This window comes from Ammospiza nelsoni, chromosome 1, assembly GCF_027579445.1.
Source record: "Ammospiza nelsoni isolate bAmmNel1 chromosome 1, bAmmNel1.pri, whole genome shotgun sequence".
NCBI lineage: Eukaryota > Metazoa > Chordata > Aves > Passeriformes > Passerellidae > Ammospiza > Ammospiza nelsoni.
The window spans coordinates 119,365,369-119,437,095 of record NC_080633.1 but is presented as its reverse complement, the minus strand read 5'-3'; the positions used below and the strand labels follow the sequence as shown (position 1 = coordinate 119,437,095).

At 42.9% G+C, this 71,727-nt stretch overlaps 3 protein-coding genes across 3 annotated transcripts in view; all 3 read right to left on the bottom strand.

Annotated features, from left to right (window-relative positions):
• VXN (vexin) overlaps window positions 1–16,674 on the bottom strand; it is a 17,526-nt gene extending 852 nt beyond the window's left edge. The window contains exons 1-5 of the mRNA XM_059489515.1: window positions 16,611–16,674; window positions 13,628–13,683; window positions 7,351–7,477; window positions 3,358–3,419; window positions 1,024–1,109 (exon numbers count right to left, since the gene is read on the bottom strand). Coding sequence (XP_059345498.1) covers window positions 1,024–1,109; window positions 3,358–3,419; window positions 7,351–7,477; window positions 13,628–13,683; window positions 16,611–16,674 — 395 coding nt within the window. The remainder of the gene's footprint in view (window positions 1–1,023; window positions 1,110–3,357; window positions 3,420–7,350; window positions 7,478–13,627; window positions 13,684–16,610) is intronic.
• An 11,918-nt stretch (window positions 16,675–28,592) lies between these two features.
• On the bottom strand, window positions 28,593–46,609 carry ADHFE1 (alcohol dehydrogenase iron containing 1). The gene is made up of 14 exons (XM_059487723.1): window positions 46,508–46,609; window positions 46,173–46,210; window positions 43,284–43,327; window positions 43,061–43,114; window positions 41,755–41,909; window positions 41,388–41,584; window positions 40,901–40,978; window positions 39,622–39,727; window positions 38,218–38,370; window positions 36,994–37,092; window positions 35,971–36,049; window positions 35,729–35,825; window positions 32,404–32,561; window positions 28,593–28,851 (listed from the first exon to the last, which is right to left on the bottom strand). Exons 1-14 carry the CDS (start codon window positions 46,561–46,563, stop codon window positions 28,768–28,770), a joined length of 1,398 nt encoding a protein of 465 aa, XP_059343706.1. The 5' UTR covers window positions 46,564–46,609; the 3' UTR covers window positions 28,593–28,767.
• A 2,650-nt stretch (window positions 46,610–49,259) lies between these two features.
• Window positions 49,260–50,524, bottom strand: RRS1 (ribosome biogenesis regulator 1 homolog). Its single transcript, XM_059477861.1, has one exon. The coding sequence runs from the start codon at window positions 50,474–50,476 to the stop codon at window positions 49,388–49,390; it is 1,089 nt and encodes a 362-aa protein (XP_059333844.1). The 5' UTR covers window positions 50,477–50,524; the 3' UTR covers window positions 49,260–49,387.
• Window positions 50,525–71,727: the final 21,203 nt, after the last annotated feature.

Sequence of the window (71,727 nt, the reverse complement as noted above, 5' to 3'; positions counted from 1 at the left end):
CACCCAACAAGGAGCAGGGGGATCGCCCAAAGAGAGAGCTGGGCCCTTCCATCAAAGTCCAGGGACCACGTGGCAGTGATGAGCTCCATGAGAACTTCCATCTCTGTGTATGGAGTGTGAGGACACTGTGACAATGAGCTAGTTACTGTCCCTCAGGTGACAATGGTGGCCTCTCACATCCCACCCAGATACATGTCTGGGTTAACTGCCAGTGATGAGTGCATTTGTACTATGGTCAAGCTGTTCCTTAATTAGACTTTAAGATATAAATTTTTTCCTCATTTAATTACATTTTCTAATCACATTTTAGGGCAAATATTACAGACTTCTTGGGGGGAAAATACTTTTATTTTGAATTACAATGATTTTTTTTTGGCAGTGATAAAGTAGAGCTGTAATGGGCACAGAGATAGCTGTATAAATGGCCATGGCTGATAATAAAATCAGCATAACCTTTAGCAATCTGTCCCTGCCTTGGGGAAGCAAGAGGCATGTCTGGAGGGTGGGGAGTGAGAGGAATGGCAGATTTGTCTTTACAAACAAGCTGTGGGTTTGCTGGTAGATAAAACTAGCACTGGGAGATAAAAGAAACAATGGGAAAGATTCCACTGATTGATGAATGGAAAAAGATATTTGCTTTTACAAATGAACTTTGGGTTTGCTGATAAACAAAATTAGACATTGAAAGATGAAAGAAACAATGGGCTAGAAAACCCCCTAAATTCCTTAAGAATTAAAAATTAAAAGGGAGGCTTGTGCATCAGAGGGAAATCTTTGGGATTAGGCGTATTGGGGAGTCTGTACCTCTCAAGTACCTCAGCCAATGGGGAAAGAGAGGAGGGAAACGGGGCCAGGAAATTAGGATAAAAAGGAGGCTGCGTCCTCCAAAAATTGGAGAGATCCCAGGGGAATGCCCCCTGGCATCTCCGTTTATTAGAAAAAAGTAAAAGGACTCCTCTGTCTCCTTTCTGGCCATAAATCTCTGGTGTTTGTGGATTAATTTTCCCAGCAGAAGGCACTTACTCTTCCGTAGAAGCGCGATCGCGTGTGGGCGAGCCCGTGACAGCCACAGCTTTCACCGTGATATGGGCAACTGGAGGTGGAGGGATCTGGGGGAGGACAGAGCACATCATTAGGAAATGCCATTGATGAGTGGGGACAGCAGTTCATCTGAGGAAAGAGGCTGTTTTAAGAAAACCAGTAAATGCTGTAAGTCTCTTAACAAGAGAAAGCAGGTTAGGGATTTGACGGCCCAACTCTCACCCACACAATCGCCAGTTGCTCACGTGAATATTCTCACTGAGCTCAGCACAGGACTTGAGTGAGCCACAGTTACACTGTTAATAACAAAATTTTATATCATTAATTAACAGAGAGGGGGTATTGCTGCGATTCATAAAGTTGGAGGGTTTTGAGAAAATAGTTAAAAAAGGCCTTTGAGAGAAGTTTTGTAAACATTGCTAATACAGCGAAAAGTTTTCTAAGCAGTAGAACAAACGTGACAAATAGCACAATAGACTTCTGCAGAACTAACCTTACAAATGACAACAAAGTTATTTAATGTATATCTTCAGAAAGTTAGTATGAATAGATCTCTGTGCTTTGTCTCTCATGAACAAGCCAGTGTATTAACTGCCATTACGTGTGTTTCATATGATTAAATAAAATTCTTGTCAATATGTTTTGCTCTATGTATGATTAGCTGAAATCCAAGATAAGATAACTTTATGCTATACTATAATGCAACACCCCCTTACCATTTCCCTTAAATCAGAAAGCTGTTAACATCCTATCTCCATTGTCCTAACAATGTACTGAGACTAATGTGCTGAATAAATAGCTGACGACACTAGTTCAAATTTACCCCATCTCCGTTCATTTGTAAATAGGTGCCAGCAGCAAACACCTCTCACCAAAGAAGGGACACTTGCAGAATTTTTATTCCCTAGTTTTTGTGTTTAGCTTCCCGAGGCAGTGAGGTGCTGTGCAGAGTGAGCAGCCTGCCTCTTGCTGCTCCCGCCTCCAGGGCTGCCTGGGAAGCAGATGTCCCAGCCATCACAGCTCCTTCAGCATTCAGAGGAGTTTCCCTGTTTAGTTGTGTGCTGCTCTGTGGTGTGGGGGCACCCTGGTTATGCTCCAGTTCTGCCATGGCCCCACAAGTGCCCAATCATCCACTTCCTCCTTGTCTGACTTGATCATAAATTGCCCACCAGAGCTGAGTCACATCTCCCCATAAACAGGTCTCTGAGAACAGCATATCCATATATACCAAGATGGTAAGTTTAGGTGTGAGTTGCCCAGAAACAGGAAAAAAAAGGTCAAAACTTGTGAGGTGAACTCATTATTTCAGGCAATAAACACACTTATTGATTTTACTGGCAATCCTGAAAAAAATCTTCATATTATTGTCACTGCCATAACTGGTCTTAAGCTTTCTAGGGCTATTACTCCTAGGATTAATCTGAGACTGGGTGTACATTTAAGTGTGTTTTTCAAGTATCCTAAGATCTAGAAATGTTTGAAATCACTTTTGCAAGCATCCTTTGAAATTTAGCTAAGTTGATTATTAGTAAGTTCAATTAGATTCATTACACTGAATAACATTAATTTTAACCATCCTTAAGTATTGTACTGTCATTTTTCTTAAGTGTAGCCCAGTTATCAGCTAGCAAGCATGCTTCAGCCATCCAAAAGAGCCTCTGAAACCATAAAAAACCATTTCAATAGCATGGTCTAGTGTTGGCCAGAAAATATTAAAAATAAATTTTTTTTCTTTGAAAAAATGTATTATTAAATGTAGAGACTATGAAAATTAGGGGGGCACTGTAAGACAAAGAAGAGAGGGAGAACATTTTAGTAAAGGTGAGTCATTTTTAACCAAGATATTTTTTCCATCTGTTAGAGAACACATTTTGGGGGTTTGTATGATAATTTTCCCATCAACTCTTTATTTATGTTTCTGACTTTGGAGATTATTGTGTCAGGATGGCATTCTGGAGAAAACAAATTATTTGGTGCTTGTTCCACTTGAGAAATTATTTTTTCCCAATTTGTGCAATTCCCTGAGAGACAAGAGGCTAATTTCTCCCAGCTCTTGCAGATGGTTGAGCATCCAGAGCAGAAGCCTGCCTGTTTCCATCCCACCACTCTTCCTGGTTCCTGAGGGGCAGTTCTCTGTCCTATGCCAGTTCTGCTCCCAGCTAAGGGATCCTCTGGCATAAATCCTGTTTCAAGCTTGAACAAGAGCTGTGGAATCTGCACGTGCTGCAGCAGACTGATGTGGTGTTAGTGTGGGACGTGCTGATGGGTACAAGGTTTTAAGATGCATTGGTAGCTGGTCTTGCTTTGTTTGCTTACCAAAGATTTTCCATCCAACAGGTGATTATAGGACTTGGATGACTCTTGTTCAGTAATTCCCACTGTAAAGCATAAGAAACGTGATATTAGGTGCAATTATCCCATTGGCACCGCTTGTATGAAAAACCTCCTTCTGTGCAGTGAAACCCAGATATGGACAGAGCCCAGATACAGGTTACAGTCCCACCAGACTTGATTATAGCCAAAAGAGCAGAGTGATCATCTATTGTGATGTCAAAATAAGTGATTGTGGAGCTGCTTAAGTCATTCTGGAAAGTCTCTCAGTTTGCTCCTGCACTTTTCAAATGAGATGACAAGCTGCCCTTAGCAGGCCAAGCTAAGTGGGAGCCTTTTCCCCCTCTGTAAACACTCAGGTATTTCTACAAGCAAAGAGCCCAAATGCTGCTCCTCAGCCCCACTGCAGGTTTGTCCTGCCTAGGAGATCATTCTCTCCTTTCTGTATTGCTCTGGGGAGTTATTTTAACCTGGACAGAGATGTGTGCTATGTCAACCCTGTCACAGGGAGGGATTTCCACCTTTCTGCCTGTGGCTGAGTGACATCTCTCTCTCTGCTGTCCTCAGCTCTGAAGGTTACCCTTCAGTTTCAAGTAATTGCTCATCCAATAACTTATCCACGGATAAATGCTCATTGACATTCCTGCCCACTGGGCCAAGGAAATATATGAGTGAGGGATACCAGATTTTTTCATGTGGCCAAATCCTCCTATTTGGCTGTGGGAATGTGGACCTCTCTACTGCTTTGACCAATGGAATATAAATAACGACAGCAAATTTAGAAATAGCCAGGGTGCTGCTTATAGTGCTGTCTCCAGCATGACTTAGCAACTGGAACTATCTCCTCCTTCTGGGGGCAATATTTGACTGTGATAAATATCCTAACCAGCTTCCTTGTTCCTGCTCCACCCCCCTCCAATAATTCCATTAGGTACCTTACTGTATCCCTCACGTCAAAGTTAATGCAATTACCTCCTCTCATTGTGCATATTAGGTACTGACAGTATCCAGCAAGTGGATCAGCAGTGCTTCAGCTCATGCCCATATTTTTAAATTTTTATTTGTTTTCTCTTACTTTGTCTGATTCTTCCCTTCAGCCCATCCCCCTTATTAGATACAGAAAATGCTCTTGCAAACTTTTAGCAAAATATCTAAGCAAAAGAAAGTCCTCATGGCTTCAAGGTTTGTAGTTGCTCCCCTCAGGGCAGTGGTGGTAGGATGCAGTGTGAATTCCACTTCCAGAATGCTGGAATGGACTGCCCTGCTTTGCTGTTTGTGCAGGATTTCTGGTGGTAGCAATAAACACGCTAATGGCCTCATCTGTGTTGTTTTGCTTGTTTGTTTATTGTTGGTTCTAATTTAAACTTAATTTCTAAGTTCTGCCTACTCATTTGCCTTTCTCCCTCTATGAGATCTGTTTCCTCCCTTTCTGCTCTTCTTTTTAGAGTCCTACAGCTTTTCTCTTGTTTGCATTTATCTGTCGTCCTTTACTGTCATCTCCCCTAACAGCAGAGACCTGCACTCCCTCCTTCTGCCTCTCTGCCATCCTTTACCCTGAGCCAGCCCCAGCCACTCCTTCTCCTGTCCCTGCTCCAGCCCTGAAGCTCCTTTCTTTTTTCAGCCACGTCTTGGCTCTGGTCCTGGGATCTTTTTGAGATCTTTTCCTATGGTCCCAGGCTCAGTTTCTTCCTTTCCAGTTTCCCAGGCCCCACTCTTGTCTGGTTTGTTTCTTAATGGGATGGCTGATGTGCAGTGTGGTTGCAGACCAATGATGTGAGGAACATGTACCTTCGTGGACCTGCTTTAGAGATGTAGCACCTTTTAACATCCAGATGTCCAATTTATCTTGGAAAAACATGCCATGTGGGATTTCTTTAAAGAAATACAACTTGACTGCATCTGGGTGATTTTTCACAGGAGAGCAAAAGATGTGTTTTTGGTTAGAAGGCCATCCCATGTGAAACTGCACAGCCCTGCTCCAAGTCAGTCTTCCAAACATAACACACCAGTGCTGGAGGAGCTGAATGGCCACTCTGTTTGTGTTTACTCATCTCCTTGGTTTTGTATTGGCAAGATCTATTTTTCCTTCATGGTTTCTCACAAATATGCTGAACAAGTTTTGGTTGCCAAAAAATCAGGTCTGTGGCTGACATCCAGCATCTGAAAATCCATCCCTGATGATTATCTTCTAGCTGATCCTAAGCAACTGAACAGGGATCTTATATAATAAGATGACTCAGGCAAACTCAGTAATTTACAATTTATCATCTCTAAAATATTGTCAGGGAGTGTTTATGACTCTGAATAAAGTGAGTTTATGACTGAATAAATTGAGCAATGCCACGGTCATTATCTCATTAATTCCACTGGATATTTCAAGTGTGAAAAATGTGTATTTTATGATTGGCTTTTTGCAAATATTAAAATGAATATTATATATGTTATGTTAGAAAGTTATACTGTATTAATTTTCTTAAGTAGTGTGTTAAATATACTTTTAGGTTATAACATAATGTTAAAATAGAAACTATGCTATGTAAGATACTTTTTTTAAAGAGAGAACTCACATTGAGATAGCAGCCACAGGACACCTAAATCTTTCAGACAAAATGAATTTATTGCTCCATTATCAGAAGAAACGAACTTCTTCCCACCTTGCTCAGCCATGAAGATGCCATTAGGATTCAGAGGAAGAAGTTGACACTGACCAGACAGAATCTTTTGTTTGAATGGAATTTATGCATCATGTATGAGGTCTATGAATATGCAACAGGCTATTGCTTTTAAGGGTTAATCCTCTGTTAATGTGTGTCCTTTTTTGGGCTTATTTTGCCCAGAAAGAGGTACCCAGACTGCCCATAACTCTTTGTTTTTATTGTCTCGTGTTGTTCTAAATCCTAATAGTCCAAATGTATATTACTCTAATTATATTCCTATCTTCATAATCATTTTATTACTATTCAACTTTTAAAATTTTAAAAACGAGTGACTGGTGTTTTTCACACCAGCACGGACGCATCCTCCATGTCCACGATAAAGAGGATATTGCAGTCTGCTGTTTTGGATATCTCAGTCTGCTGCTTCTCTGCACAAGCGGCAGACTGCGATATCCAAAAAGATTCTGGGGCCAGGGAGGAACGAAGGGCTTTGGTTCTGGTTCTGGCCAGCTCTAAGAGTCCATGTCTGGATGGGCTGCTCGGGTCCAGCCCGGCTAGCTATGAACCCCAGCCCACACAATCTTACATGGACAAAGGCATGTAAGACCAGAAGGGCTCTTCTCCACGTGGGGACCAACGTCCCACATTTATTTCCAAGGTGGGAAGGAGACTGTCCCCTTCTTGTAGAAGACTTTTATACCCGGGGAATGGGGGGTGGAGGAAGAGGACCACATCCAATGGGACACAAGTGAGGAGGGGCGAGGGGAGGGACTGACCAGGGGAGAGAACAACACTAGGGGTACTGGGGTTGTAGGGGGATAGAATATAAGAAGATAAAGATAGTGTAGAAAATAATCTTACCCCTAAGGAGTTGCAGCTGCATCAATTATCAAAGATTTGGAACAGGCCTGACTTTAACAGGCCACAGCTGTGGCCAATGAGAAGAAGAGTGCTATAAAAGGGTGGGGTGGCTGCTTGAGAGGGGAACTGGAGTCAGTTGGCTGCTTTGTGAAGAAGAAAGGGGCAGTGCTCTGAGGAGTTGTCCATGAGAAACACCAAGAAGGTGTTTTGAAATAAGGAGATAACAGTATGGAAACCCTCTGCAGTACCTAAAGAGATAACAGTATGGAACCCCTGTAATAAGATGACAACAGGGGGTGAGGGAAAAACCATGCAATGGGAGGGGGGAATAACAAACCATGTGATGTAACATAAACTATTCAGGGCGATATAAAGACTGCTCAGTGCAAATCTCCAATCACACAGTGCAAAACAACAACTGGATAAACTATTTAGTGCCATACAGCAGTTGTGGACTCACCAGGGTGCTGGGCAGTGCCCTTGCTGGGGCTGGCTCTGCGCTGCCCCGGGCTGCCCCGCGCCTCCTCCTCGTACAGCACTCGCAGGAGATGGTCCTGGTGGGACCGGTGCTCTGGTATGGCCACCACCTGCAGGGGACAGCAAACACCCCGTCACACCTGGCCCTGGGCATCAGGTGTGACAGGAGTGGCAGATTTGGCTTTACAAACAAGCTGTGGGTCTGCTGGTAGATAAAACTAGCACTGGGAGATAAAAGAAACAATGAGAAGGATTCCACTGATTGATTAATGGAAAAAGATATTTGCTTTTTATAAATGAACTTTAGGTTTGCTGATAAATGAAATTAGACATTGAGAGATGAAAGAAACAACAGAGAAGAAAACCCCCTAAATTCCATATGAATTAAAAATTAAAAGGGAGGGTTATACGGTAGAAGGAAAACTCTGGTATGAGGCGTATCAGGGAGTCTGTACCTCTCAAGTACCTCGGCCAATGGGGAAAGAGAGAAGAGAAACAAGGCTGGGAAATTGGGATAAAAAGGGAGGCTGTGTCCTCCAAAAATTGGAGAGATCCCAGGTGAATGCCCCATGGCCTCGCCCATTATTTGAATAATGCCAGAAAGGACTCCTCTGTCTCCTTTCTGGCCATAAACCTCTGGTGTTTGTGGATTAATTTTCCTAACAGGTGCTCTCTGGAGGTCATGGGGGAGCTGAAAGGCTGCTTGTTCTTCCTGCTGCTTTGCTGTCTTCCAAAGGGGATTTTGTCAGGTGGAGACTGTGGGATTTGTGGGATTTTGTTTGGCTCCAGCTTCTGTGCTGTGTACAGAAGTATGGGAAAATCCTGCTGGGTCTTTCTGGGACCCAGCTACTTAGCTGCACCTTTCTATACTCTCCTCAGGAGGCTGAAATGTGCTCTTCTCCAAGCTCTGCTGAATAGGATTTGCTTCTGATAGAGCCCAGATTTATTATTGCATCACATCTTGGGCAACCAGTCAAACTTATGCAATGCAAACTACAAATGCTGTTTCCTTATGGTCTCTCCTGTCTTTTGAACTTACTTACATATTGTACCTGATAAAAAACTACAGAGACTATGAGGCAGAGAGGAATTGTTCTCCTAGAGATTAATTTTCACAACACTGGCTCACACAGACAAGACTGACTGACAGCTGCAACTTTGAGCATCACCCTCGCCCCCTCCATCTCCCACAGTCCCTGAAAACAAGCATGAACAAAATCAAGCTCTTTTCTAACCAATTATGACTAAGCCATGGCACTCACTGTCCTGCCAAAGGCAGCTGGGGATGCCAGAGGTAATGTGAGTTTGGAAAAACAGGGATACACCTCAAAGAAGTGGATTGGTCAGGACTGCTCTCCAGGATGGTCTGGAAAGAGTTTTCTCAAGAAGATCAAAGTTCTGACAGCAGGGACAGAGTGTTTCATACTTTGTTGGTTTTTTTTATTCTTCCCTAAAGACTTGCTGGTGTCATAGAGAGCCGCTTAAACAGCGTGAAGATCCAAACCAGCCAGGAAACAAGACATGTGGCAACTATTCTGACTATTTCCTATTAGACTAACTTATGTTGGAAGGCCATGAGAAAAGCAGTTGCATCTAGCTGATGACTGGCAGCTGCTGTCTATGTGTTTTAGATATAAATATAGTTATTTTGCCTTAAGGCTAAGACCAAAAACTGGCCAGCTCACTATTGACATAGAAATAGCCTTAATTCTGTCTATTGCTCTGCCTTTTAACACACACTCAAGATAAAAACAAGAACCTATTCAAGCATGTCCTCTCCCACCAAATTGTCCATTTCCTCTAATTATGTTTTAATTTAATTTGCCAATAATCTGCAATGTTCTGTGTATATGATTTTTTTACACAGACATAACAACATATGCAAACCCATGTTTTCCAAAACAGGAAAGAATAAAAATCCCAACCTAACCACTTTTCATTCTTTTGTCTCCATGTACCCTCAGGAGTCTGGACAAGCCTACATTACCTAAATCTTACTGACTAGTAGGATGAGGAGTAGAAACTGCCCAACAACTCCCAACAACTGGCAAAAATACTTCTGGAAAAGGCAGGTAAGGCAACCAAAGCCTAATCCACAGCTGGATAGCGGTTTCCCCCTATTTCTGCAGATTTTGACACACAGCCTATCATGCTCCATGTGCTGTAAACTACCTAAAGACATGCCCAGTGTTCAGTTAAAGGGAGTCCTGGTGTCCTTGAAGACAAGCACATGCCAAAGGAGGCTGCAGCTGGCTCCCAGCTCCGCTGATCACAAATTTGGAGCTGCCAACAGAGCTGAGCCTCAGCACTGCTCCGATGCCTCAGAACGAGGGTGATGCTGGTTGTGAGAGGCCTCCTGTTGCTGCTTAAGCTGCTGGCACTGGCTCCCTCCCTCCCTGCTGCTCCTGGAGCAGCTCCAGCACCTCCCCATCCCTCTGCAGCAGCTCCTGCAGGCTCCTGTGTCCACACACGCCCTGGCCACACAAACCTTACAAGCTGCTCACCAGGGCATTACCCCCTGCACCATGGGGACACCAGTGGAGACTCCCATCCTCAGGACTAATATGATGGACTGTGGCTGGCAGGGGTCTCTAATGACAGCCCTTGGAGTCTGCCTCGTGTGAACTGAGCTCTTCCAGCTTTCAAGGAAAGCCACCAAGCTCAGCTTTTCCCACCATCTCTGGAAAAATGTCCAGTGCTCTTGGCCACACTTAGTCTTTGCAGGTGTGTGACAGAAAATGTCATCAACCCTCTGCTCCTGAGACAGCTGTGGTCACTTATTTTGCATTGTCATGGAAAGAGCATTTTTGGTAAGTAGGATGCTGGCTGCAGTCACCTCTAATCCTGAAAGTGGCTTACTTGACCAGTGTAAACCACCATGGACTTGAAACTTAACATTCTGCCTACGTGTTGCACAGGATGAAATAAAGTTTGGGGAAAAGAAGAGGGGTTTTATTTTGATTAATAGAAAGAATTATTTAGGCACATTGTCTATGTTTTTGTAATTCCTTGTTACATATGATATCAGTAATGCCAAAATGTCTTCAAGCAGCAGAACCTGTATAAATAAGTTACAGTGCCATTTTCCATTACAGCTAGAGACAACAGTGCAATGTCTACAACATATTTTCAGCAGCTTTTTTTTTTTTTTTTCAACATTTGGTTGTAGCACATTTTGGGAGTTCCTTATCTCCTAATTCAAGATTTCACAGTGACTTTGGCTACCTCCCCCATTACTGTAATATGTAAAGACTTATCTAGGTCAGGAAACTAAACCTGCTGTAGCATGGTTTTGATCTAAAGTGGAGCTGACATTTCTCTCGGGTACCTAGGGTAAAGCAGAAGGATCAACTTGGAGTCACTTTTCTTTTCTAGTCATACCAGGAAATTTAAATCTGTGCAAATGGCAGAGTCTGCCAAACTATGCAGAATTACCAAGCTGCTCTCTAAAAACCTACTGGTTTTAGAACCTGTAAATCCTTTGGCCGACCCGGTCTGTTTGCAGGACTCTGACTCTGAAATCAGAGCCCAGCAAACTCTCTTTTTCTGGACTTTGCCATGCACATGAGAGCACTGAGGCCTGCCATACCCACTTTTGGAATTAGCTGTGCTCAGGGGGAAGGGGCACAGAGGATACAGGGCAGTCACAGAGAGGCTCTTCCAACCATCCTGATCCTGGACTTAAAATCTCACTGCCAACCAACAACCATCCAGAAAAGGTGACAATTAAATACCTGGCTTTGGATAAAACTTTGAAAGTTAGAGTCTGAACAACAATGTGCTTGTTAGTGGAGAAAATTCCAGATTTGTAGAGTTAAGTTATTTTGATGGCCTAATGCTGAGCTGATTTTTAATGTGGCAGCCCTAGCATGCACACAGGTATTTTCTACTTTTCTTGCAAAGTAGACAGGTACTGGTGTCCAGACAGTTCTACCCAGGGGATTTTGGGGCTAGAAGAGAAGGGAAGGATCTACTACCACTGGAAATAACTCTTAATAGGAACTGCAAATATACATATTGGTGAAACAGCTGAAAAAAAAAAGGTGCTTCCTCCTTTCTGTCACCCTTCCACAGTCGTTATCATGCTTTTGGGATGAGTTCTTGTATGTGATGGAAGCTACCCCCCACAGTCAGTAATTTGAATGTTAAATCACTTAATGCTACACTGCTTGAGTATTTCTGCTGTGAAAAAAAAGCTCTGGCAGATGTCCACGTTGGTTGCTATTTTCGTCCTTGCTGAGGATTAAAGTTGTGCATCCACTGCAATCACCAGAGCAGAAGATTTCATGTTAGCTGAGGCATTTCTACAGCTCTGACTGCAGGTGCAGATGTAAAAGTGAAAAATAAACAATCATTCTGCGACTTTTCTGTGGGTCCAGAAATTGGCAATCACGGCTTCCTCACAGGCACGTCTATTCCAGTTCGTGCAATTTCCTTCAGTGCTTGCTTACCAGCTGCAAGCAGCTGCATCCCACTGAGGAAGGGAATGTCTATGAGTTGGCCGTGCTCAGTCAAACACTTTGGTTTGAGAGCCATCCTTGTTTGTGTAGCTGGAGCTGCAGACCATTCCTCAGGCTTGGTGTTCCCACTGCTAATATGATGCTGCCTGCATCATGACTGAGAGCCAATCAAAGGACATCCTTAATTGGGGTCAGGAAAGCCCCAAAGGGAAAAAACCCCAATCCTCTTAAAATATAGCAACAAAACAGGGACTTTCTTATCTTATTTTCTTAGGCTTTTATGAGTACAGTGCTGCCACAGCAGCTGATCTAATCCAAATTAAATATTAGGTGCTTCCATTTAGTAGAAACAACTATCTTCTGAGATTTGGGACAAGATAACAGACACAGAATTTCCTTTGATTTTGATGTAAACCAGCTGAATTTTTTTCAGCTGAATAGTATTTTATTTAATCAATTCAGAATTGTTCACTTTTGGTTTGGACTTATCTGCTTTTATATTGCATGGAAAACAAAATATACCAAAGGTTTAACAAATGAAAGTGGAATATCTCAAAATGGCTTATTTTGAGTAACACTCCAGCAGTCTGACTCATCTTTCTTTTGGAATGAAGAGTAATTTTGAAATCTCAGCCTGAGCTATGGGACAAGATCAACCAAACCAAGACTGTCACAATTTGGGAAAATATACACATGCAGAGCTTCTACCCAAAAAATGCCAGACATGTTTCTGACTCTTCCTGGGGACCACTTCAGGTGTCCTGTGATGCACTGGGATCCTGTGATCTGCTTTAATAACCAAAAGAGAGGGTGGGAGTGAATGTGAGGTTTTTTTCCAGTGCACAGGTAAGTGTGGTAAGCAGGAGGACCTACAGTTCTGTGGGGAGATCAGGGAATCAGGAACACAAAGAAAAGGCTCTTGGAAAATGAGGATGGATGTGGGAAGCAGGAAAGGGCATGGAGAAAGGGAAGGTCATGGAGCAAAATACTTCAGCAAAGTGCTAGATAAGAGACAGGTCTGTGGTGAGAAGAAACGCTTTGGCAGAAGAGTCTCAATCTTGTCCGAAGTGCTTTGATATGCAGGAGAGACTGTCATTCTGCAGATCAGCTAAAAGGATTGTGCAAGGGGTTGTGAATGGGTCAAGTGGATTTCGGGAGGGAAAACTGTCTCTGAAGACAAGAAACCTCACACCCATGAGTGAAAGCAGCTGAACTTGCAAGACATTTACTCAGAGCATGAAAAATGCTCAGTTAATTTAATCTGGGGGGTTCCTCTGTGCCCTCTGCACCGAGGCTGAGGCAAGGCCAGGCAAGAACTGCTGGGACCAGGGGACAAACATGAATATCATTATTATTATTACTACTTGATTAACACTGATATGATTTGGTGTGATTTGCTTACTTTTCACTCCTGCAGGTGTCTCTGGGCTTACTGTGAAGGCTCTATGGACAATAATGAAGTCTGTGATTCCCTCAGATGGCCGGTGTTGGTAAGCACTATGTTCATTTTGACTGGCTCTGCATGGCAAGCCTTTTTTGGGCTTTTTTTTTGGTTGGTTTTTGTTGTTTTTGTTTGTTTGTTTTTTGGTATTTTTTTTCAAAGCCCTTCTGTAAATAAACTGCAGCTGTACAGGAACTCCTCATTCTCTTTCCCACCCCATTGCCTGCATCAGACATGGATGCCCTTCTTTACCCTGGAAGATCTGCTTCCCATTTACCCACAGCACTTTTGAGGGTATGCATAGCCAACTAGAATGTGAAAAAAAATAAAATAGGGAGAGGAAAGGAGATTTTTCTTACACTCTTTGCAAGGATGTGCTGTGAAGCTTTGGCTCGTCTTCGGGCAGGACTACATGCTGCAAAGAAAAGAACAGAACACGGTCAGGATGCTGTGGAGATGGACACGTGCCCCCCAAAGTCCTCTGTAAGAATTCACTGGGGGCATGGTGGGAAGAGGGGGGAGAAGAAAGGGTTTAAGGAGGATTCCAGCTGAAACAATCCAAAGTCCCTTTTGATGAGATCTCAGAGAGCATCCTCTGGCTGCACAATACAGAAATCCGTGGCCACAGGGCCACAGCCCATCCTGAGTTTCTGCTCTTCTCCCACAAGCTTCCAGGAGGAGCAATCCCCCTCCTTCCTCAGTTTGGATCTGGCCTCCCACCTGCCAGTACTTCAGGAGGAAATGAGTAGTGTATACATTATCTTGGAGAGGATGATTTTATCTAGTTAGAGACCTTATCAATAAGCTCAAGCTCTCACATGACATTGTTTCACTACAGCATGATGTCCAAAGCACAACATTTGCACTAAGCCTAATATTTTCTTTTTCAATTCTCCAAATTACCTGTTCTGTTCTTTAGCTTGGGACATTTTCCTTAAAATCTTTGTCTCATTTTTTATTTCTTAGACCCATAAAGACGCCAAAAGCATAGAACCACTAGCTAATAGACACACAGGGTGCCAGGGCCACAAGCCAAGCTTTTGTCTGGCCTGAAGCAACTGGTTTTGGGTGATGGTTTTACTGGACTAAGTGAAGGCTCTTTAAACTGTTGTTGTTTGAGTTAGGCTTGAAACTGGCCAGAAAGACTCTATGATCCTCCCAGTTCTTCCTCTCATCATGTCTATCCTGCCTTGTGTTCAGGCTACCAGAGCTACAGGATTTAGCCACCAGTGACAGAAACAGGCTTGCAGAAAGCTGCCAAATGTGGAGAATTAACTCCATTTCTAAAGGCTGACCCTGGGGGCAAGGCATGTGAATGGGGGTTTCCTATTCAGGCTGTGTGTATAATCCCAAGGCTTTGAGGAGCCAGGAAGGTTTGTCACAGGATGATGGGTGACTCCTACTCCCCAGGTGAGCTTTCCTTGGCGTTGTTGGCATACATTTCACTTGCAGTGCTTATTGCTGCTGTGTATTACTGTGTGCAGAGTTTTGGAGCTGTGGAAGCAGCTGGAGGTCATCCAAGGCTGCTCCTTGCTGGAGCCAAACTCCTCTCCTCAGATGGCAGCAATAACAAGTGCCTGGCCTTTCCAGGGCTCCGGTACAAGCAGAGCTAGCACTGAGACCAAAGTCACTCTTCCTAGACAGCTTGTGAGTGTCTAACAGCCATCCCTCCACTCCCCAGTGAGGATGTAAGTCCTGAGCATGGGGAGCACACTGGAGAGGCAATTCTGGCCTGTGCTGTGCTGTAGTGAAACAGGACAGGAAAATGGGAGGGTCCCTGTGAGGTGTGAGCAGCCCCTTGCAGAACAGGGCACTTCCACACTGAGCTTGTCACAAGGAAGTTGTCTGCCTGCCTGGAGTGTGCTAAGCTGTCAGTGTGATTACAGCCTGCTCTGCACAGTGTGATATCCTCAGGGATCCTCACTGCCTTCTCCTGCAGGACATGTTTTATATTTTAAACCATGTTGAGTGTGGGATGAAAGCCAGACAAACATAATGAAGGTGGTTTGGGTTTTTTTAAACCTAGGAATATGCTGTAAGTTGTTTTTGAAGCTGCTTCCATCACCTTTAGTTCTGGAATTTCACTGTGTGAGGACTAAACAAATTGCTTCTAAGCAAAACACTCAAGTGCAGAAAAGTTTAGTAATGCAAGGAATTATCTTTTTGTCTCTCTGGCACTTTAGGTATTTTACAACATAGTGTAAGGAGTACAGTTTTTTAGAGATTTCTACCAGAAGCAAGTGCTCTCATGTTGTTATAGCTGCTGCCCAGGCTAGTGCAAAAGGAAAAACACATAAATGTGCCTAACAGTAATAAATTTGCCTACTTTCAGAATACATATGATCCCCAGTCCCTCATCCCCTGTTGTCTGCCAGAACGAGTGGCAAAAGGTTTATAGGGCTGAAGAAAGGCAAGGCATGAAAGGGAAATCACAGCACCAGCAAACATGCAATTACTTGAATAGGCATTGAAAGAAGGGTGAATCACAGAAGTAGCCAGAAGTGACCCACTTGGGTGGGAATACAATGGCAGCAATGCAAACAGTGGGGCTGTGAGGCTGTCCCTGCAAACACCAATTCCTGCAGAGCTGGAGAAGGGAGAGAAGAACAAATCCTTGCAGGTGATGTATGTGGATTTGCCTGCTAAAGGATGTTTGTACGTATAGTCCAGATTTCGGGCAGCAAATACAATTACAGTGAGGGTTCACTTTGTCATTTCCACTTATATTCCAAAATTAAGCAGCTGAGAGCTCATGCTTGCAGCTTGCAAGTAAAGATCTGATCTGGCCCCACAATTTGTTTTCCCTGCTTTTCCCTGCTTTCTTGTTGCTGAAATATGCAGCCATTGAGTTTAAACTAATTTGTTCAATCAAATGCAGGCTGGGCTTTGTCCGGTTCTTACTCTTCATTAGAAGCAATTAATGTTAATCATGCATTCATTTCCAGGGCATGGCTTTGGAAATGTTCCACTTATTGAGCCAGCAGACTTAAATTCAACATTCATGCACTTCACCCACTTCTAACTGCTCGCAGAACTTCATTCTCTTTTCTATTACACAGAAAAGCCACACAGTTGCAAGCTGTCACTTTAGCAGTTACCTCATAGGTACAGCAACACCGATTCCAGAGCTCCCAATTTTGCCAGAGTAAAGATTTTACAGAGCCACAATATTGAAGGACCTGCAGGGATTAGGTCGAGAAAGCAGCAGCGAGGGCTGGGCTGCAGGCAGAGCACGGCACATAGAACAGATGAGCTGCTCCCTTCAAATATTTCCCCGCTGCTAAACATCCCACCCCTCTAAAAGACAACACCACAGCCGTTGTTAGATTTTGATGTACTCACATTTGGAAGAAATCACAGTGAAAACTTCTAAATTTTCATCGCTGCAGCTGTAAATCTGGTGCATTTTCCACCTCTCCTACTGACTGCCTTTCAGCTTCATGCAACTGCTCTGAACTTCTGGTAAATAGGTTTCACTAATCCAATCTGGCTCTGTGATCATTGTCCAGATCTACAAAGGACAGACTGATGCTGTGATCTCATCTCATTCCATATTCTTCATTGCAACATTTTCTGCTCCCATCTGCCTTTCTATGAATAATATTAACACAAAGATTTAATTTAGCTCTTGCTTAAGCCTCTACTCAGATAGCAGCATTTTATTTTACATTTGCTTTTACCAGTGTGGAGAATCCTCTGCACTAAATAGCTAATAATTAAACTCTGATCTATTGGCAAATGTTCACAGAAGTGCTGCAAAGATATTTGTAATAAGTTGGGTTAAATGTGTACTTTAACACATTTACCATAAAATCTTGCTCCTTACACATAATGAAGAGATGACTAAATATATTAAGAAAAATATTTTGTGCTTTACCTTTTCATTTCATACACAAATACTGGAATCCTGGGTTTTTCAAAGCAAAATTTCAAAAGCAGACGCCTAAGAAAAGCAAATGCCTAAGAAAGGCAGATGTACATAGATCTCCATGCCCCCTACACATCTGTGGTTGCAAGGGGAGGAAAGGTGGCTCAGTCATGGATGGGTTCCTGACTTGATGGCTCTGGGGTCTAATCCCATATTTATGCACTTCAATAAAGGGTCTTCTTGCCAAAGCTTTTAATTTCTTAATACTCCCATCAGAAATTGTTCCTTTCCACCTCTATGAATATCCGCCCCCTCAACTTCTAGTGACTCAATGCTGCCATGGACACCCAAGACAGAAAATTTTGGCTTGCAGGCTCCAACAACTGATGTAGTTGGAGCACTTTCAAGTGTGAATAATGATATTAAATTATATCAGTCTAATGAATAGCCTTCATTACTACCACGTGTGTGTCTAATTAGCACAAAAACAAGTGCTGTCTTTTCCTATAGATGTCTGCCACCAACAGTCCCAGATGGAAAGTGCCAGTGAACACGGGCTGTCACTGTCATACTGATGAACATTTCTTATTGGAAATAATAAATATAGGTCAGATAGACATCCTGAGCCTGGAAGCATTTTGGTTGAATGGAAGGTGTCGCTGTTTCAAGAGAAGCTGCTGTCACGTGTCACCTCCCAGGGCAGGCTCCTGCTGTCCAGGGCTGGGGGCATTGTCCCAGGAAACCGTGCTCGAAGCAGGCAGTGGGACGGCAATATAATCACCCAAAAGTTCAATTAGTTTTTGATTTATTGCGCCACATGTTCTGCTTGTATGACTGATGTCATTAACATCAGGCTGGGCTGGCGCATTCATCTGTGCCCGCCCGGCTGCCTCTGAAGGCGCAGGCACTCAACAGATGGGGAGCTGCACGGGTGCGAGGCAATTGTTTACCCCCCTATTGTCCCCGTGTCAAGCAATCAACCAAAATCCATTACCCACCGAGAAAAAGATCAGCGCACCGTCCATTCAGCACTGAATGGGGCAGAGGCGGTTATGCAGGAGGCTCTAAAAGCTTTCAAAAGGATAAAAAAAAAAAAATAATAAAGACCAACACTGAATAGTCCATTAAAAAAAAAAAAAAACCCTATAACAAATCTAACCCACCCTTTATTTCACCTTCAGATAGTCAGAGTCAGATGAGAAGATGGGTACTTTTCGACCTAAGTCATTGTTTTCCAAATTCTAGGTATGACCTACAGATATTTTGAAATAATAGAATCATAGATGGGGTTTAACATTAGAACAAGTATTGGGTTCTTCATCCTTTGAGGGTTGGTGGGATGTGGAGACTGAAGTGAGACTCTAGAGCTGGTCACCAGCTGGCATTCACTGCATTACAAGGCAGGTAGGCTTTGGACACACCTTTACTGGGCACAGGATGGGGAAAAATCACTGTACAGAGAGCTGCTGAAAGGCATTCACATCACTTTCAGACAGAAAAATAGGGCTCAGGAGGACAGATAGAATACGTCTCATCTGGGATCCTCATCTGGGAATGAATTGTCCCCATCCATGAAAAAGAGTTTCCTTCATTTTGCCCACATCTTGCAGAGTAGTTGAGCATTATGAATGCTCAGGGTTTTTCATGAAATCTTAATGTGGCTTCAAGGGAAGACCTGCACATATTGGGCTACTTTTTTCTACCTCTGTGGGAGATATTTTGGGCAAATGTCCAATGTTGGGATAAGCTATGAAATAAGTGTAATTATATCTGCAGGAAGTGTAGTGCAAAAGCTCTCCTGCATGCTACCTCATAAAGAAGTGTCAGCAGTAATTTTAGACTTGGAGGAGAAGCTCTCCACAATGTCCAACCCAGGAACTGCAGAGCCACATCAGACAATCTCACATGGTATCTCCTTCCAGCTCCCTACTCACCTAGCAAGACTCCACTCTGTGCTGGGAGGAGAAAACCAAACAGTTTTTGAGTCTATGAATCTTTTTTTGTTTTGTTCCCCAAACTACATAAAATGCCTGGAGACCAGGCTCAGATTTCTTCTTCTCTACTAAAGTGAGGAATAAGCTATTAACTTAGTTCACATGGTGCCACTGCAGCCATGAGAAGACCCTAAGGCCCTGGGGTAAATCTTTGACCTAAGACTCCCAAGTGAACGTGTTGAATCCAAATTCTTCCCTGTGGGCTGTGATACAGCAGTTTGCCAAATACCCACTCTCAGTGTTGATTGTAAAGGATCAAAACATTTGCTGGTGCCAGAACAAAGTTACCAAAGGTGAACAGGGACAACTGAGAAGGAGGAGGAGGAGGTGGAGAAGGAGGAGAACTCCAGACACAAGAACTGACACATGCTGTCTGACAAAACACACATCTGACCTTATCTGCAGGTCTGGGACAGGGAAAGTACTTGATTCTTGGGAATGGAGGTAGAAAGGAGAGAAAGGCAGAGAAGAAAGAATGCTTGCTGAGGCTGAAAGGAAAAAAATATCCTTCAAAACAGCAGAAGACACAGCAATCCTTGTAAAAATGGCAGAAAAATTCAATAAACTGGAGAGATATCCCTCTGGGCAGTTGGCAAGGGTGCTTTTTCCAAAGCCTGAATCTGTTAAGACATATTTTGAAGAAACAAATGTAGATGGTTGTCTTGTTTACTGAGTATGCCAGAGCTGGTAAACTTGAAAGGAGTCCAATTTTCAAAATACGGTTACAAAAACTGTAATTAAAAGTTTCAGTTATTTAAGATGAGAATCAGAAACCTCTAGACTTTATTTATCCTGGCCTCTGTGAACAAAGGAATCCCTTTTCAGTGCAGATTTCTTCCGGTGAAGTTGCTGGGAAGCAACCTGATACTCTCAAACATGTGCAAGGGGTATTGCCAAGGGATTCCCTGGCCCACAGAGGACAAAGCTCTTCCCAAGGCAGGTCTCTGGCTTCTCCCTGGATCCTGCACCTTGTTGCATAAGAGGTAAATCTACTCTGTACTGAGCCACTTGAGCCTATTTCTTACTGTTAGCTGGGCAATATGATAAGGATAAACCCCAGGTATTTTTGGAATAGGATTGTGGAACAGAGAGATGCACAGATAACCATTTAAAAATAAGATGGGATAAAACTGCACATGCATACTGCAGGCATCTACTCTAAACCACTTCTGCATGATGCAATGCCAGCAGCCTTTTTTGTGGAAGGAAAATCACTTTGTTTTGGTTTAGGGACACAGAATTACAGCTGCAAATAACTGAAAAGGAAAACCAACGAAAAAAGCAAACTATACAGTGAGTTTCTCATACATAATCTCTTGTTTTTCTCTGAATGAAAGGAATAGAGAGACAGATACACTATCAGTAACTTCATCTCACACTTGTAGCAGACAGCAAAACTAGTTTAAAATTGAAGTAGCACAGCATGGCTTATAGGGGAATTTTCAAAAGTGACGTGTGAATTTGCATCTGTCTAGAAGCTACTGTAACAGATTTTTCCTTAATGGGAATAAGATTGAGGCATTCAAAAAACATTTTGAACTTTAAATTATCTACAGGGAGCCAGAAGAGAGAGATGCAAGAGCTCGGCAGTTTGAAAAGATGAGCGCACAGGTTCTCTGCTAATTGTGAAAGGAAATACCAGCCAGACCTGGAAGCCAGGCTGAAAGCATTCCCCCCTCTAGTTACAGAAAGATAATGCAGAATTCTGAAAAAAAGAAGAGAAAGACAAAAAAAAAAGGGGTGGAAAAACCCCAAAACAACAACTTGGTTGGCTTCTCTTATAAAAGTTACATATAGATAATTGGGCATTCACAAATTTGCCCTAAGCTTGTAAAACACACTTGAGTAGGTCCATATGATGATTAGGTAGAAACACAATGCCCAGCACCACAAGGTTCCAGTCCCACAGAGCTTGTGCCAGCAGCAGGGATTGCACTAAGCCAGTATTAAAGCTAGGGCCAGGTTGAGCACGTGGAGGCTTAACAAGCTTTCATATACTGGTCGTGTACTGGTAATCCACAGAAAGCATTAAAAATGTCAACAAAGGAGCGATATGTCCAAACCAGGCTGTGACAACAATAGCTCATTAGGATGCTAATCTGCAGCTACATTTGTCCTGGATTTATTAATTTTTCAAGCTAATTGATCAGTGAGGTCTTTATTCCCCTGATAAGCCACAATGATTTTTAGATAGGGTTTTTTCACTCCCAATTTGTTCCTTTAAAACATTTTAAAGATTATCTCGACTATTGGCTCCTGCTAAAAACATAACCATTTTTGGGCAAACAAACACATTAATCAAAGCTTGTCCTGTGGTTCCTGGATTTAGGCAGTGGTAGCCCTCTTGCTGCAACTGCATCCTGAGTCTTGCACTATGTGCATTACAATTTACTTTTGGGCAACCAGGCACAAAATACTTAGGATTTCTCCAATGGATAAGTCTAGAGAGTAAGGCAACCTGAACTGTCACCTTACATATCTCCTGTGTCCCCACACAGCCATCAAGCTCCTTTTGCCACATGCAATACATGTGCTCCAGTGGGGATGAAAGGTCTTTGGAGGGTATCAGATGGCATTGGCTCCTCTGGCTTAAGATCTGTGTGAAAATGAGATTAAATTTAAAACAAGGACCATCATTATTTGGGCTAGAGACCATAGGACTAGCAACTTAGAATATAGGAAGTAGAAGCTGTACTAAAAGCTCAAAAGCAGATCAGATTTATGAGTCCTCTTTTGATCCAGACTCAGGATATCTGAGTGAAGTAAGGTAGCACAGGAGTTGGCACTGTGACAGAGGAGGCTTCAGAATTGCCGTGCCTTTGAAATGTGATTATTTTGAGGTATCTTTTGTTCAACCAGTACATCAAATGACCATGGAGCATACAGGTAAGAGCCTGGAGGGGGGGAACTCTGATGCCAATTATCCTGAAACAGTTTTTGCTGAGATGAGGTGACTGATCTGATCTCCCTGCTGGTTTGGTCTTTGTCCTCTCCACTGACGCTGCCAGTAGGGGTGTCAAAGATCTTCTGCTGTAAGCACTTGACTTGTTTGTAGGAATCTGATTAAAGTAGATCACCTCAGATAACAAGAGGAATTAATGCTGCAAATACATAGGAGAGGATTTTCAAGCTTATAAGCTACAGAGAGGTCAGCACTTTTAAAGTCACGCAGCAGCCTCTGAGTTCTTTGATTTTCGCAGAACTCATGATCTTTACATGTCCTTTTCCTTTATCCTGTTAGCCTTTACACTTAAGCACTTTCCTTTATTACTTCAGTTTTATCTGTAATCTGTTCATTTGCTCTGTCCACTGCTAGGAAAGTACAGTACAGAGCTAACCCCAGGAGGAAAACAACCCAAAAGGGAACAGGGAAGAGTTTTTGTGGGCCTTGCTATGGACATGGCACCTAAGAACTACAAAAGTCTAGAATCCTCATCCTTCAGGTTTTTACAATATTTTTAAAATGCATATTCTTGTCTCAGATGTCCCCCTGAAGTCTGATCCTCTTAAATCCTAGACTCCTACATCCTAGCACTCCAGCTTTTTCTCTCTGCAATGTGTAACCGCGTTATATACTCAGGCTCAACATCTCAGCTGTGAACAACTGTACTCACATGTCTGCCAGTTTTTCCCAAAGCCTGCCTTGCTGTGTGCATGCTGATGTCCCTGCTGAAGGACACACTCAGACCTTTAGTGCCTGTCAGCCAACCCCCTGCTGCCTTTGTTGGGCACCTTGGTGTTTTTAGCTCATTTCTGCTGGGTAGGCCCCTGAATGGGGCTTTAGGGTTGGTGACATTATAATTTCTGACATAAGAAGTCACAAAGAGTTACTTTACAATCAGAACCTGCCTGCCAGCTCTCTGCTCAGTTTTACTAACTGAGGAGTCCTAACCTCAGGTCTTCCATTTTAAATACAAGTACAGTAGGTATGAAGTACATCAGCTTGACCACACCAAGAACTAAACCTTGGAGATGACTACAGGAAAGCTGTGGGACATGACATTCCAGGATGTCCTAAATGCAAGTGGTGACACTGTGAGTGTGCCTGAATGAGACCTGTGTGCTCCAGAGGCTGCAGCCCTCCAGAAGGGAACACGGAGGTGCCACCACTCACAGAACAGCACCAGCACAGCTCAGCCCCTCCTGAGAGAGCCTGATCACCTGAAACACAGAGGTTCTTGGATTTTAGCAGTGCAAGGCAAATGTAATGCAGACTGTTGATGTTAAAACCCATTTTTCACGGCTTGGATAAGCACTCGGTGACAGCTTTCACAAGGCAGGGACTTGGCCATTGGAAAATGGATTATGACCACCAACTCCTGCCCATGAACTACTGAGCAATCATCCAGTGGCCACTGGTGAGACACTATAGGTCTGTGCTGGTGACCTAGGGGTGAAATGACTTTCTTTGTCTGTCTGAATCCCCGAAGCTTTCAGACCCTGATCAGGGGGGATGTTCTGATCTAAACCACCATTAATCTTCCTTAAGGTGAAAAGGTCAGAAGAGCAAGTTATTCAATGTTAACTGTTGGCTTTTTTTTTTTAATGCCAGCAAAAGGGGTTTTTTATTCCCAATGCTCTCTTAAAACATACAGCAACACTTAAACATCCAAATTTTCACAGCCATTTTCTGAAAGTGATGTCAGCTTTTAGATAAATGACAAAGACCATACACAGTGTCAGCCCCCCACAGCTGTGTCCATAGCCATAACAACAATGCCACACAATGTTGTCCTTAAATCCCATAAAGGGAAGAAACAATGCCAGAGAATGAAGCCATAGCATATTGGAGCTGCTGACAATCAGTCTTTAACATGTGTTATCCATTTGACTGCAGGTGTAAATCAGCATTTCAATGTCAACTTGCTAATTTAAGGCTGTATGGTCAAACACCCAGAAAAAGCACAAGTGCACTGTTAAAGTAGGTCAAAGTCACTGCAAGTCAGGGAACACAGAGGAAAGGTTCCCCTTCAAGAAACCATTCTGGGCTATGAGATATATATTTCATGATGAAGTAATGTTAGATTAAATTAAACATTTAATGGGAGCTCAGACTACAGTGTCAGCACACCCCATATTCCTTTGCTGCTCAGTTGACCTTTGTGGTGAATGTGCTGCCAGTGTTTGTGGCTGAGGAACCAAGGTGTGTGGCTCTACAGGGCGACACAAATTAACACGTGAATTATCTCCAGAGGACAGAAGTCTCATTTCCTCTGCCTTCACTTAACTATGCCACCACATGGATGTAAATTAATTTTCCCCTTTAGCTCCCATGTTCAGAGAAATAAGGAAAATATCTGCTGCCATTTGTTGTACTTAGGAGTTCTCTGAAAATGAGATGTAATTTTTCAGTAGAAACAAAAGTCTGAAAGTATTTTTTACATCCTCCTCACTATTACTAGGAAAGCAGTTAACTTAAGAACCTGATTAACATTCTATTGAGCTGTGTCAAATGGTTCTTCCTCTTTTTTTTTTTTTTGGCTGGACAGCATTTTCTACCCACTCACTTGTGGCAGCTGTTTCAGTACTATGGGGAAAAAAATAAACTGAATGACATTTTAGTGGGTCAATGGAAGACTGGATCTGGCAAAGTATAAAACTGCATTCAGAAATGTTGCATCTAAGGGAACTGTAGCCTTCCTAATGATGACCCAGGAGTGGAGCTTTTCTTTGGTCTCACTTTCTTTGAGATACTCAGAGCAAAAAGTAGAAGCTTCTGCTTATTCTCATGGACCACTACACTTAAAAATTCTGCACTAAGCATTTTTTGACCCACTGACCCTGTGTGGTTTCTCATACACACAGTGCAGGTAAACAGGCTGAAAATAGACATGTGCAAAGAGAGCTGAGACCTCTGCAAATTTGGTCAGTCTCTGAACACCCCTGTTCAGGGAATCTCTTCTCCTCCCGGTGGCCAGGTGGTGTGCCAGAGATTAACTCAGATCTCCAGGCAGGATTAGCAGAGATGGCTAGGTGTGGGAGAGCCTCTCCTCACTGCAGCAGACAAGCAGCTTGTGCAGCACTGTGTGAGCCAGGGCTGCTGGAGACATCAGGAAAATGGTGGCACCACTTTCTGCATTCACGAACTGGTGCTTGGATTTAAATCAAGTTCATTTTTATTTAGGAAGCACACAGGGATGGTTTGAGGAAAAATGGAGACCCTACCTTTAGGTCCTCTGCACAGAGATGTTTAATGTGGCAATGGATTTATTTGGTTGGAGCTGTGGAATCCCAGCACACTGCACGTGTCCTGGAGCACAGTGATGCCTAAGCAGACTTACTCACGGGCTAGACAGAGCTTGGCTGTGTCCCTTAACCATTGCTCTTCTCATCCATTTTTTCAGGTCTCAGGGAGATGGAAAGCCAACCACAAGACAGAAGATGACAGCCATGGCATAAAACAGTGCAACAGGAATGATCATGCAGCCTAACGTGCGTGTAGTTTCTTCCAAGTTTATTCACAAAGGATGATGGTGAGAGTTTTTGAAGATTTAGGCATGTTAAGTACATATTTTTTGCTTTATTCTCTTTTTAACTGCTGAGAAAATCAGCACTGATATGGAAAGAAACAAGGCAGATGGGGGGATGGACCAACTACTGTACCTACTATAAATCCCAAGCAGCAATCCTGCAGGCTCTGCTTGTGAAATGAGTGAGTTTTCATTTGGTACTCCACATAAAACTACACCTCCTGGTAAACTATTTTCACCAGCACTACATATGCACTTGTTCATACTTGCTCCCAAAGCTAATCTAATAAATGCAAATGGACTGAGTGAGTGATCACAAGGGCCAGGTTTGAGGTTGTGTTTACCTGCACAGAGCTCAGAGAATACAGAGTTAAATGCTGCTCTCAAACAAGCTTTATTTTTGTTATTTGCATTTCAACACAATCTAAACGAACAGATCCACCACAGAGGGTTTGAGTAGCACAGCAGTAACAGGAGCCACAAGAACAAGCCTCCCAGATTTCACACATATGCCCAACCACCACTGGGCACTCACAATTACAGTGTCACCCCAGCTCCCCACAGAAATACCAGTACAGGGTAATTTAGTGAGATAATACATGAGAAACCCCATGTAGCTCTTCAGCTGTGAATAAAACTACCACTGCCCAGGAGCCAGGATGTGACACCCTGTCACTTTATCACTCACATCCAGCATTCTCAGGCAACTTGAGCTCTCTTGATTTTTCCTCAGAAAATCCCTACTAGTAACCAATAATTGGTGGTAGAGACTGATGCCCGTGAGGCAGATTTTCACATGTAGCTGATGTCTGTGGGAGAGATTTCACAACCATTTTAAGGCAGTTGAAGACCTTGATGCAGCCAAAGAGGTGAGGAAAACAGAAATGTCCCCTCTTACAGCACTACCTGCTTATGTGAGGTATAACATAAACCTCTTTGTCTCATCTGTAAAATATGGGTATCAAAGGGGGTATGAGGTTTATTTTATAAACCAACAGGAGCTGCAGGTCACCTGGTATAGGAAGTTAAGTGTGAGGTTCTGTCTGTTGACAAAACTGCAGCCTGCCATTAACTGCCATACTGGCATAAAAGGCAGATAAGAAGTGTCCTGGAAGAAGTTATCCTACTTCCCAAAGCATTCCCATCAAAGTGCTCTGCTGCAGTGATGAAATCACATGCTGCTGAGTTCCCCAGACAGTATATTCCCCTCAAACACAGTAGGACTGCCATGAATTAGGCTCCTGGACAAAAAGACTGTCTCTTCATGAATCTGTATTGCTACCACAGACTGGAGAAAGACAGGAGTGGAAAGACAAAACAGGCCAAAAGTTTATACAGAACCATAGAATGGTTTGGGCTGGAAGAGATCTTAAAGATCCAGTTCTAACCTCCCTGCCAAGGGCAGGAACATCTTTCACTAGGCTGGGTTCAGAGCCTCATCCAGCCTGACATTGAGCAACAGGGTTGGACAAAGGGTTTTGACAAATTTTATTTTCTAAATATGTCAGCTTTGCACAATATAATGAAATGAATCCCCTGCTATTACAACATCAGCCTTCATGACAGAAGTACTTGTGGGCAATTTCAGCAGAGGGGAAGGTTCAGAAGGACATGGAAATCACATGTGTATCACACAGTGGCAGTGCAGGCCTATGGCCACCAAACCCATTTTGATGCTAAAAACAATCAGTATCTACCCAGCTGCTTTAACAGCCCTGGAATGGATCCAGTGTCAATATCCAGTGCACATCTGTCCTCAGATGCTAGGACAGCACTGGCTTGATCAGACAAATACACAAATGCAAAGGTGCAAGCACAGAGCCTTCTACCTCAACAGGGTGACTGAAAAGTGCTCCCTCCCCAGCAGAAAGAAATATGCACCCCAGAAGTCACAGGGCTCTTCCCTCATTTGTCTTGTGCTGTGGTAGCAGCATGAATCAGATGCTCAGAGTCCAACATGAAGCAGAATCTGATTTAAACAAACTGTACACACAACCACGTGGACTTTTTAAATACAGGAAAATAATATTAAAATGTTGTTTCCTTTCTCCCTGCCCCACTTCCCTTTCTCAGTTGACAGCTGGTTAACTGCTCGGAAGGTGCACGCTCCTTCCCACATTTACCCAGTGCTCCCCGTGGGGCTCTGTGCAGCCAAATGCTTCACCACCTCTTTTTAATACTGAACCACAGCACACAGCCACTTCCTCAAGCTGGTGGCTGCACTCTCAGGGACAGCACCTGCAGCAGCTCAGCAGAAGCAATTGATGCTCAGCAGAAGCAACTGATTCACAGCAAAGCAAGATACAGTTGAGAGCTTCCTTCCACAGAACACAGCAGGAAAGGGGGATGTTGCCTCCAGACAGACAGAATGACCATGATGGTTGCTGTCTTGCTGTCATATGGTTCCTGTTGAGTGTGTGACCATGCTTTACTTTGGTTTTGCTCCTCATACAGAGCACCTCATATAGAGCATAAAAGGAAAGATAAATATATGACAATTATAGAGATTATAAGAGGAATGTATAACAATATAAATGTATGATAAATGTATTACAATATCTGTCAGAATTTTAACCCAAACCAAATTTCCAAGCAGTCTTTTACAGACAGCTATGAAGTGTGCAGATTTTTCCCAATCAAACAATGAAAAAGCACCCCAGTTCAACAGTCTTCTTAGCAAAGCCAGATGGTAAAAAGATGATAAAGCAGAACAGAATACAGTAAGCTGACATTTTCTGCAGGGGACTTCCCCTCCCTAATTAAAAATGACCTTCATTATTTCTTAGCTAGCAGGACTTTTTAAAACAAAATATGGATAATTTAAATAGAAGCATGATTTGCAAAATGGTTGGAAATATCCCTTAGAACATTTTTCCACCTTTGACCACCTCTGTAGCACAAAAAAGCCTTCAGTAATGCAAGAAATCTGCTCCAACTTTTATGCAAGTCAATGTCACTAACAACTGAGCAAGAAAGAAACCACAGTCAAGTCTTCACTTCAAAGCAGTGTTTAGTTAAAGATGAATTACGTGACCTTTTGGCAGTGTACAATGGAACAGAAGTCAAAGTTACCCAAATTCTTCCATGCTCTAAACAAATTCAGTCCTGTATCTATGAGAAACTACCTCTCTGTTAGAATAGACCACACTTTCCAGAACATGTTTAAGCTAATAAAGTTTCATGGAAGCCTCAAAGAGAGCAGATAAGTCTTCTTCTGTTTGGGGACGTGGTGATAGTTTAGTCACTCTCTCCTGCAAGATGAAAGAAAAACTGGATTATAAATGGATACCAATAAAATTAATCAACAGTAGGTGAACTACATGCCTCTGTATTCCTTCACAGAGAATAACAAAGCTTTGAAAAATAAGTAATCAAGTAATTAAATTGAAGCATCATCAACTGTACAGTACTTTCAAGAACACATAAGCTAAAATTCCTTGTAATTAAATACACAGAAGCAAGACCAGAATGCTGTTCAGTTTCTGAGTCAAGCACAGCAAACATGAGCCTTCTACATCACAGATGTCAGTACACTGGAGGACATTATCCTGAGAATATGGTCCTTTTAAAATTAATTTTTCAGCACTGAACTAGGAGTTGGAGTTTTAGGGACCAAGACTCTCAAAATACTACACCTCCCAAGGCCCAGGAGCTGTAAATGGGGAGAATAAACAGCACCTGTAAGTCAGACTCTGAAAAAAAGACACAGCAAAGGAAGAGTATCTTAATAAACAGCCCCACACGTCAGAGTCAGAATACAAAGGAATTGTGGTTAGTCTTCATTTGGACACTGATTCAACAGAATGTGCAGTTGCTAAAGCCCCAGTGACTGCAATGAAACTCAGGTATGTGCTTCAGGGCTCTGCTTGACAAAATAAGCACCAAGGCAGGGGCTGCAATTGAGAAAAGCCCTGTGCTAGTGAGGATGAGGAGCTGCAGTAGTGTAGGTACCCAGTTACTGCAGGAACATCCAGCTGAAAGGGCCCAACATCAGTGTACTCATACTGGTCATGATTAGAACTTTCATGTTTTCAACAACCAATGATTTTAACTTTTACTGAAATACTGGAGAGAGTTAGAGATGTCTGCAAAGACAGAGTCCAGGCCCACACTAGGAACACATTATCTTTAGATGAAATGTGTTTTAGCAAGAGAGTTTTCTCTGCTGCAACCTGTTTCAACATCTCCCTTGTGGAAGGTGCTGCCCCTCCAGCTTTACAGTTCCTTCCCCCTTTTTTTCACATGTGGACAGTGGATATCATTTGCTGAGGTCCTTGCCTGAGGCAGGGAGTGGGATGCAGGGGAAGGGGCTCCCCAGTGCCCTGCCTGGGCAGGAGGCTCAGCTGAGCCCCCTGGAAGCAGGGCGATGCCACAGCACAGGGCTGCAGCCGCACACTTCCCCCGGCCCGTGGGATGCGACTGTGGCAGGCTGGATGTGGTCACACAGCAAGCCAGGCCACCACACTGCCAAATCAAGGTGAAACAGTGGTGAGAAGTCAGCTGGGAGGTATTCACAGCTCATAATCATGGTTAGCATGGCTTGTGAGGAGTCTGAGAAGTGCAGCTCTGTGTGCATAATTTTACCTACAGAAGATTCACAAGTGGCAATAAAATGGTGGTACCTCTCTCCCCACTGCTGACACCAGTTCTGCTACTCACAGAGATCCAGCCAAAGAGAAGACTGATATTCTTCTATGCAGTTTTGAAACCAAATGGAAAATTCAAACAGCACTAGGGCAATAGTGTGTTGTTTTTTTCAGACTCATAATATGCAAAATATAATAACACAGTGCTCAAGTATTCATAAATTCAACATATTAGGACTGTCTGGGCCAAAGCCAGTTTTGCAGCTCTGTGCACTGAGATGTCCAGATTTATCTGTAAAATCACACCGGATGACAGGAGACAGCCAGCCTGACAGCCTGACAGACTGGAGCATTTCCCAGCTCTGGCGACAGAAGGCCGCAAATGGAGCTCCTCCCGTGTGCCTGGACACAGAGGCACCATCACTACCTCTGCACAAGCTTGCTGATCTTTGCTGGTGCCCAGACATCGAGGCCCTGGCTCCCTCAGTCTGACTCAGTGCATCCTGGCCCTGTGCCAAACCCAGCAGCTCCCGACTCATCACTGCCTCAGCCCCACTGGAGCTGCCTCTGGGATGTCTGCAGGGGGTGGGAGCACAGAGAACAGCTCTTCCACAATCTCTTATTTTCAGTGCCCCCATCTCCTCTCAAACACCACCACCCAGCCACCTTGAACTTTGAGACAGAATCCTCTTTGCTAGAATAACTGCTGTCTGTAAACAAGACCAATTTCAACAGCCTTACTTAGGAAGGGAAATAAAATTCTGTTTTAACTTCAAGTCTGTCCCAGCAGAGCTCCCACCCCAAATCCCAACAGTCAGATTACATTTTTCCCTGCAGCCTGCACTTCATGGCATGGAACATACTTGGCAAACTTTTTAGTGCCATCACCACTGCACCACATTGCTTGCCTGATGTGAATGGGCCATTGCTCTATTACAAAGCAAACCTACTGCAAGACGAAAAGCAAAAGAATTATACCAAAAAATAAACTGTATGGATTAACCCATGGTTACTAACAGATTGTTAAGGAACACTGATACATTTGCATCATGTTACATCTCATACCAAAAAATAAGGGCTGGGAAACTATTAGATCATCTCATTTTACACAGTACAATGAATCACCAATGCCATAAGAAGACAGAAAAACCCTTCAACATCTTTTGGTGAAGAATCCTTCTCCAGCTAAGCAAAACTTGCATTCAATGTTTGTTTTAAATAAATATGTTTATCAAAACAAACCCTCCAAATGCCCCATAACTATGCACAGGCATAACCTACTTCATGGGTGCGCAGAGACCTTAGTTTTCTTCCTGGCTTTGCCACTGCTGTTGTGTGTGATCCTAAGTAGTTGTACCTTTGTGTCACTATTTCAGGTATAAAATAGGAATACTAATATTTACTGTTAATGTAACTGCTCTAAGGTGCTCTGAGATTTATGAGTGAGAAGAACTATACAGGATCTGCTGTAAAAAGTGAATAACCTTTTGGCCTGAACAATTTTCACTTTCTCCATAGTAATATTTCCCTTGCAACTTGGTGGGAACAAATACTAGGTCCATAGCATATGAATCAAACTGGTTTTTTACAAGGAAGACTCTGGATTTTGCTTTAAGAGTGGTGTGTTGCTTTTTGCAGTGTCTTTGTGGGCACTGAAACAATAAAGGGTATTACAAGTTTAATCTATATCATCCCAGGGGACCTTATTTCAAATTCTGATGGGGGTCAATGGAACAAAAAAGCCATCTGCGAAGAAAAATGCAACTTCTCAATATGGAAAGTTTAATGCAAAGTGAGTTTGATCATTCTTACCAGATAGCACTTGGTATTAAGGCTTTATCTATAGACCACCTGCACACATAATTAAAGAGAGGTAGTTATGAAAAAAGCAGTATCTACTACAAAGATCACAGGCCTATGAAAAACATCCTCTTTTTAAAAACTGTAACATTAAAAAAATCCCAGACCAAACACTTAGCCCTTTCTTTCTGTATCCATGTGAAAACTGCAGCATGCACTCCAGCCCATTGAAAAGAAAAACCTAAGCTGTGGAGTGAAACAATATACAGTTGACTATCCATAATTTTCTCCATTCAAATAGTTTTCATGCAGGAATAGAAATAAAACTTTCTGGAAAAGAAGACTTCTGGTTTTTTTTTTTTCCCAAATCTGTTCTATTTTATTTGACAAGAAAAACTGTTTTGCTCTCTGTCTTACCTGAGGCAGAGTGCCTTTGACTAATGCAGGGATGTCTGCTTTGGAATAACCAATTGCAGCCAAGCCATCATCAACATTCAGATCAAATAGGAATTTCCGGAGTGTGTCTGCCAAAATAAGCCCAGCATCTTTGATTCTGGCAGTGCGGATGTCAGCTCCTAAAATAAGACATAATGCCTTGACTGTAGGGTGGAGAGAGCAGAGGAAGCCTGTCCTTGACTTAATTTAATCATAATATCAGCTGAATACATATCCATACATAACAGCCACTGCCCTAAAAGCAACATGAAGTAAAAAGAGGAATCAGTCCTCATTTTACAGTTGGAATGGTTTGTGAAAGGTGGAATAAAACAAGATCAGAGGCACGTTCACTGCTGCCAGAAAGACTAACTGCCACATGAGGTTAACTTCCTTTCCCTCTGTGCTCACAGGGAGAAGCACTTTTTAGTCTGACTAACTGCTGGAAGGAAAGCAGCTAATGCATGAACATCACTGGTATTTATTTGTATGGACAGTGTGCCAAATGCTAACTTCATTTTAAGGCCTTGAGTTTGCTGACATCTAGAGGACTGTTCTGTTCAATTACACATTGACAGAGAGGACTACAGCATGAGGGCTGAAAAAGGCAGGAGACAGCAGGGCAGTGTTCAGCACGCTGAGTAAATTCTAAATTTATTGCTGTTTTAATATGTGCTGACTTGTGTAGGGTACTGTAGAACTGAAGAGGAGGAACTGCTCTCTTTGAAACAACTACTGAACAGTAATGAAAGCACCAATACAAAATGAAAGATTAGAAATATTTCTTACAGAATAGCTCATGTTCCCTTCTTCAATGAATGTTCAGGACTTACTTAAAAGTAATAATAAAAGTATGTCCAAACAGGAGACCCAAGTTCCTCCATATGATTTCTTTCAAAGTAACCCGAGCTAAATTGGCTCTCTGTGTAACCTTAGTGATGTTACAGCAGAACTATGTTAGGTCCAAGTGCCACACTGAGAGATGAGTAACAGCAACACATAGCTACAGGAAAAATATATTCTGTGATCCTCACACAGCTCAGTGTAACATTCAAAGGGAGTTAACTGAACAGGAGACCTGCAAGCACAGTTGAAGAGCTCAGATATTCAGGTAGTAAGGCTGGCACTAATGTAATAAATAATGTCTGGGAAAAGCTGATAAATAAGATATGAGAGAGTCTTGTAACAAACTCTTGTGCTATTGGGGCTATGCCATGAAGTCTGGAGGGGTAACTCCACAGTAAAAAGACATAAACCCTCTATCTTCAGATGGTAAAGTAAAAGGGAAAGGGAGGAGGATAAAATATGGCAGTAAATGTGGTTGCCACTTTTAAAATATTACTATAGTTCTAGTACTTTCTTTTTGCTCAGCTTAAAAGATTCATCAGTCTTTAATTGCTCTTAGAAAATCTCTGGCCACATGCACACCTATTTCAACTGTCTAAGAATCCACCCAGGGAGGTATTAGGCTTTTTCTGGCTGTACCCAAATTCACAGCTGTACATACACACAACATAACTATTTAGTAATCTGCTTCATGTCATAAAATACCTTCTTAGTCATTGCATTTGGCAACATGACAGATTTGAATCAGCTACTGTAGTCAGTTGGACTCTGGAGAGGACTCAGAAGTAAACACCCCAGATGGGAATTAATAAATTCAATCCCATGTGACATGTTTTCAGCAGAATCCCTTTCCAGCAAGGCACACAATGACGTAGTTAAAATTTCTACTGAGAAAACTAACAAAACTTTTAGAGATAGAATTTATGGCAGAAGTCAATACCACAAAACCTAAGGGAATTGCTCTTTAGTCACTTGTTCTAAAATCAAGAGCCAGAGCTGAAAATTTCTGATATGCTGTGCTGACCAGTTATCCAGACACATTTTGTTCAAATAATTTTAGTTGTCTGCTATTGCTGTAGGAACACAGATATTTGTTAGCTCAGTATATGACTCCAGCTGAGTTTGTGTTTTGTCTTGAACATAGGCAGGACAGCATACATTAGAGGAAACCTGAACAACCTCAGACTCTTTATGAAATAAACAGAACTTTCACCCAATGTAGTTTTTCTGACCATGTTGTTTGACACCCTCTATAAAATACTATAAAATAAATGTACATAAAATATATAAAATACTCTAAAATAGTATATATAAATATTTATACTATATATAAAATACTATAAAATGTCTATATTAAAGTCCCATTCTTCTTGAGATCCCCACTGCTTTGAGATTACTTACACAAGCAAGTCATACATGTGACTGGACCACTGTGACTCGCATACAGAAGGCTGACCATACAAGGGACTGAACACAAATTTTCCAAATACCAGGAGAGTTGACCTAACCACTTTTTCTCCACTCCCTGCACTGCTGTGCATGTGGCTGTGCCTGCTCCTTGGCCAGCATGTGTTTTAGCAGCAGTGTAGCCACAACACAAAACTTAGTGCAGGCAAAGCCCCTGACCTTAGACAAATAAATTAGCTCAGTGCAGAGCCATGCTGTCACAGCTAGACTGCTCACAGCTCTGAGACTACATCACTGGAAGCTGGTTTATTACACACTCTAAGGACATCCTTTGGTGATGGGCTGTAGCATAACAAGGCACTGTATGACAAAATAACCTTTAAATAAGCTGTCAGCTTGCAGCATTTACTTTTATTCTGCTAAAAAGCAGAAAAGGCCATTTTGTTCATTAATCTCTTTTTAGCCATTACATATGTGTTCACAGAAGAGCAACTCCAGGAAAAGCTTTCCCTTGGCATCAGCCACTGAGAAATTCCAACACCTACAAACAAGCTTAGGCCTACATTAGAAAGACCAAGACCCACAGTTGTGTGCCATAGAAAAAAGAGCAGGAGTGATTCAAAATATCACTGTTCTAAATCACTGCCACAGCAGGGAATTTGTTGGGGAAAATACTTCCTTTTAGCCAACAAATGCCCCCTGAGTACTGGTTCACTTTGTAGTTACTACTCTTCATAAAGTGACAAGAGTTGTGCCAATCACAGCTACTCTTGTTTGATTTCCAACAGACCTCCAGTTAATTTCAGCTGTCCACTTTTCTGGCCAAGAATCAGATTTCTCCAGCTTGCTCCTCTAATCACATTATTCAATATCAAAATTCAGCATTATTCTATCTGATTTGCATGACATCTGATTCCACAATCTTGTTTTCTAAACTTAAACCTCTCCCAACAACCAATGACAATTGCTTGCACACAGTTTTTTTCAATCCCAAAATGTCATTTTGGAAAGATTTCCATTTGTATACTAGAACTGTACCCACAGAGGTTCCTACCTAGAATCTCTGCAGCTTCTAAGTGACGTTCAGGATGTATCTGTGCTGTGAAAGCAAACACTGCTGGGGATGTCAGAACCACAGAAAGGCCATGAGGCTGGGGAAAAAAAAAAAAAGAAAAAAAGAATAAAACACATCAACAGGACATGTACTTTTAACTTCAATGGACTTTAATGCTCATTAATGATAGATAACAGATATTTGAAATGTATATTAAGAACCCAAAAATAAACAAGTTTTACCACTAAAGAGTGATCCACATTATAATCCTTTGGTTTGTAAGTTTTCACCAAACCAGAAATAGGGTAAGACATTCCATGGCTGGAACAGAGAGCAGAGAGAGAGTGGTTAGGGCAGCTCTCCTGGTATTTGGAAAATTTGTGTTCAGTCCCTTCTGTGGTCAGTTTTCAGTATGCAAGTCTCTTCAGTACAGATTCTCAGAAGGCATTGACAGGTATGATGTGGATATTAGGTACAGAAAACCCTCATCCCTCTGCACCTCAGGGACCTAGCTGGAAAAAACAGTACCTCCTTACTTTGTGAGGGTGAAGTTATATTACTTCACTGACTGAACTGAAAGATCTTCAGTTCCTAAAGTAATGTAAATATGCCAAAAATATCATAGTCTGCATACCTATGTGTTCACACTGTCTGAAAAAAAGAAACTTTAATTTTAAGATATAATTATAAAAGTAGACTTGCTCAAAGAAAAGGAATGAAAGGAAGGTCTCTGAAGAGAATGACTGCTAATAACTTCTGTACACAACTCACTTCTAGGCTTTGCTTCTGGGATATTTTCATCCAAATGAAACTATATTGCCTTGCAATATTAATTACAGCTCATTTCAGACTGCTGATTGCCTATCCCACAGACAAGCTTACAGATAATTCCATCAGTTCAGGAAAAACTCAAGATGACATCATTGCTGTCTCATTGCAGAACAGCTGGCATGGAATCTTACATTTTAAATGTCATTGACTTTTTTACTCTTGTTTTTGCTACCAAGGAAGGTAAAGAAGGCTGTGTTTTGTAATTTTCACGTGACTGGTTTTGAGTATCACAGCCCAAGAACACACAATCCTTGCACTCATAAATGACAGCAGCCCATCAGTTTGTTACAACACACAGGTTCTTCAGCATCACAGGCCAGGCTACAATCCCTTACTCTACATTCAGCAACAAGGGCAGCAACATCTTTGACCATCTGAAACAAACACTAGCTGTAAGCTGACCTCAGATGGGGTTACTATTTCTCTGTACTCACCAGAGATGGACACCAGCATTGCCAAAGCCAATCCCAGCAAAAGCACTTGCCAGGTGCATGTTGGCTCTTGCTTCACGGTCTTCAGGGTTTCTGATGGCTCTGCACCATGGAGGCAAATAGTACCAATGAATTCACAAACAGATTGGTGATTCAGGAGGGAGAAGGGAGAGAGGGCTTCTTTATGGGCAGATACACAAAAAATCTAAAAGATAAACTGAGCTTAAAATGGTGGAAATGGAATCAAGTCACGCTTCGGTAAAAGAACAAGCCTGCATCTGGGTCACTTATGTAGATCATACTGGTTCAGTGAAGGGCAAGCTTTCTTTCACTTTTCCAAAAAACAAGTAAATAGAGTTAATTTAACCATATTCAATTCAGTAGTGAATTAAAAAATTCCAGTTAGAATCTATGGTAATTCTGTGTATGGCTCCAGGATCACTCCAGTTTTCTCACCATCTCATTAGGTGGCGCTCTAGACTCCACCACCTGTGGAAGAAGACAGGATTCCCTGGCTTCCTGTGTCTCAGGATCCTTGTGCAGTTTGACAGTAAGGAGAAAACGTCTCATTAATAGATTCCAAAGGAACAAAACCCAACTATTTTGACTCACTAGGTACTGTAAAAAGATTTTTCAAAAAAAGCCCACATTGATTTTTAATAGAAGTGCACAAGGGATGCAAAAGCTGTAAAGAGGCTGAAACTTTATTGACAGGGATCAACACCAACTCCCAGCTAAGGCAATACCTATTCTAAACTGAAGGTCTTCTAAGAATGAGCAGGCTTGCAATAAATGCATACTTTTGCACACTCGTAAGTGCATATCTTAATTTACACTGAAGGCCACAGAAGTGTTTTATTCAGTTTGTTACATATTCCCCTTATACTGTCATAGAAAGGAGATTCTTGAAAAAAAGAAAAGTAAATTCTCCTCCCATATTAACTGAACAGCTTGAAATACCTTTAACTGAGGACTTCAAGAATAGATTCACATAGGCATTAAAAAGGTACCTCCTCAAGACAAACTACTAATCCAAATTTTATCTGAAAGTTTGAATTTTATCTGAAAAATATTTTGCTTTATTTAAGAAAAATCTAGGGTAGAAAACAAAAGCTTAATGTTGCAGCCTGCCTCATCCTAGCCTAAAATTCCCATTCTTGCAGGCCTGCCCTTTGGGGCACTGTGTACTGAGCACCCTGCAGGGGGGATGGCTGCTAAGTGTGTTACCTTTTCAGGTACTTAGCGACAATTCTCAGAGCGTGCAGAGCCCAGACGTCGCTGACGGGGTTGCTGCCTTGGTAGGCTGGGCGCTCGATGGGGTTGGAGGGGCAGGGGCTGCGCTGGTGGTAAGGGAGAGCAGTGTACGACTCCAGGGCATGGCTGACAGAAAGATGGAGAAATCAATTACTTAAGGGAGAGAGCTCCCTGTCACTGCCCTGCTGTCCTTTGAATGCAGGTTCTTTTTTATTTCTGGTGTCCAACAGGTGCTGAAACAAGAAATACAATCTCACAGACAGTGGGAGAATGCTGGGCCAGCACCTCCAGAGCACCTCCTCTCCCACACACACACAGAGAAGGCAATCTAAACACGGTCCCTTTCTATCAGCTCACACCTGCTAAAAGCACCAGCACCTGTAGTGTTTTTCACTGAAGAGGGCTGTGCATGTACAATGAGTGCTTTTCCTTTTTGTAGGACAGGAACCATAAGAGACTTTAGCACTGGAAACTTCATCATAGGGTACTTTTAGAAGTACTGACCTTGAAAAAAGATGGGTATGATATTTAAGCTAAGTGGAACTGCCAATAGTCTCATCTCCCAGACACTCATGAATCTGACCACATAAAAAGGGGCACTGCCTACATGGCTCCATTAAGATGAACAAAACCACAGACAAACCATTTTCATTGATGAACAAATGCCTTTTTTCCATTACAGACATTGCAGGCCAGAGTCCTTCACCACACTTGAGAAGTCACAGTTTCATTACATATCTAATACTCTAATATACATAGCACCCAGAAGAAAAGTAAGCTCTGGCTCTCCAAAAATAAATGTCAATGCATTTTGTGCAGTTAAGCTGCTGGTTTGAGATGGATAAAATTTTGTGCCAGGTGAAAAGCAAACTTTTCACCTGGCACAAAACCAACCATGAGGTTGGTTCCCAGATGACCATAGCTGGATGAAGACCTGCTAGTACCTCACAAGCTTTTATGAATTTTTATTGACACATCATGGCTTTTGTTAGAAATTTTTATTCTCTATTCCCTGCCATGTCTGTGATTTATGATAAATGCTATTACAATTGTGATTCATCATCTATCTCCATGATCCCCAAAAAAGGGACACTTGGACTCTCTTCCCTGACAACAGCTATTCTGGAAGCAAAGAGTTTCTCCAGTGCACTGCAAAAGCATTCAAATTTCTGCAAATGCAGGTTTTGTTTCCATACATTCTGAGGGAGGCAGTGAAACTAAGGAAGAGGAAAGTCTGACACAGCTCACCTTAACAAGAACAGCAAACAGAAAAAAAGATCATCCTCTTGTGCTCTCAAAATACATTTTTTCTACAATCATCACAGAAAAAATCCAAAATTTAAATAAATTCAAGTGGCAGCCTATGCAGAAACTCACCAAAGCACATCAAAGCCACTGTTGGCCACTATTCGTTCAGGCATAGACAGTGTGTGTAAAGGATCAATGATGCCCAACGTGGGCTTAATGGCTCTTGAAGCAATACCTGTAATGTGCAAAGGGAGGAAAATCAGTTAAAGATGTTTTGCAACAAAATAGCACAAGATGAGCTTAATGTTCAAAACATGACAATAAGGAGGGAAAAATATTTGAAACTATGAACATGAAAGCAAAGAGAGAGACGGGAGGATAGGGAGTATTTATGAATGTAAACTGATGATGAAGTCTCTCTAAAAGAGTTACATGATTTGAGACTTTTGCCTGAAGTGGATTTTACCAGACAACATTCTCTCTCTGTTTGCAACCCTCCCTGAGCAGCCTTGCAAGATGCCTGTGGCATCTGCAGTATTCTTAGATTTGTGTCTTCTGTGGACAGGCAGAAGGCAAAACTGGTTTGTACCTGCAATCAATTGTTATTGCCAATTGCTGTCTTCAGCATCTGTAATAACCATGCCCTTGTATTTTGGTTAAGGGCACAAAAATGGAGCTCTGAGACAGACAGACAGACAGACAGACAGACTGATTGACTACGTATAGACTAGAAATCTCTTGAGCTATTGTCTCCTTAGCACACCCATCTGGGTCCTGAGTTCTGCAGACTGTGTGGTGTATAAAATCCACATGTTTAGAAGCAAAACCTTAAGCAGCTGTGAAGCTCAAGATGACATTTTAGCCTTAATCTTTATTTGCCAGGGATGAAAAGGCCAAAGGAAGACAGTGTCCCCACTTGCACAGTATCCCAGGCCTGAGGTTTCCAAAGTCAGGAAAAGGAACATTTGGTTGCAATTACACAACAAAGAAGCAGAAGTCTTAAAAGTAGAAAGAAAAATACAGAGGAAATAAGGAACAGTTGGTTGACCCTGAATATAAGTAGAAATTTCCTTTGCAATTAACATTTTCTGCCTTAGTCCTTAACATTTAAGGACTTGAAAGATTTTAGTTTCCTGTTTTGCCTTCAAACTATAATCCACTGTATTACATAGGTATTTCATTATGTTAATATTATATAAATTTAACTCAAGGAGGAAACCTTTAAGCTTTTAAAATTTGCCTGTGGCTGTTGAATCAAACAAAATGACACCTGAAATGACATGCAGCATCCTTTCCTTTCAAGGCAGGGAAATAACAAAGACATGGGAAAAGCAATTGTCTTGAATAACACACAGAAACCTCCACAAAACAAACAAAAAAACCCCAAAACAAAGCACCAAAACCTCACCGGTTTTAACTTTTAGTTCTTTGAAGTCAAAAATGGCAACACCAGTGGTTTCACTTCCAGTGCCAGATGTTGTAGGAACTTAAAAGCAAGAATGGAGATAACAAACAACAAATAATAAGAAATATATAATACTGCAATTTAAATAATAAAACCACAATAGTAACACCACCCAAAATACAGGGCCCAGGAAATCTTGGAGGTATCCCTGATCCAAAGCCAAGAGATCAAAGGGAAACTGCTACTTTGATCTCTTTTCTCAGTAAAGGAGTCTAGCTGAACTAAACAAGACAAAGTAAGGATAAAACCTCTGACTTTACCTCCACTGAATTAAACAGCAAAACGGCTGCTGAATACAACTAGAGGAGAAGTTAGCCCAAAGGAAGCTGAAACAGCCACAGTAAACTGATTTCAGTAGAAATATCAGGGAGTGTAGAATGCCTCACCTTCCCCTGGCCCCAACTCTCCAAACACTCTCCTCATGCTTTACCTGCAATGAGTGGCTTGAGGGGCACAGTGACCGGCTTCCCTTTCCCAATAGGAGCATTGACATAATCCAGGAATTCTGCTGAAGGGCTGGCTGCATACAGGTTGGCAGCTTTGCAGGTGTCCATCACAGAGCCACCTCCAACAGCAACATAGGCATCAAACTCTCCCTTTTTAGCAAATTGGATGGCATCCAGGAAACTTAGGACACAAGAAAGATTTTCCAATTAGTCAGGATAAAATCAGTTCACAGGGAAAGTAACTATTAATACCAGCATGCAGGCCACAAGGAGGGGTTTAAAAAGCCATATGAAGTCCTGTAAATGCCTAGGCACTGCCTGGGGAAATGCACTGTCAGAAGTAGATTGTACCTTTGGTCTGTTGGCTCCACACGGACATTATCATATATTTGAAAGTTTATACCATATTTTGCCAAGGAGTTCAATACTGCATTTACAGGAGGAAGTTTGGAGAGGTTTTTATCTGTCATCAAACAAACTCTTCTAGCACCAAGATTCTGCAGGTCCTACAATAATGAATCAAAAAACCAAACAAAGAGTATAAAATCATTCACATCACTATTTAAACACTAATCCAAATCAACTGAACCATTTGATAACAATAAACCCCTGACTTAAAAAATAGTTGGTTATTGCAAAATTTTTAAAACCATATCAGCTGAAGAAAAAGAGCATTAACCACACACATGTAGAATAGAGAAAGCAGAATAAAATTTAAAGCTGCCAGATTTATATCATTGAAGTCTTAAGATAGAAGAAAACTAAAGTTGTTGAACCACATGGAACTACTTTATACTATAGTCACATACAAAACATTTTTAAAAATATTTTTTCCTAAGTTCCTGTGAGAATAAAAAAGGCCTTTTCACAGACTGTCTCCATTAACTGCCTACCAAAGCACAGCATTAAAATATTGAAAATGTAATACTGGATATTTATTTATTGATGAAAAATCAAAATGAGGTGGCAAAAAAGAAGAAAACCAACGCTACATCCTAACCTTTGCTAAGTTGTCACAATAGCTATACAATACGTATAAATTATTCTAGTGCTGTTTAAAGACAGGTTCTGTCTAATTTCATTTACTGTCTGGCTATAATTTTACTTCACAAATTTTCAAATAAAAGAGAGATCTATTAATGCTAGAAATGCCAAAAATGAGGAAAAATGATTAATGAAAAAAGGCAGTGATAAAAGCACACTGGAACAATGTACTCAGGTGAACCATCTCCCACTGCTGAAACAGAAATTCTACACTTACACAGGGCAAGCTGAGAGCTGAATAAATATCTAGCTAATTTATTAGAAAGTCTCTGATTGAGTTAATGAGAGCTAGAAAGATGAAAGTGATCTTGAGAAAATCCTGGTGAGTCTGCAGGATTTAATTTCTGAATTAAATTCCCGGTCAGAGAAAAACGTTGCCTATTTGTAGCAAAGTATCAATGACCCAATTTTCCCCTGAGCTGCATTTCATACACCACAGCCCCACAGATGCACCAGGCTTCTGTTCTTCAACTAACAGTGTGCTCCAACCTTTGTGCACTGATACATTGGACCACACCATATATAAGCTTTGCTTTATTAAGTGGATTGATAGCACTGGCAGCCCTTCAGAAAATAACTTTTTACCAGGGATGGACTCACCACAGCAGCTTACCATGCCAATCTCTTTTGTGACTCCTTCTCCATATCGGATGTTTGAAATGGCCATCTATAAAAAAAGGAACATTTCTTTCTCTCAACAAAAATGCCATCTGGCCCTACTCATTCAAAGTAAAATATAAATATTTGATAATGCAAATATTTGTTAAGTGCCATATTTGTCAAGAAGTATTGTTTGTACAGCTTTTAAATGAAACATATTTTATTATTAAATCTACCTCAAATGCATAGTCTGTACTCCCCAGGGTGGGCCGTTCAGGAACTGGAATGGAAATAAAACAGTGCAATTAGGAAAAAATAACTTATTTCATTCTGTTTCTCAGCTCTAGAGTTGACAGATTCCCTTGATTTTAGAATCACTAACATATTTCCACACGTCATCTTAACTTGTCTGGATAACAGTCACCCATTTCACTTCTTGCTGTTCATGATATTAATGATCCAAGTACTTGATCTGACTCATATAATTCAACAAAACAAGTGAGTTTTTCCAATTTTTTTCAAGAATTAAGTATTTTTTATAAAAACGGAATAAATTAGCAGGAAGGTTGCATGAGAGTTTGTTTGCAGCCTACAAAGAGCAGAACAGCACATAAAAAAGTAGAACTGTGTTTGTGTAGAGCTTCAGGCTGCTACATACAAGCTGAGAGGTGCTAGAAATGCATAGGGGCTACACGGTAACCTTTGGAACAAAGACAAATTCATGAGACATCATCTTTATGCACCTGGATAAAGAACACCTTATGTATGCATGGGAGCAATACTAACAGGTGTTTACACTTCTTTTTACTTCTGCCTAGTCCTGAATGTGCAGGTGAAACAGAGTTATTTGCTAGAAAATTACCACGTGCACTGCTAATAATAAATAAGAGTCAGTGTATTAACTTTAATTAGAAGATATTTATAAGGACAGTATTTCAGTCATAGCTTCTCTCTGCCATGTCATTTTTGCATGGATTATCACAAAACCCAATTTCTGGCATATTCTGATTTTGCCATAGAGTGAAGCAAACTGCATCAACTGAAATTGCCCATTCTTCTCCAAGAAAACACCAAGCAAGGCACTCTGCTCTTCCTGCTGCAGGCATGCCTTATGTCTGCTATATTAATTGAAAATACACAATTTGGATTCCGATCCAATGAGTGACACCATGATAATGAGGCTTGCAGACACGCTGGGGTGCACTGAAGCACTGACCCACAACAGCAACAGATAGATGTATTAAAGCCCTTTATGTACTTTCTATTCAAGCACAGGCCAGCTGCTATCAGCTCTTTCATTGCCACCTCTTGCCAGGCTGTACATGTTTGACCTCTCCTGGAGCTGGAGTCTGCTGTACTTTCAGTCATTAATTTGACAGGCTAAAGACATGTCCAAACCATTTACTCTCTTGCTTTCTGATAGTACAATAGACACCCTGCTGTTACATTCTTGAAACAAACTTAACTTTCAGGGTGAATTTTACCGAGTTCAAAAATTGTACTAAAAACCCCAAAGAAGTTAGGGTTTTTTTCAGCTATAGTCACTGTTCAATAATTTCCCACAATTTAGAGATTTACTGAATTGATATCATCTTGCTATGCTATAGACTCTATTGCTGCCTAAAACTTTCAGAGAGGGTTATTAACTCAGGCTTCAGTTTAGCAAGAGCTTAGTTTAAATTGACTGAGCAGGTCATCAAGCAGACAAGCAAAAGAACAAAATTCTATTTCTCAGCTGCACTATTGTCTTCTGTATGGATCGTCTTGGGCAAAACAAGTATCTGAACATATAAAAAGCTTTTCCATATGTAAAATGACAATGTCAATTCTTTAGGAAGTGTTCTAAGCATGTGAAACCATGCTACTTAGAGTTACACATTACCAAAATTATGGCTCAAACCACTAATATTAAGTGGATCTGGAGACTAACCAACAATCTGGAGACTGGCAGATAATTAATCTCCTAGCCTCCCTACAGCCCATGCAAACAGAAGCTCCTCCTAGGGTGACTGGGGTAAGTCAGCACAGCTCCCCTGCTCACAGTCCACAATCCTGGCCTAAGTGAGCTGTGTTCTTGGGGCTGACTGTATAAAAAGCCTGTGGAGATTTTATTTCCCAGGCCAACACACAACTTTGTGAAAGGCTACTTTTTATCCATATCTTCCTGCTTCTTTTCTGGTGCAACACGTGTGTATCCAAAAGCAGATCGAAAGTTGAGATGGTTCAGGTGATGACAGCCAGAGCAAAGTCCAGATCAACTGGCCCCATGGTATGGGGAGGGAGGGGACAGGAAGCAGTAACTGTGGTTTATGTGTGTGACAAATGCATATTTTATTATTGGCTTTTCGCAAATATTAAAGTGAATATTATATGTGTTTTGTTAGAAAGTAATGCTGTATTAATTCTCTTAAGTAGTGTGCTAAATATAGTTTTAGCTTATAAAAAAATGTTAAAATAGAAAGTATGCTATGTAGGATACTTTTTTAAAAGAAAGGACTTGCAGCGAGATAGCAGCCACAGGACACCTAAATCTTTCAGAGAAAAGGAATTTATTGCCCTCTTATTAGAAGAAATGAACTTCTTCCTGCCTTGAAGGCGCTGTTAGGATTCAGAGGAAGAAGCTGATGATGACCAGACAGAATCTTGTATTTGAATGGAATTTATGCATCATGTATGAAGTCAATGAATATGCAACAGGTTATTGTTTATAAGGGTTAATCCTTTGTTAACGGGAGTCCTTTTTCAGGCTCATACTGCTCAGAAAAAGGTACCCGGATGTCCGTAACTCTTTGTCTCTCTTGTCTCATATTGTCCTAATTCAATTTGTCCAAATTATTATTGGTCTAATTGTATTACTATTTTTATAACCATTTTATTACTATTAAACTTTTAAAATTTTAAAAACAAGTGATTGGCGTTTTTTACATGTGGGAGCAGTGACTCTGTGCAGCAATAACCACTAGCACTGTACAGCTGCAAAATAACAGGTTGTTTACCTTCTCCTTCAGATTGTTCCTTCCCAGCTGTTACCTGCACCCTCTGCCCACGTTGCATGGATACATACAGCCCTCTGAAGGGCCACGGCCTCCTACAGAATTATTTTGGAGAAACAAATTAAGTCTTACCTTGGGAATAAGTGTGGCCATGGCTCGGGCACCGACAACTGGTTAAATAAAATGTTTAAAAAAAGGTATGGTTAAAAAGGGGAAAACTAAAGCAGAAAACTAAAGCTTTACGTCCTAAAAGCCTCGTGTAGGCGCCCCTTCCACGGGCCTGCAGCTGAGCCCGCCGGTGTGCAGCAGGAGGGTCCGCAGGGGCGGAGCGGCCGCCGCTTTTCGCGTCCCAGCCGCGGGCCCGGCCCCGGGAGGGGCACCAGGAGGGACACCGTGAGGGATCCCGTGAAGGATCCCCAGCAGGGACCCCCGTGAGGGACCCCCGCGCCCCTTCCCGCCGCACTCACGCCGCCCGCTCCAGCTGCCGCAGCAGGTGGGACACCCGCTCCCGCCCCGCCGCCATCGCCCGGATCTGGGGACGGCCGGGAATGGGGCCCGGGACGGGGCCGGGGCCGGGCCGGCGGCAGCGCCTCCTCCCGGGACAGCCCGGGAGAGTCCCTGGCACAGGGACTCGCTGGGTCAGGCGACAAGTGTCCCATTCAGCACCCCCAGCCCACGGCCCTAAGGACAGCGTTGTCAACATCCAACTCAGGCCTGTTCTCAGGCAAGCAAAATCCGCTTGCTAAACCAGCACAGAATGCCAGTGAAGAGCGACTAAAATCTAATTAGGACAGAGTGCTTGTTGTGTATTTGTCACAGAAAAATACTGAAAGTTATGGAATTGCAAAGTGAAAATAATAAAAAAACCCCCCATGGTCCTGAAATTAAGTGAAATACTTTTCTGACTCTTCAGTTGTGCCCAGTGACAGGACAAGGAGGAATGGTCTAAACTAAAACACAAGGAGCTTCACCTCAGCATGAGGGATTTCTTCACACTGAGGGCGGCAGAGCACTGGAACAGGCTGCCCAGGGAGGTCGTGGAGTCTCCTGTCACCCTGTTCTTGTAAGTTCTTCTAAGCCTTCTGATGTTTACATTGTTGTAATGGAGTTTCTCACGCACTTTTCATGTAAATAATGATTGTTTTGCATTCCTTTCTGGAAGAGAATTGATGGATTGTTGGTTTGACCAGTGTGGCTGGAGAGGTGGCAATTTTATCCTCCAATCCATAGTCACTTTTGAAGTTCTATAAATATCAGAGTTTGGAAATAAACTGCCCCTTTTTGGTCTTGGACATCTCAGAGTGTGAGTGTCATTCATTTCGTGTTGTATTGCAACAGTCTCCCTCTCTGGAGACATTCAAAATCCACCTAGAAATGTTCCTGTGTCACCTGCCCTAGGTGACCCTGCCTTGGCAGGGGCCTTGGACAAAATATCCCCAGAGATCCCTTCCAACCATGACAATTCTGTAATTCTGTGAAATCATAGTAAATTACAGTGCAGGATGGAGTAAAATTTTGTAACCAAATTTTCAAGCTGTAAGCTATGCTGCTTCGCTGCCTGCACAGTAGTATACCAGTACTGAGCAAAGGAAACATTGGATTCTGACAAAAAAGCATAAGTTTTCTAATGTAACAGATATAAATGCTTTGCCTTTGCATTCTCTTTGTGTCTTACTAGATGATCTTTAAGGTCCCTTCCCTTCCATCCCACATAATTCAATGATTCTATGAGCAAATCAGATGAGCCTAAAACTGACAATTTTGCAAGGTGCTGATCTTAGGAAAGGTTAGTGACCTGCCCAGGCCCCTACATGAAGCTGCAAAACCTTTATTCACTTGTGAGAGCCAGAAAGTGGCAACACCACTGGAGCACCCGCACCTCTGCTCAGGTGACCACTTTGCTGCTGGAGATGAACACACTTCATCGGATTTTGGTGGAGAAAACTGACCAGCAGCCTTTTGAGCAGCACAGAACTCTCATCACATATTTGTATGGGAAAAGAGCCCTTCTCTCTGGCTGAGCATGTTCAAGGTGTGCCCTATGGAAATGCCTGGACGATCAGAGGTCTGGGATGTCTCTATTGATAACAAAGGGTTGTACCCACAAGACCATTCCTGCCATTGACAGGTCCAAAGCAGCCTGCAGTGCTGCAGACAGCTCAGCACACGGGCAAAGAACACACCCTGTGCAAGGCCCAGAGGCTGGGCAGTGGTTAGTCCATCAATGCCATCCAAGCTCCAAGGTGCACAAACCCCTTCTGCCCTCAGCAGCTCCCCTACACAAAGGGTTTGCCTTCTGATGCTTTTTACTGAAGCTGCCATCCTAACTGAAGTGCTACAGAACAAGAAGAAAACTGCTTAAGTGACCCAGCTTTTTCAAAAACTTGCAGTGAGGCATTACAATATCATTAACCACTAAAAACCTTTAAAGTTTGAAAACCCAATTTAACTGAGATTACTGAAACTTGTTTTACTAACTTTCTTACCAGGGAACAGCATCTTCCCTGTAGCTATGCCACACATTGAGACAGTTGAGTTTTCTTTTTTCTATTTCAAGTGTACATGTGACACTACAAAGCTCAAGAACAATGGGAAAAAGTCTGAGAGAATTTCTACTACCTGCTCTCAAACTGCTAGGTAAACAAGATTATTTCTATAAAATGATGGATCGCCATTACTACAGGGAGAAATTTAGGTTTTAACCTGTACAATACAAACATTTTTTCTGCTAAACTCAATGGCTGGCCGGCAGCTTTGACTTCCTTTTTTCATCAACAAAATGCTGTAGAAAATCTGTACAATTTCTTAGGCCTTGCAATAAATCTTACAATGAGTTTGCATGCTCCTTGTGTAACTGAACCTGCATACCACAGAGCTGAGCGGCAGAAAATGACTTATAGAACAAGAGCACCACCATCAGGCCACTTGCCCAGGGCAGAGAGAAGCAGCCACATCCTTAAATGCACCTGTGGCTGCTACTCATCAGAACTCCAGGTCACATCTGCGGTCCGTCCCAGCTGCCTGGAAACAGCTTTGCTCAGCTTTTGTCCTGGCAGAATTGCTGCAATTGTGAAGCAACATTACCTGTGAAACAAGTCACTGTGACAGCCCCAGCCTGGGGAGAACCGGGGCACCCTTCTCCCTTCACAGGACACCAATTTCCCTTGGATGGAGAACACAGCCCTCCTTCTCTACCAGCTAAGAGCCAAACGCGGGATGTTTTAGAAATGTCAGAACGCATTTATTGACAGATACGTGCGTGAACAGAGCACCGGGCAGGAGGCTGGCAGCGACAGTCCCTTCCCACGCCTCGGTGGGCATCCCCAGCCCGTGCCGCACACTGTCCCTCACGCCTTCTTCCTCCTGCCCCCGCCGCTGCCCCCGCCCGCAGGCTTCTGCTGCTGCGGCTGCCGCCGGGCCCCGCTCTTCTTGCCGCTGCGCCCGGGCCGCTGCTGCCGCCGGCCGCGTTTGCCGCGCTTCGACTGCTTCTTGCCCTTGTTGGCAGCGGCCGCCTCGGCTTCCTCCTGCCGCAGCTGCTTGTTGACGGCGCGGGTGATGTCGAGCACCGGCTTCTTGCTGCCCATGTCCCGCAGCAGCTCCAGCTGCCGGCTGCGCTCGGCCGCCAGGTTGCCCAGCAGCGGCTGGAAGCGGCGCTTCTTGCCGCCGCTGCGGGACGGCGGCTCCGCGGGCTCCTTGGGCAGGCGCGGCTGGAAGCGGCCGAGCGAGGCGGTGGAGACGCGGGCCACGCGGGCCACCCGCCGCAGCTCGTCGCGGTCCTGGTGCCCGGTGGGGTGCAGGGGCGCGGCGGGCACGGCGCTGCCGGCGCGGTGGGCTCGGGCCAGGTTGCGCAGCCGGTTCAGCTCGTTCCGAGCCACCCGCTCCCGCTTCTCCCGCCGCAGCCGGGCGAACTGGTCCTCCTCGGGGTCGGCGCCCGCCGGCACCTCCGCCAGCCAGGCGCGGGACGGGTCTCCGCCCGCCCGCTTGTAGCCCCAGCGCCGCCGCCACTCCTTGGCCTGCTCGTCCCACACCAGCGAGGTTTTCTTCTTGCGGCGGATGCCCTTCAGCCGCGCGAACTGCTCCCAGCGCGTCGGCGGCCGCGGCTTCGGCGCCGGCTTCTCCCGCGGCAGGCGGAACGTGGGCTCGGGCAGCTGCGCCACCAGCGGGCCCCCGGCGCCGCCGGCGCGCTCGGCCGGCAGCTCCCAGAGCCGGGACACGAGCAGCTGCGTGTTGTCGCGGGCCAGCGCCCGCAGCAGCGCCTCCCGCCGCGGGCCGGCCCCGCGCAGCGCCGCCGCCGGAGGGGGGTTGCGGTCCACGGCCAACAAATTGCCCAGGTCGTACTCCAGCTCCAGCTCCTTTTCCACCGTGATGCTCCGCCGCTTCTCCGCCTCCTGCTCCTCGGCGGCCGCCAGCACCGCCTCCACCCGCACGGCCGCCATGGCAGCGGCTCCACGTGCGAGCGGCGCCGCCGCTGCCCCGGAGCGCGGCAAAGCCCCGCCGGGTCAGCGCGCCGGAACCGCCGCGCCCCGGGGGCGGGACGAGCGCAAGGCCCGCCGGGAGATGTAGTCCCGTCTTGCCAGCCCGCCAGGGGGAGCCGTGGCTCCCCGCAACCCGGCCCGCGGCTGCCGCACCCGCGATGCGACCGGGGACCCCCGGTGTGCTAGATACCCCCGGTTGTGCCAGGGGAGCCCCGGTGTGCCAGGGGACCCGCCGCCGTGGCTTATGGGCATGTGCTTTTTTCCCAGTCACAGAATCACAGAATCAATGCGGCTCGAAAAGCCCTCTGAGGACATCAGATCCAAATTGTGACCAAACAGCACTATGTCAATTAGACCAGGAATCTGAATGCTACATCCAGTCTTTCATGAAAAACCTTTAGGGATAGTGACCCAACCACCCCCCTAGGCAGCCCATCCCAGTGTTTAATCGCCCTTTCTGTAAAGAAATTATTTCTAATACTCAACCTGAACCTCCCCTGGTGCAGTTCAAGATTATACCCTCTTGCCTTGCCACTGTTGCCTGGCAGGAGAGGCCAGAACCTTCATGGCTACAACCCCCTTTCTCCTAAGATCACTCCTGAGCCTCTTCTTCTCCAGGCAAAACAACCCTGGCTCCCTTGTCTGCTTCTCATGGGACTTCACCTTCTGTACCCTTCACCTATGACACTGATGATCACCAATGATACTGATGAAATCCCCAGTGAGCCTCAGGCTGGGGTTGTGTGGGGTTCAGGGTGGCCCCAAATCTGTCTCCTGCTGTCACCATGAGTGGTGCTGAGGTGGAACATAGGTGGGAACACTCAGGACATGAGGGGAGGCAAATGCCGAAAGCAGAGTGGTAGGACCATCATAGAGAGTCAATGGGGCCCTGCAGCGTCCCTTGCCTTAGCCTGCACTAGGGACACACCGTGGTGTCCAAACACTGAGACTGTGACAGGACTTTTTTTGTGTGGGTGTTTGTGTGTAGTTCTTTTTGCTTGCTTGTTTTTGATTTTTTTTAAGCACACAATCCTTTCTGATGCTCCATGTTGTAGAGCAGTCCCACTGAGTGCTCCTCACAGGATCAAAATTCAAGTGCTGTGTTGCAGCTCCACCGAGGCTGGCACAGATGTTGTGGGTGAATCTCCCCGCAGAGAAGGGAGGGGAGGAACAGCATTTGGGAAGCAGTGTCATCTGGCAGATGTCTCCACAGACATAACTATAAGTGAGGTGATTGGGGTGATGTGGTGTGCTCCTAAAGGTCACCTGGGTCACAGATACCTCCATGCTATTTTTAAACAAATGGGCTACAGAAGAATCCTTTTATAGCTATACAGTGATTTGGCTTGTGTGGCCATGATATTTTGAGCTGATCCCTGGTGCCCTAAAAACAAGCTCATGATAGCACTTAGCTGTAGTGCAGGGAAATTTTGGGTGTTTTTATACAAGGTACAGTTCTATTCCAAGTTATTATCCCATCTTTTCCTTTAGTTTTGGAGTGATGGAAGTTATTCTGAGTGTAATGCAACAGCAGTGTTGTTGAAATGAAACAAAATGCCGTGTTTGTAAGGTGAGGACAGATAGCTGATTCTCACATTCTAATGGCTAGCATAACACCACTTACCCACAGTCTAACCAGGTATTTTTTTTCCTCAAGTCAGCTGTTTTGAGCATGATTTGTATACTATGGAGCCACAGAATCCCTATGCATTTAAATCCAAGCTGGTTGGCATGGACTATTTTCTTGTTTACCACAAGATGGCATTGGATAATATTTTGTGCTGTGTGTAGCTCATATTTTCACCTGGAATAGCAGATAAAACTAATTTTAAAGACAGTTCTTTGAAGAGGTGCATAGGCTCTCTCTAGATTTAGGCACTATATAGATTTAGGCATAAATTTGAACTTTTGAACTGCAAGGCCTGCTATTTTGTTAAAGTCTGGTTAATACTTGTACACTGATCCAGGTAGCCTCCTGTTTTATCCTTATGCAGCTAACTCTCAGAGTTCTTTTGGTCTGTATTTTACAGAATGCCTCAGGTAGATGCCTTGGGCTGAGAGGACATAATCTCTTGCACTTCCAAAGTTTCTTGAACTGTTAATGCTTACCACTGGAATAGCAGATGGAGTGCGTGCTAGGAACTGATGTTCTTGCTTTACCTGAAAACATGTAGAGGAATCTCAGAAGGTAAAAATTACATTCTGGAAACTGCTGTGTTGATCTGAATTCCAGCCTTTCCATGTATTCCAGGAATCTGCACCTCAGAGCACGACCCTGCTTCTGGAGTTTGCAGTTTGTGATTTCACAGTGTGGTTGGGAAGGTGGTGGTTAGAAGAATATTGGAAAAGATTTGTAAACAGAGATTTGTAAACAGTCATGGATTTTTTGGGAAACTATCCCATTTTCAGGAGGGGCTTCTGAGCTGACTGTAATAATCACAGCCATGCTTTGAGATTGTACTGTGGATTGTAGCCAGGTACATGGCTTCTGTCAAGGGAGTAGATGAGTACTTCTGCAAATCTGGGCCTTCCAAAAGATGAAAGGGTAATACCAACATCCAGTTATAGAAACAGCTTTAGGAAATGCATGTTTTTATTATCTCATGTTTAATTCAGATTTTTAAAAACACTTTTCTAGCAATTTTTAAAAGAATGAATTTTTACAAGTGTTTATTCATTTTGATCATCTCTGTTCTGGGGTTCCTGTGTTCCTTTCAGCATATCAAATATCACATTTCACAGACTGCCTGTTGGTTGTGCTCAGCTATAGGGCTTGACAACAGCTAACTGTGGGCACTTACAATCCATAGATAATTAAACAATTTCATCATTGCTCTTCCTTTCCTTGAGGTACTTTACCTCTTCAGTGTGAACAATAGCAATACATGTCACAGTATGTGCTTAATGCTGTACTGTTTGCTTGCTTTCTTTACTGGGAAGTGACTAGGCAGGGTTTGGATTCTCTTGCAAATTGCAGTTTTTATTTCAGATGAAGAAGGCTGTAGAGTTTTGGGTCTTTTTTTTTGTTTTTTTTTTTTTTTAACCACATGAAAAAATTTAGCTGCATGGAAAACATAATATGGCATAGTATAATTTGCAGAAACACTTGTCCAAAAGATTATTTGAAAGCATAATGCAGGATACACGTGATGCACCAAAAGAACTACATCATCAATGTGACATACCATCAGGTTTGTTTTTCTTGTGAGAAAGAATAAAGAATTATCCTACTTACCTTTTATTTCTGTGGTTTCTGTTCAGCTGGGCTGCAACTTGAAGTTTGTATTTGATAGGAGCTGCTGTAATGTACAGGATTCATGTCTCACTGTTAGTGATACCATTAACTTCGATTTACTCTTCAAACTTTTGCCAATTACCTCTGGATGGCAGTAGATGTAGTTAGAAGATGATTCAATCAATTCATAAGCCTGCTGTGAGGATTGTTATGAAGAACACTTTTATCAGGCATACTCAAAGTGCTGATAATTTTGGAAAATAGTAGAAAGTGCCCTTAAAATATCCACACTATCTCCGAATAATTCCCTTCCACTGACTTTGTTCAGTACATTTTGAAGTAAAAATCTGTGCTGTAGGATTTTTTTTGTAAAAGGGAGAGGTTGTTTGCTCACTGAAGCTATATTAAGTACAACAATTTATGGACCCAATTCTGCTTCCTGGTACATTTTTTTTACCCCTGTAACTTACATGTAATGTATTTCAGCCTGTGTCCTATTTCCTGGGACATATAAGTGCATTTTCAGTCCAAATAACAAAACACAGGAATGCAAATTTGGCTAAACAGACTCTTTCCTAGTCACTAGTCCATATAATGTTAAAAATTTGCCTGTAAGGAGTTAAAAAAAACCCTACAAACCCCCTAAAAATATTTAAGGCACCCTCTTTTATAAAATGTGTGAGTTGACTTTAGCAGTATAACAAAAATGCATCTGGCAGTCAGAGCTTTTCCTGTTACAATAATTATATTACTCATTACAGATAATGGGGTAGTCCTTCTCATGGTTTCATCATGGTAAGGTCTTACTAGGAACCTCATAAGGGACATGATTAATTCTAAGCAAGTCTTGTTGATGGGGATGATATTGTCTGTGCTCACACACTTCAAAACCTTTCTGGTTGGTTTGTAAATGAGCAGGTTTAAATTTCCTGTCCAAAGATTTTATGTGATTAGCAGAATGCTGTATTTATGGAAAAACCCCCAAAAAATGTGCAGATGAAAGTCAAGAGGCTGTGCCTCTAGTTCCAAAACCTAGGACTGGGTAGTTTGGAATGCAGTTACAAGTGAATAACTAAGCAGAGCCTGATTTCTGGTGCAGAAGCCAGAACACAGATAGCTGTTGAGATAGCAGGGAGATTTGGATGACTGCAGGCACTGTGGAAAGTGATGGGTAGACCAGAATCTATTTTCATCATTTGACTGGTTGTGACTGTGTGGTTTCACTGAACTGATTTTGGGTAAACAAAACAAAGCTAAGCTAATTTGAGGCCTTCCCAAGTCCTTGATGCCTATGCATTAGGGAATCAGACTGAGAACAGATTGTGATGTGGTTTGCTTTTTTTATGAGCTTAACTGTGACCTGATTTTTGTTTGAGAAAGTTTTCTTGTAGTACAGTCTTAATATTGGAAATACCAGCAATGGTGTGGCTTGGTTTTGTTGGGTGTTTTTTAGGATAATTTAAAGAACAGAATGAGAACTTTATCTGGCAGTGATGGAAAGAATGGCAACATAGTAACACATTCCTGTTCCAGGGTCAGTCCTTCTCATCATCTGTCTAGAGTAGACCTACTTTTTGGCATAAGATTACTTCTAAAAGTTAAAAAAAGCCAATGAACACATTTCCTTCTTTAGAACAAATCTGTCATGCTCAGAGATTTGTCCTTGATTAAGTCTGCACTTGTAAACAGAAGAACAAAACAAGTTCCTCTGTTCTTGGGTTGGGTTGGAATTTTCTCCAACCCTAGAGAAAAGGTCTCCATCCATGACATAAAAGATGGGCCATAGTCATTGCTGGTTTTTGTTGACAGAAGGACACAAGACAAATTAAATGGAGCAAGAGGTTCAATACCATGAATATGAGAGAAGAGTAAATGTATGTCTGCTGGCAATGACCATGCCAGTTCCTATATTCTCTTGCTTTTGTGAGTCAGAAATAATCCCTGTCCCAGCCAGGAACAGGATGTGTTTTCAATAGAAAATCTCATCCTTTTATGTGCCTGTACAGATACTCCATGCATGTGATTAAACCTATACAGGTAACAGCATTCACATATGCAAGAGATACAAATATTGATTTTGGTAAAGGAGAAAATATGAGGCCTGATCTTAAAGCAAGACAGTACACTGCACTCAGGACCATGATTCTTCAGGAATCTTTTGGGGAAGTTTGAACCTGAGATTAGACAAAGGTCCAAGCATCATTTCATACACACACCACAACCATTTAATGCACCTCAAGTGCCTGAATCTTCCCCCAGCCCTTGCTGGATGGCATGGAAATGCCTGCTGAAGTCCTGCTTGCCAAAGGTGACTTCAACACTTCAGCACTACTTGACAGCAAGTAAAAGGTTTCCCAAACATGGTTTGCAATCTTTAATCCTCCATTTTTCCATTCATCAGCAAGGCTGATTTTTCAGGATGGACTTTTGTCCTGTGTGGTTTTAGACCATTTTGTTCTTAAAGCTACATTAAAGACTTCAAAGTCTTGCTAATACATTTCCAGTTGACAGTTATTAAGGAAATGGGAAAATAGTCTTGGTTTAGATCTTTTTTTACACATAAATAGGACTCTTTAAAAGTTCAGTCCAAGATATTATTGAGAATTTCAATCACATGTAACTGCAGGTGACTTTTGCAAGACAAGAATCATCTGTAAATTTCAGTGAGCTTCTACCTAGGATGCATGTTGTGGCTTAGAGTAAATTAGGAGAAATTCTGTTAAACAAATATTATTAATTTTGAATGTCATACAGCCTAGGGCTGTGGCTCTACATCATTACCAAGTGACAACAGATTTGGTTAAAATAGTTCTTATGGTGAAAAAGAAGTCCTGGAGATTATCGTAGTCAATTCACGCGTTTCAGGCCATGCTCCCAGGGTAGCTGAATCAGCACAGCTTCTGGGGTGGGGTGGGAGTGTGAATTCGTGGCTAGGCATTTGAGAGGGAACAGCAATCTCTCAAACTTTTTTTTTTTTCCTGAGGGAATCAGCTACAGCTTGACTCACAATCAGGGATGGCTTTCCTTGGAGAAGCAATCCTGGTTTGTACCTATACAGCCTAGCAAACCTCTTCTTGAAGAAGTCTGTCTTGTAAAGGTGGCTTAACTGCTCTTGTAGCTGCAGAGACCTTCCACAGCTCTTCCTGTAGCAGCCAGAGTTCACAGCTTGCTGTGTTAAGGTAATATGGCAGCAATTGGCTGTTACCTTACTATAATATACTATAAACTAAACAAGTTGCTGCACAGACTGCTCAGTCATTCCTGCAAAAGATTTGGGAACATGTCAGATGGGTGGAGTGGGAATAACTGGATGCAGCAATGGCATTGGCCATCACAAGGTAACCTCCCTGCTGCTGCTGCTGCTGCTGAATCAGAGCCCTCAGAGCTGGGGCAGGAAATCCCTGCCCTAATCTGCAGTCAGGGCTCTGGAGTCCTTGGAGGGGATGAGACTCTGAGCTGCTCAGAGCCTCCCTCATGCTGCCACAAACCCAAATCAGCTGTTCTGCACAATGCATCTTTATTCTTTTTGTTTTCTGCAATGTGCCTCTGCTCCTCAGCAACTGCTGTACATGCTAAGGGAAAAAACAGGACAGATTCTCAGTTTTCAGAATCCTACAGATACTGTGGGAACTGCTCAATCTGAAATTTTTCTGAGTTACTAAGGAAATGTTAAAGCCGGGCAGGGCAAGTTTGTGTGTAGCAGGAGTTACGAGTAATAAAATGAAAATACATATATATATTCACACAATAAATGAAAGGGACAAAATAGAAGGCTTGCTTCTTTAGCCAAGGGTGCATGAATGATCTAATTCACAACACTGTTAATTGTTGGTTTAAAACCTGATTTCTCATACAATTTTGCTTCTTGAACTACCTGTCAGTGTGAGGTACTCTATGGAAATGTTTGCTGGGCTGCATTGTTGCTCCTTGTTGCTCCTTCCTCTATAGCATTTAGAGGGCCAAGCATGTACATTCTCTAGCTGCCCAAATATCCCTGGCAATGACAAAGGACACCTTCTGTCTCTCTTGAAGATGATGCTACACCTGTCTCCTCTTTGGGCTTTCAAATACTTGCTTTGCTCCTTCCAGATTATGCTATCTGGAGTGCATTGGGGATTCTCTACAAAAACAATCACCTGGATCTTTGTTTTTCTCTCATCACTGTCATTCCCTTCTGTTGTTCCTTTTTCACTGCTTTAAAGCAGATGCAGGATAATTTGGGCTGGAAGGGACCTTTAGAGCCCACTTAGTCCTTCCTGCCTGCACTGAGCAGGAACATCTTCAATTCAATCTACTAAACCCATTAACCCTACTGTATTTACTTACCCCTGTATTTGAAGCTGCTCTTCATAGCCTGTGCTCTACCCTGATCATGCCCATTAGTGTTTCTAATTACTGCTGTGATGCACCAAGCTTGAATTCCCATGATCTGTGAGGAATTCTTGCTGCAGCCTGTCTCTGGACTGTTTTGTTGGTGGGCAGAGCAGGCACTTTCAGTGTCCAGGTGTGTCAGAGGATGAGTTTCTGGTGCAGGTCTACAGAGCATTCCTGGGGACCTGGCAAATGTACCTACTCAACTGAGTGAGTAAGGCAGGCTGAACTTTCCTATAATACCCTGATATAAATGCTTGATAGGTGTGAATGGTGTGGTAAGTGTGAGAAACAGGTGTTGGTAAGTTTGAGAAAGAGCTGATGGTAAGTTTGAGAAATAGTTGAGTTGTGAATTAAGCTTGTGAGTCAACCCTGATTGATGTTACTGTTCAATTACAGGAGCATGGAAAATCCCAGCTGCACGTTTGCTGTGGGCACTGTTGTGTATTGGAAAGCAGTTGCTTTCCACTCATTTGGTAAGGCCTTTCCTGGGTTTTGTAGCCTACACCAATGAAAATACAGACTTCTACAATCAGAGAAAGTAGGTGAAAGAAGAGGAAAGCTACATGGAAAAATACTTCATAAATGCCTCTTAGAAGATCAGTAGGGAAGAAGGAGGTGAGCAACATCTCTTTAAATAAATGGTTTGAATGATCACAGCTTTTCCTTCATTCTAATTTACTCAAGCTGTGCAAAACAGCTCTGAGTAAAGCATATTCTCATTATGTTTTTTGCTGATTAGAGAAAGAAAAAAACAACCCAGTAAATGATTTAGGACTGGACAGAGAATATTCACAGACTGTGTTCAGGCTATGGATTATTATGATGGAAGCATCTGACACTAAGCCTGTCTTTTAAATAAACCCTCTAAACTCAAACAATTTGAACAAAAAGAAAAGTAGATGGATACTATCAAACATCTTTTTAGGCAAAAAGGCTAAAAAGATGACATGAAATCTTTGCTTTACATACAGGGGAAATGCACTTTGACTGCAGTATTGATTGCTGTCCTCTGGGGCAAAAAATGGATCTTGCTTTTATGCTTTCACATTCAAGTTTGCATTTTCTGTGTAAATTACACTAGTTTAAAATTACATACATATAAAAAGAATATATCCTTGCAAACCTGTTTCCCTGCCTCCCTTCAGCTAGCTACTTTAGTTTTGCAAGTTAGCCACTTGTGTTAGCCCAAGCAGACTGTATTAAGCATGAATTTAAGAACTTTATGAACTGGAGCTTCAATCCCTTTCCTTTAGAAACCCATCAATTTTTTTATATGCAGATTAGCTGAGATGTGATCAAACAGGACACAGGCTATGCTTCTGTGTTGGTTTCATTATAAATTTGGAAAATTCAGCAGATTGTTGCAAACTTGCTCTTTGCAAAAAGCCCAGATGAACAAGCCCTCAAAGTGATTTGAAATACTCCTTTGTTTTGCTGTCTTTCAGGGGAGTGGCATGACAGCAGTTTTCAAGGAAAAGTTTCTATCACATTATGCTTCTGTCTGAAAATGGAGGGGATGATAGAGTTCTAGGGTCCAGAAAACACATTTTGACATTAAATCTGTAGAAAATTTTTGCTGTGCTAGCATTAAAAGCACACTAATATGTTGCCACTTGTGTTAGATAGAGAAGAGCAAAATTTGGCTAGGTTTCCCACATGTTGTGGGCAGTGAGGGGGTTTGCCAAGATAATGAGAGCTAATGTAGATGAGAGCTGTTCAGACAAATCAAAATACACTGACAGCTACCTTGCTTCATCTCTCAGCTTCATCTTTAGCTAAACTAGGTAGGGAAACTTCTTTTGTTTGCAGCTTCATTCAAGAAGGTACTCAGGCACATGAAGAGTCCTACTGATTAAAGGGTTTGAAATGAGTTTTGCATTTAACTGCATGTTTTGAAAGCAAAATTCTCCAGTAGTGTACATCACTGAGCACAAAATCATAAAGCCCTGCATTCTCACCATGATATCAACATGAAGGAGCATGGCTACCAATAGAACATTTGAAAGAGATTGCTGGATTTCTGATATGTTTCAACCTACACAACTTTTGGGAAGTGCCTCACATGGACACTGTGTATTTGTTCTCAGTGTGAGTCCACTCATGCACCTTATAGAGTTTCTCAGTAAAATTGTTCTTTGTTAACCTTAGTACAACAGAGTCCTCAAGTAACTGCTGGCCATGTACGTCACTTTATAAGAATTAAAAAATACAAGGCCAAATAATATGTTAATTACCACTTCTGGAAGCAGAAGTGCTCTTGTGACCTTTTTCTGTATGGTACTAACTATTTTTTGAGAGGTTATTTAAACTCCTTATGAAAGCTATGTGGGATTTTTTATCCAGAAAGCTTTTACAAACCAAATTCTCTCATTGCTACTGTACAAGTCTCCAGCCTAAGCCTTGACAGGAGTAAATTGGTGTTGTCTTGAGTTACATCAGCTTTGCCACCTACCTGAGCCTCCTTTTGTGCACAGCCTCTCAGCGAGACTGATTAGAAGGGCACAGATTTACAGCATCTGGCCGGAGCTGCTCTGTTTTGTTTGTTTCTGAGGGTACAGTTAGGGCACAGTTAGGTACAAAGGTGTTACTAATTGTCTGAGTGTTCACAAGATACAGGTAGGTACCCTCAGAGAGTACAATTAAGCTAAGCTGTTGAAAATGGTGTGGAAGGGGAAAAAATAATGCAGATACTCCAGACAGGTAGTAACATCCTTGTAACTTGCATTACATACTCACAGAGGCACTGTGAATGAGACTTCAGGAAGGCAGCTTTTCCCACTGATTCCCTACACTTTCCTGAGATTTTTTAAAGTTTTCCCAAGAGAATGCATTGGTGCTTGTGGGCTAGAAGAATTCTGTCAAGAATTCAAAAATCACACATTTGCAGCACTGTGAAAGGGAGGGACCTCCAGAAGTTGCAGTGATGATAATTGTTCCTCTAAGTTATCTTCATTTGTGCTTGGTTCTCCAGGCTTTTTATTCTTTGTTCAGTCCCCTGAAAGCTCTCAAACGTGCCTACATCTTTCTTAGGCTTTGATACCCCAAATGAAAATCGGTAACATAACTCCCAAATCTGGCCAATTAACATCCTGCCTTCCTTTTAGTACCCCAAAGAATAATAATGGTTTGGGTTTGGTTTTTTTCTATTTTTTTCCAGCTCCACATGCTTGATTCATATTCAGCTCATGAGAGAGTATGACACCATTTTGTGCACAACTGCTGTCTAGTGAGAGGTTCCCCCTTCAGGAGAGAATGCAATACACAGTATAATATACCCCACATTAAACTAAATTGGAGAAAATAAGATGAACATGTCAATAACATATTTACCAATATGGACCTATATGGAGATGACTCATAGATTTTCTGATATCGTACTTGCATTGTGCGGATGAATAGAAGAATATTGAACATGTAGATCAAGTGAAGAGCAAAATAGCAAACAGACCGAGTGAACCCATCTGAATTCTTCACTCAGAAGTGAAACTGGCATGGAACTGTGAAACTGGCAGACAACTGGGAGAAAGGACTGCAAAACTTCAGAATTTTCTAGGGAGCTGCCTAGAAAAGGCAGGGTGAACAATCCCCTTGGCTGCCACAAACAGCAAGTCCTGTAGTGGTGATCAACAATGCTTTTTGTGGAAACCTGAAGTAGACCATAAAGCTCCAAACAAAGACATTTTGAAATGTCAAGAATCCTGCAATTGACAACAGAATGTCACTTGGGAAAAAGCACATCTTGACACCAAAGCAGATGGTAGATGAGACAATTGAGCACTATGTCATATAGCTGCACAATAAAGCAAAGTCAAATGAATTTGACCAGATAGCAACCTAATTTTCGGTTAATAATTTGTCTTCTCACATATCACCAGGTGAAAGCATGGTATGGGAAACTCCTCTACCATTAATAGCTGGGACTGGCACGACCTAATGAAAAGCTGTGCTCTGTTCCTTTTATAAATTCAGAATTTGTACTGGAACTGTCTTTCAAGAAGAAGGCCTAAGCTGTCAGAGTTTTGAAAAGTGTGTATGAACAAAATACTATCTATTCTAACTCTACAAAGCATGTAGCCATTTAAATGTGGAACACTGCTCCTCACCTCATCTAATTTAAAATTTTCTTACTCTGTTTTCCCATTTGTACAGTCCGGTGGACTTAAATGGATTTCTTTGTTTTTCACTTTTGTGTAAATGAAATGGGTATTGTCATCCTGAAGCAGGAGTGAAAATTTATGTGCAACGGCCTGACTCTCATTTAGTAAGGCATCACTTTGAACTTCTCTAACTGTGTAACAGAATTTTGAAACAAATGTGAATGTAATCTATATAGTCAATGAGATGCAGAATAGATTTTGTATCAGAAAGCTTTAAGGCTGAAAATGGCTTTGCTCCTTAGGACCTGAGCATAGATGAATTAATTTCTACTCACATATGCACTATTATGGTGAGCCAAAATTTAACTGGAGGCCTGGAGGCAGTTAGAATTAGAAATTAGAGTATTTACATACTCAGAAACTTAGACTAAAAAGAAAATGAGATCTACCTAGTCCCTCATTAATTTCCAGGTGTCTTCTTGTTAGTTACCTTTATTTTAGCAAGTACTTTGTAGAACATGATTAGTCTTTACAGAATACTGAAATTTTATTAGAAACTACCTTGAACTTAATTTGCACAATAATTCATTTATTGGGAAGAATTATTGAGAAGCATTTGACAATAAAGATCTCTAAATATTTAAAATTCAAGTGCTGGAGAGGATCTCATCACATTAGGAAGCAATCAACCATCTTGAGACAGGTTAATAAAAGCATCTTAAACTCATCATCAAAAGGCACTCTTGATTTCCATTATTAGGCACAGGACTCTGAATGATTCATTGATCACATTTTCTCTGTTCAACAAAAATATCATGAGCCGAAAGGTTTCAAGATATGCAACATGAGAGGATTTTTTTCCTGCCTCACAACTGCATTTGACAGATGACCTTTAGTCTTTCTTTCACATTAGGGAGATATTTAACAAAAATAATGTAGATACATTTTTCAGCGTTATCCGATGCGCATGCTCACAGAATCCTCTATTTGGTACCACACAGTAAACAGATAAAAGAGTCCTCTGTAAACGCCTTCATTATAAATAAATGCCCTGCTTTCAGCTCTCCTCTTCCAGTAAGATCACAAGGTTTAAAAGCCTCTGAATATTTCTGTGAATGCACGTAGTTAACGTGATGATACTGTTTCACAGGGAGGTTGGTGCATGTGTAGATCTGCAGGATGTTTTCAGGAGCTTGTGTAGTCTGTTTACATCCCTTCCATCCAGCAAGCCAACAACTACATTTGGATCTCCAAAGTACCAAGAGGTTCCATGCATTTTGGTTTACACCTTTGCTGTTGCGCAGCTCAGGGGGTGGACTGTGGCTTGGCTTTCCATCCTGAGTGCACCTGAGGTTTCCTGGCTGGGGTACAAATAACAAGGGAGCTGTGACGCTGAGGACATCCTCAGCCAAGTGCTCACCCAGGGTCCTGGGCAGATTTGCACAGTCTGTGCAGAAATATTGCTGTCAGCACCAGAGCTGGCAGCTGAAGGTGACCCAAGTACGAGCTGCAGTCACACCTCTGGATCACGGCGATGTTCCCATTTTCACTGCTTCTTCAGCCCTGGCAGGTATCTCATCCTGCTGAAACTTCAGGTCACAGATGTTGTGGAGGGCACAAGATTGCACAAAAATGTTAAGAGAGCTCCGAAATGGTACATCAATGGTGCTCACTGCACATCCTCACTCTGTCTGCCGTGCAGGTAGAAGCTGAAGCCACTCCACTGAAGTCAATAAGCTTGAAAACTTTGGCCTTGTCTGTCTGACGACCTTTCTCTGCAGAATAGAAGGGAACAAAGAGAGTGCTCTGCTGGGATGAGCTGATACCCCTGCACTCTGCAGGTGGGAACGAGGAGGGAGGTGAGAAGTAGGCAGGCAGCATGAAGGAACAGCTGGCAGGGCATGGTGAGCTCAAGGTCACCTGGCTGTTGGCCCAAATCCATCCAAAAAAACCCCAAACCCAGCAATTAGTCAGGCCGTCAACTCTAAAAAAAAAAGAACAAAAGCCCAAAAAACCCCCTTGGAAATAACTGAGCCATGGAAATAGCTGAGCCGTGTAATTGTTCAGCAAGGGTATCTGGGTTCTGCCAGCAGCCTTTGGAAGGCCACCATGGGTAGAAACTGGGACCATCCCTGTTCGTTGCCAAGGTAATATAGATGTGAATTGAACTCTGTGTCATTTTACTTCAATACCTGCCTAAAAACAGATTCAAAAGTATGTTTTCAAATGGATTAGGGATTCCTGGTGATTTTTCAACTTCTCTTGGGATGAAGAGGTGGATGGCTGAAGGCAGCAATACTTTGATGCAAGATGCCTGCTAGAGTGCATAGTACAGGCTTGGAAGAGAAGATTTTCCTGTCCCTGAGGCTTTTACAAGGTTCCATCAATTCTGAGATGTTTGAATCTTTCTTCCCCCCCTCTATTAATAAACACAAATGTGTGGAAAATTACCCTAATCTTCTTCCAAAGAGGATGTGCCTCCAGAATCACTTCCAGTACCGGGGACCTCAGAGTTCTGCTACCATATTTAGAGGCGACAAAAACAGTCCTTGCATTTCTGACCAAAATCCAAATATAGCCTATTTCTTTCTGCCAACTGAAAATGCACCTTTTTATTTCATTCAGTTTTGTTTAAATCTAACTTTGTTCCAAACTTTTCATTCTATAAATGTCTCTTTTGCTCTGATTATTTAAATAAAGTGGGATAGTGCCCAGTTTAGTGAACTGAATTAGTATGCTACTTAATGTGCCTGCTATTGTTCTTCTGCTAGGGCTTGTACTCTGTTCCTGTTACAGTTTCTCCCTGATTTTGGTGAATTTACACAAGAGCTGCACCCAGCCCATGAAGGACAGTTTACCACAGGCTGCTGTATTTTACAAGTTTAAGTGGCATAGTTGCTATTTCTACATGATTTTTCAAAGTTTTCATGCTGGAAGGAATACTTTTTTCTACTTGGCCAGGCTTTATGGTTAGAAACTGGCAGTAGGTGTCAGTGATACCCTGACACATCTAAGACTGCCGGTCTTGTGGTGTGCCAGGTCCTGGTTTCCAAAACATTCGGCTGATCTTCAGCTTGGCAGCATTTCATCTTTTTCTTTCTCCTCTCTCTGGGAGGTGGGAAACATGGAGCTCAAGAGTCCCTGGGAACATCAAGAAGCAGAAGAGACCATGCAGGAGCATGGGGTATGTTGCTGTGTTGGTAACCTCAACTAGCTTTTGGTGCCTACACTCTTGAAAGCCACACAGAGCTGGTTGTTCGGGCTTCTTGCAGAACCAGTGGAGAGAAACAAGAAATACCAAGATACTCTGGATAACTTCTTTGAGTCAAGACAAAGCTTGCCCTAGAAGTGCTTGTTTCTCTTCAGCAACCTTAGTGACAATTTAGTAACCCAAGCAAAGCCCTCACAGGTAGGTGAGATGATCCTGTCTTTGTTGTGTGAGACCTCAACAGGGAGAGACCATTCAAAGTACAAGGTATATATTCCCTATCCAGTCTTTTTTTCTCATTTCCTACTTTTTATTTCTTCTGAAGAAGCTATTTTTTCTCCTCCACACTTCTTTCCTCTTTCTTTTCATCCCTTGTTTAAAATTTTTATTCCTAGTCTATTTCACTGCTACACTTCAGTGCTTTGAGATGATGATGAGTCTATATAAATGGGCTTGGCAATGAGGTTACTTGAGGAATTCCTTGAAAATATTTGCATATCTCCTGAGGGCTAAAGGCAATAAACAGGCCAGTAAACTGGACAGACTCATTTGACTGCCCTTGCTCAATGCTCCCCTCTTGCCCCACCTGTGTGTCACCCACTTTCAGTCCTTGAGCTGAAGGTTCTGGATGCAGCCAGCCTATCCAGCCTATCATCTGGAGAAGGGGTTGTGCACAGCAGTGAGACTGGTCTTATCCAGTGTGCCCTGTGCTCACAGAGCTCCTCCAAGTCATCTTCTGTCCTATCTGGAATTTGGCAGATTTATGTATTCCATCCACTGCCAGGAGAATCATGGGCTGGGACTTTCAGGGTGTAGTGGTGACAGAGCTAAACCCCTCCCCTGGTTTAGGGGCTGGGTGCTGCCGAAAGAGGGTGGTGGTGATGTTTTCTGCCCTGTCTCCCTACCTGTGGAACCCTGCACTTCCCATGTGCCAGTGGCACTTGTCTGACCTCAGAATGAGTCAGCTCAGGGGATGGACCAGCAGAAAATCACATTAAAAATGAATGAGTTTTTCTTGTGAGGGAAAGAGGAGAATTCTGCTCTTTGTTCTCTTTGAAGCTGTAGGCTTTCAGGTACAGCACTGCTGTGCTCTGGGAGACAGTGTAAAAGCAGTATGTATCTCTTGAAAATGTCTGTGAGCAGGTAGTACACAGTGATCCAGGTCAGCTCAGTCAGAAATTTCCTGTTGTCTTAAGTGGCTCTGGATTTCATGCTGTTTCTCTGCTGGTGTGTTTCTATAGTGCTGTCAGTATTCTCCTGCTTACTCTGCATGGTCAAAGACCAAGACACTGTAAAACATTTCAGTACAACACTAAAACCAGGGCTGTCCCTGCACTTAGACAACTGTGCTTTATGTACTGTTGTAACACCAGGCTGCACTCTGCTCCTGCTCACACTACTGAAATTCAGGAGTGATTCCTAAAACAGCTGTAGGTCAGGTCTTTGGATCCAGCCATGAATAGAATGTAGGGGGAAAGAAAAAGGTCTGCAGTAGCTTCTACTTTTTCTTCGTGTATCCTTTGAGGCAGAAATTCAGTGTGACTTGCCTGAACAATATTGTGCTGCTGATGTGTGAGGGCAAGTAGTCCTGGGCTTTGCAAAACGGGAAGTCAGGTTGTGTTGGTGTCCTCACAACCTCAGCCAGGTGCTGTTCCATGAGAAAGGGTGGCCAGTACTAGGGGGTTGGCCAAAGCCCCCTCACTTCTCCCCAGCAGAGCTGAGCCTGCCCCATGCCTGAAGCACAATGTTCCCTGCTCATATTTGCTGCTGCTTCTCCTTGGAGAATTCACTGGCTTAGCTGTCAAAGATAAAGTAGGAGTGTAATCCCAGTGGGTTTGTTCACAGATGCAAATCAATATTCACAGCAGGGTTCAGTTTTTGATTGCTTTTCTTTTTTGTTTTTGTTTTGTTTTGTTTTGTTTCTGAGGGGGGCTAGTGACATTTGTTTGACTGTATTCCTTACACTTGAGCTATAAAAATCAGCAAATTAAGGCTCTGCATGAAACCACATAACATAAAATCAAAAAGTGACAGCAGAAATGTTTCAGCATTCACCCACCACTTGAACAAAGGGATAGGGAATAATGTCTTGCTTGTTTCAGAATGACTGTCATAATGATCCAGCCTAACAAACCATGAAGTCCAGTCCTCTTTAGAGTCATTTACAGTTTTGCAAGTCAAAAGGCTTGTGTTTGCCTAGAGTTGTAAAGGAGGATGCTAGGTGGTACAAGACAGTCCAGTTTGAAGGGAAAACACTCTGACTCTAAAGGAAGGCTTTTGAAATGGTAGATTGAGCACAAAACCATTGAAGATGTGGATCATCACAAATGTAGAATATTACATTATACTTGTCTGCAAGTTTCACATTCAATCAACCTGTTTGCAGACATGGATGAATATTATCTATGCATTTAGCATATCCTGCTTTCATAGCAAATCCCCTTTCTGTTTGCCCAGTTTCTGACATGATCTGGGCGCACACATTTTGGGACAAAAATCCAACAACTTGGTTGTATCTTGGTTCCCCAACTGGGCCACTTTCTTTGGGTCTGCCAGATCTTCCATTACACATGTCTGTGATGTGCAGCTGGGAATCAGTCTGACTTCTGGGGATGTCACAGCTGGACACACTGGGGCATTCAGCATCTGCCACCTGTGTTATGAACAAAAACTCGGTTAATATTTTTTATGAGAAAAAGTTTCAAAAAGGCAGCCAGACCACTGGCCCTGCCCAAGTTCTGTGTGTTTTGTTATTGTAATCACGGGTCGTTGTCGTTAATGGTTGTCTTTGTATTAGTAAAAGCCCTGGCTGGGGCGAGGTAATGGCCCTTCTCCTGGGTGGGGACCTTGCCCAAGGCTAAGTTTTACCTTTCTCAGAATAGGGAAGATACCTGAGAAGGTGGGGGGGGTTATGCAAAGTGACTCGCAAGACCAGAATGCTTTGTGAGACCCCCATCTCCAAACTCGTGGAGAAACCCCAAAAACAACGAGCCACCTAAGAGTTAAGAGACTGGAGTGATGTCTAGACGTGAAGAACCAAGTGCTGAGCCTGCAGAAATGCGAGAAACCTTCATCGTTCCTCACCCTGTCCTCGAGATCCCCCGAGCCAAGACTGGGGGGGTCTAGAGACCCGGACCGAGCAACATCTGACGAGGACATCCCTAAAGGCTCCCACGAGGACCGAATTCCCCTAGCTCTGCCCCTGGTGGACAGAGCTGCGCATATCCTCCTCCTCTGAGTCGCCCTGGGAGACGACAAGACGCTGCAGACCCGCCGAGCCGCCCAATCCTGAGCTGATCACTTTTAATAAAGGCATTAAACAAGAGAAGAAGTCTCCTGGCCCTTTGTTTATTTCAGCTGGGGACTCGTCCGGGATAGCCACGCCGCAAGAGGACTCAGGACTGGCCATCTTGGATCTTCAGAGGACAGCTGGCTACCAGGACCAGAGGGACCGGCTCAAGACAGCGACGCAGAGGAGCACCGGAGCACTAGACTGGTGAGAAATCCGGTGGCGGGAGTGGGAGACGTGCGCATGTGTGTGTGAGTGAGACGAGGGCCGGCAGCCAGACCTTCGAAGCGAGAGTGGACCCCTCAGTACTGCGGTTCCGGCTTTTCGCGAGAAAAGCGGCCAGGAACAGGGGGACGCGAGTGGAATTAGCGCAAGTGAGTCGTCTCCCAAGGGGGAATAAAGGGACCCCCCACTCCGGGCGTGCGGAGTGAATTACTGTGTATGAGTGGCACGCACCCCAAAGTCCTGACAAAGGGAGGTCAGGCACTTTTGTAAGGCTCGAGAAGGATTCGAGTAAGATTTGTCAGTCCCGAGAAGGATTCGGGTGTTTCACAAGCCCTGCAGGCAAAGTAAGTCCTGACAGAAGGAGTCAGGCACAAACCCCAGCGAAGGAGGCTGCGGTTTGCTTTTAAGTCCTGATACGGTGAAGCCTAAAAATTGGCGAGTTAGGCGAACTAAAAATCAGGCAGTTGTTTTTCCTGACTGAGGGTGTCAGGCACGACCCGGATTCTTGGCCGGGGCTTCGTGTGCTTAAGTCCCGATAGATGTAAGACCTGACGCTGGGAAGTTGGGCAATCAAGAGATTGGGCAGTTGTTCCATTATAAAGTCCTGAGCGTCAGGCAGAAATTTGAAGTTCAGTGGAGGAGGCTGGGGCTCCTCAAAGAAGAGTTTCTCGGTCAGTAGAGGCACCTTTGGGATTTTTTTATTGAGACCTGAAAAATGGGATGTTGTAGTAGTAAAAAGACTGGCAAGAGACTGAGAGATATACCTCCTAGTAGTCCCTTAGGGGAACTGTTAGTGAAATGGGATTTTATAGAGGCCACGGAGGGATTAGATAAAGTGAAAATGATCCATTATTGTATGGAAGTGTGGCCAGAATTAGAGGTGCAAGGAGGATGGCCTTGGTGTGGGACAAAGGATAAGTGGATGTGCCAACAATTAAATAATTATCTGACAGCTCGAGGCGATACTGATCCTGAGCAATTACTGTATGTGGCTTGCTAGTTAAAGAGTGCTGTTGAGGATGAAGGGGTGCGAATTTGTAAGGTACAGAGGAAGAAAGAGGGGAATGAAGGAGGGGATGATAGAACTAGTAAAAAATGGGACCCCCTAGATTATTTGCCTCCTTCTGCCCCTCCACCTTATAATCCTCTTCTTCAAGCACCTCAAATGGCAGGTCCGGTTCCTCCCCCGGCTGCCATCTCATTACCACCTGCTCAAATTCCTTCTTCTACCTCTTCAGCTTCAGCTATGACAAACTCAGTATCTCCTCCAGTTCCTTCTGCACCACCACGAGTGCATACTCCACCTGCTGCATTCTCCACCCCTTCTCCAGCTCCGCTTAATATCTACTCAGGCTCTTCTCCCCCTCCTATTGCTGTCCCTTTACCTCCTCCTAGTTGGGACACAAATGTCTCCTCACCCGATAAACAGCTATCAGCAAATACACCTGCTGATGGGCAGAACATTCAGGGTAACCCAGAGAACCCTCAAAGTAGCTTGGCATCTGAAGATAAGCCTTACTGTAGCACCAGATCCAAGACCTCCAAGGCAGAGAAACTCTTTCCCCTCAGAGAGGTTCCTATGGGAGGAATAGCGGGAAGTGTTGGCTTTGTGAATGCTCCCCTAACTGCTTCTGAGGTGAGAAGATTCAAGAAAGAGTTGGGGCATTTAGTTGAGGACCCAGTGGGCATAGCCAAGCAAGTGGATCAATTTCTAGGTCCGAATATCTACACTTGGGGGGAGATGAATTCCATCCTGAGTATATTATTTTCCCCAGAAGAGGTCCAGATGATTAGGGCAGCTGGCATAAAAATTTAAGAAAAAAATAACAGTCCAGGACCCCAGGTGCCAACAGGTGAACAGAAGTTGCCACTAACAGAGCCCAACTGGAACCCTAATCAGGAGGAGGGGAGGAAGGCCATGAGGGAATATAGGTCTTTGATAATACGGGGGATCAAAGAGTCAGTTCCCAAAGGAACCAATACCCAATTGGCATTTGAGGGTACACAAGAGAAAGATGAAGCTCCTGCTGCCTGGCTTAATCGCCTAAGGCGGAATTTCCAGTTGTACTCTAGAATAGACCCAGACACCCCAGAAAGTCAAATGCTACTAAAAGTCCAATTTGTTACCAAATCTTGGCCTGATATACGGAGAAAACTAGAAAAGATGGAAGATTGGCAAGAGAAAGACATTAATGAGTTATTAAAAGAGGCATTGAAGGTGTATTTAAGAAGGGAGGAAGATAAAGCAAAGGCCAAGGCTAAGATCATGGTTGCTGTAGCTAGAGAAAGTGCAGGGTGGGCAGGTCCACCACCAGGAGGAGGCAAGGATAGGCCAGTACTGACCAGTGCACGAAGGGTGGTGAGACCTCAGGAAGTCCCTTTGAGAGTACGACAGTGTTATTACTGTGAGGAGGCAGGACACATCAGAAGGTTTTGTAAAAAGCTCAGTCTCGATGAGGCAATAGCCAAGGAACAGGACAATTTAGGAAGAATTCTTAAGGGGGAGGACTAGGGGTGTCAAGAGCTTTTTACTATAGGGGACCCGATGAAACATCTAGAAGAGCCCTTGGTAAATTTTGAAGTGGGACCCCTAAATGAAGAATTTGAATTTTTGGTTGATACAGGGGCAGATAAGTCCTGTCTCAACAAAATACCACAAGGTATGGAAATTAGGAGACAATTTTGTGAAGTATTGAGTGCAGAAGGGAGACCATTTAGAGCATCTGTGATTGAAGAAGTGAAAATAATTAGAAACTCAAGGCAATGTAAAGCTAATTTTCTTTA

Coding starts and splice junctions, on each gene's coding strand:
- ADHFE1 (XM_059487723.1), bottom strand. CDS start 46,563: ATGGCGGCGGGGCGGGAGCGGGTGTCCCACCTGCTGCGGCAGCTGGAG. Junction 41,585..41,754: donor GTGGAGCCAACAGACCAAAG/GTACAATCTACT, acceptor TTGTGTCCTAAG/TTTCCTGGATGCCATCCAAT. Junction 40,979..41,387: donor CCTCAAGCCACTCATTGCAG/GTAAAGCATGAG, acceptor CTTGCTTTTAAG/TTCCTACAACATCTGGCACT.
- RRS1 (XM_059477861.1), bottom strand. CDS start 50,476: ATGGCGGCCGTGCGGGTGGAGGCGGTGCTGGCGGCCGCCGAGGAGCAG.